Below are 72,089 nucleotides of genomic sequence, written 5' to 3' on the forward strand. Positions count from 1 at the left end.
ACTTCTCTACAGGATGAATCAACCAGTATGTATATAATGTCTTTGTTCCTCTATTTACTTTGTTTCATCAATAGATGTTATTGCCCATATAACAGTCTCTTTAATCCCATGAAGCAATCATAATTGGTTTAAGTGAAACATAAATGTCTTTTAATAGTCACCAATGCATGAAGCCTTTAAAATAGATATCTAGGAGCAAAGTTGAAACTGTTCAGCTATTCAAGTATATAACTATTTGAATCTTTATTGAAGAAAAGATGTATTGGAGCAATTGAGAACATAATAACATCCAAAACAACAAAGTTATGCATTAAATTTTTTTTAATAACAAAGTATTTTTTGCAAAAACAAAACATTTAAAAAACAAATAGAAACAACAAATGTGTCATAAACAAATAGTGATTTTTCTATTGTTTGCATAGTAATGAAACTAACAAATGTGCTATGATGATTATAATTATTCATCATCTTGTTGGAAGATGGTTTTCAATAGTGCAACTGGTTATGACATGAGAAAATACTTCTAACAAACATCCTGATATTTTTCATGCTCAAAAAATTCTAGATGAGAAAAACTTAGATGTAATGAGTATTTGAAACCCACAAGCATTTTTCATTATTTCAAGGCAATAAGAAAATGAATACATTGAATTGAATACAAAAACCATAAAATATTAAGAGATCATTTCCTTAGATTAGCAGCAAAAAAAAGAAAAAAAAAGATCATTCAAGAGATTTTGATATCTTGTACACATACAACTAATATCACATAATATAAATATCAATCTTTAGCTCATGCTACACATGAATGTCTTGCACAAAGTCAAGTTTAGTTGACGTAATGAAACATATAAAAAGACAATAAGATTTCTTACAATAATCAGTTTGTTGATTAACAAAAACAAGAAAACACCTAGTTCTCTAAAGCCAACTCCACTCAAGGTTTCCTACCAAAATTGCATATGGGAAAGATTTAACCTACTCAAATTCAAAACTCAAAATAAACAAAGAGCCTAACATTGGTAATTATAACAACATTCATCCCAATCACTACTTAAGTATTAGATCTAAGAAATCAAAATATAAGAGCCAACACCATACACAAGCATATATATATATATATATATATATATATATATATATATATATATATATATATATATATATATATATATATATATATATATATATATAACTGAAAAAGAAAAACAAATCTAACAATGCCTAAGTGGAGTTGATGCACTAAATACAGATTTTTTGTAGTGTAAATCTCATGACCACATCAAATAAACAACTACATGAAAATTAAGGTAACAAAGTGAGAAACATAGACACATAAAAATGAATTAAACAAACAAAAAAAATGAAATAGGTTATTGGACATGCAAAAATAACTTGAAAACCATGCAATTCTTTTATAAAATAACTTATTTATGCCATGTTTTAAAAAATAACTGATTCATGCCAAAAATTATAAAAAATAACTGATTTAGTTATAAAGATGTGCTTACTGTAATATCTCACAGCCAATAATGTTCAGGACGCTAAAAAATTCATCGATTAAGTGTCATTGCATGACAATGAGCAAGCAATAGCTCCAAAAAATAGTCGCCAAAAAATTTTGTTGGGGGAAAGACAGTTGAGAAATAATGGGTTGGGGATCACAAAAACATTTGTTTATTAAAAAACTAGCCCCAAAATATGCACCTCGCTTTTGAAAAAATGAAGTGTTGCATTTAATGCTTGTATGAAGATTCATAAAAAAATTAAGAAAATTACATTAAAGTCTAGAGATAATTTGCGAATCTCATGTTGAATATGTGAATGTTCGAAAAGTATGCAAATGAGGTTTAAAGATCCGCATATACAAAAGATGTTTGCAAAGCGTCTTGTGAATGTAGCGAGGACGTCCGCAAATGAGTGTTGACATTCCCAGGTATTACATGAGGAGTATTTAGTTTAAGTCACAAGTTTTCTTCACAAAGGTCATCCTATATTTGCGAAATGTCATACTATATTTTTTAAGGTCAAATCAGAGTGTGAACGTCAAGGACATTCGCAACAGGTGACTGCGAACATCGGCATATATTTGTAGATCTCCTTGAGGAGTATTTATTTAAAGGAGGTTTAGACGGTATCGTCGTGAAGGTCATACTATATTAGAGAATGTAGTACTATCTTTGTGAATCTCCAATTGCGATCTGCTTTTTATTGAAAGGTGCAAACTTCCTACAATGTACCTATATATATATATATATATCGTGTGAACGTATGTACTATTTTGCAAAGACAATACAGTCATTTTTTGTATCTTAAAGGCATTATTTTACAATAATACAATTTGAATGACTAATTTTTCACTAGTTTTTTCAAAAAGCCACATTCTTATTGGTTCTGATCGACCCAACCAACACCTTAGATAAAGCCATTCTAAACATTTCTCAATGTTAGGTTTAGCTTTCTATGGTTGGTCGCATACAAACAACAATGAAGACAGTACCTTGGTCCAATTACATCTCCACTATACATACTTTTCGTTTTATATGTTTTTAGTGCAATATTGAAAACTAATAAAAAGACGGCCTCAAATGAGATTTGAACCCGACAGCCTGTGTCACAGGGATACTTCAATTTTGCCCGTGTCCTGCCCCTCTTATATATTATTCCTAATAGATCACCTATGTATGCCTTGTTTGTCCTTAGTGGATAAGTGCCATGACCAGTCAGTACACTGCTTGATGCCTACTTCTCAGGCACGCGTGGGTGAGATGAATGGCCGACGCGACCCCCCAAGTGATCAGATTGCATCATCCTTACGTGTCAAGCAGGATAGCTTACCACCTGTCCCATGCCAATGCATAGATGGGCCCCAAACAAGATGAGTCTCACCTTACTCATACTGTTTTCTGTTTGTCATTTATATGTGGGAAGTAATGATTCCGTGACCCCTAGTGCTCCATGAACATTTGCACGCCCCCCGCCCCTTTACCTGGACCACCCAGCCTATGAAATTGGACACGTTTCATTGTATTGCATTCATGTGGCTTGTTTCAGCCACCAAGCGCATACGGGGTCTCACTGCAACTGCAGTCCCTTTTCAGTATTAAACCTGAAAAGCTAAAAAAGCATCACAAGGTCGGTCTGTCTAAGCCAGACAAAAAAGTCCTGTTCTGTCAAAATAGGATCAGTTGCCGTTTCCAACGTATCTCTCTCTCTCTCTCTCTCTCTCTCTATATATATATATATATATATATATATATATATATATATATATATGAGAACTGAAAATATGAAAACAAATGTGTGAATCACGAATTTTATGATTTTTTTTATTCTTTTCTTTTAAATCTAACGGTACTGATGTGATCTACATGCTTGGTTTTATAAAAACCTGCTCTTGAATCATCCTATTTTGATGCAAGATTTTTTTAAGGCTTTAAAATCAATGGCTTATAATCTTTATAAATGTTCATGCATTCAAAAGTTATAATTTTTCAATGAAAATACAAGATCCAATGATAGATTCTTAGCAAATTCACCATGCCAATGTTGGATTTGCAAAATAAACGTAGAAAATGCTCATATTTTTTAGTTATCATATTTCAGTTCTCATATTCTAGTGATTATATATATAATCACTACAACATGATGACTATATATATATAATCACTAGAATATGAGAACTGAAAATAAAATATGAGAATTAATGTGTAAACCATAATTTTCATGGATTTTTTGTTCTTTTTTCTTGAATCTAACTGTATGGATGTAATCTACATGCTTGGTTTTATACGAACTCGCTATTGAATCATCCGATTTTGATGCATAAACAAATATTTTTAAAGGCTTTAAATTCAATGGCTCATAATCTTCATAAATATTTAAGCATTAAAAATTATATTTTTTCATCAAAAGTACCCGATCCAATGGTTGATTCCTAACAAAATCACCATGCTAACCATTTGCAAAAAAAATGTTAGAAATACCCATATTTCTAGTGCTCATATTTCAATTCTCATATTCTAGTGACTATATATATATATATGCTGTAGCTGCATATTACTTTTTTAGCTTACCAGGCTTTTGAAGGGTTTTTTTGTATTTTTTTAAATCGAACCATACAAATTTGTGATCTACATGCATGATTTTATAGGATTATTCTATTAGGTAGGTTTTTATAAGATTTAAAAATTATTGGTCTACAAATTTTATAAATATTAAATGCAAAAGATTAGGTATCATTTTATAGCAAATCGATCATGTTGAATACAACTACAATGTCAGAAGATTTGTGAAAAAACCTAGAAACTTATTCGATGGTGATAGGCTGCTATTTCTTTTCTCTCTCTCTCTCTCTCTCTCTATATATATATATATATATATATATATTATATATTATATATATATATATATATAGAGAGAGAGTATATGATGGTTTTGTACCGTGATCTTGTAAGGTCATACGTACTCTTGTTTGCATAGATCTAGCCCCGATACAAATGTATTCAACATGATTTATTTACAACTTTAGAAGGTTTTATCCTGTTTAATACACCATAGGATTCTCTTTTTGAGATGGTGAAAATTATGGCTTACAATTCATGAAAATAAAAATGATACAAAACATTATATTTGAGTCAACTTTAACACAGAAAAATAATATATAGAATATGCTAAAAAAGATCCAATGATTGGTTGTTACCTTTGATGCTTAAATATACATAAATCACCACCATAAGTTATGGTGGTACTGTACCACCATAGAAGCACCCATATATATATATATATATATATATTCTACCAAGTTAGGTGGGAATGGTTGGTTTTGATTTCTCATTTTTCATGTTTAGATATGTTTTTAGCTCAACAGTTAATATTACACCAAAACTTCATTAACTAAAAATAAATTTTTTTATTAAATTAATTTGATCCAAAGCATGATTTTTTAGTAAATAAGCAATGATAAACACATACAAGTTTAGATTAAGCAAAAAAAACATTACCATATGTTTTTTTAAAAGGGTTTGAAATGATCTGTGGGCTAAAATGGTCTAGAAGCTATATATATATATTATAATGCTCAACCATTTATGCGTTGTAATAACATGCACAATTTATTTTAGGATAAAATATACCTTTTAAAATGACTTTATTGTTATTTTTCTATTGGGTTTTTTGCCTTTTGTTCAAAATATATTATTTAATATGACTACCTACTGACCAATCTGCCCTTACTTTAAAGCCCCCTTCCCTTTTCCTAACCTCTCTTCCTCCTCGGTCATCTGTTGCCCACCATCACCGGAAACCCACCAAAACGGTGTTGGAATCCAATCCGGTATGGGTATTTATTGGCGTTCCTATTTTTGTGCTCTAAGATGATATTGGATTGAGTATTTTGATTTGGGTTTTCCAATTTTATTTGAAAATTTGGTTGCTTTGTTTGGTTGTTCATTTTTTAGGTCAGTTGTTTACAGTTTTGGGCTTTGTTTATGATCTCGTTTTGTGCTTTAGCACCTATTCAGCCTCTGTTGTGAACAATGTTTTTTATAATGTCTTTCCATCTTCGTTTTCAATATTTTTCAACCAGTTGTATGCTCAGAATGCTTTCTTTCAATTGTGTGGATTGTGATCCTTAGATTGTCTGTTACAATTTTCAGAAAATGTTTCTTTTTGGTATTTTTTAAATCTTCAAATTACTGACAATTTCTTATTTTTTTAATTTTAAATTTGGTTTTTTCCTTTCTTTTTCTTTGCATTCTACCTTCAGGTGTTATCTAACTGTATACTTTTGGGTGATTTTAGGATTAATGAGTAGTCGGTTTGAGGTTGGAATGGGATTATATATTGCTGCGAAAGCGAATGAATATAAAAATCTAAAGCCATGGTGGTGGTTCTTGTGGTTGTGGAGATTAACTGTTTTTTATTTTTTCTGGGTATTGATTTTGGAAGAGAGAGAGAGAGAGCTATGTTGTTACGATACTGATAAAGCTGGTTGTCAACAGGTACTCATCCAGACTTAGATTTAGGCGATTGTCTGGTGGGTTTTGGTGGAGGGAAACTGGGTGAAATTGTTCATTTACATTACCTTTTCATATATATATATATATATGAAGGTCAATTGGGTTAACATCACCTGCACCTTGATTTCTAGCGCCCGCAGAGAGAGAGAGAGGTATTGCGTATATTATTTGGTTCTCAATCACCAAGCTCAAACTCATAGGTGCGTGTTGTGGTGACCAAATCTGATTTCGTGGATGTGTTCAACATGGTCTAAATAGTGGAAATCAACCCTTGGATTGTTTTTTTCTTTCTTAAGTAATTAAAACAAAAAGAAAACATGGGTGAAAATCCAATATATCATATGCCATTGATTTTTCAACTCCCCAAAAATCTCATATACACGTTAGAAAAACATGATCCAAGGGCTGATACCTAGGGGTGGCAAAATCTGACCCGACCTGCCAACCCGCTTCTTAGCCGGGTTAGGGTTTGGCTTAAACGGGTTCGTGTCGTAAACGGGTCGACCCGCCTAACCCGTTTATTAAATGGGTCGTGTTCGTGTTAGGGGTATGCCAACCTGCCAATCCGTTTAATAAACGGGTTAGGTGGGCGGGTCAACCCGTTTACACGAACCCGTCAACCCGCAACCCGTTTATATATATATTAACTTATCTAACCCTAACTTCTAACTTTACACTTTAGTCACCCACCTAACTCCTTCCTACCCAGCCACAGCTGAGAGCCCGAGACCTCTCCTCTCTAGTGGTGGTGTGCGCCTGTGCGGTTATCGTGTCTATATTATCGGGTCAACCCGTTTAATAAACGGATCGCTGTGTCGTGTCGACCCGTTTAGCTGTGTCGTGTCGACCCGTTTATTAAACAGGTTAACCGTGTCGTGTCGGGTTACCCGTTTAATAAACGGGTCATGTTCGTGTTGAGGTATTCTGACCCGCCAACCCACCGACCCGACCCGGTTGCCACCCCTACTGATACCTACTAGGTCAAATTAACATTTAGATCATATTTTAAGAGTCCGGTTTAAAAAGAAAATGGATTGAACCATCCAATTGAGAGTGTTCCCTTGTAGTATTGGATCCACAAAAAAAGGATCAAAACCGTCAGATTTTTATGCAGAAAAAACCAGTCAGGTTAATTTGAACACCCGACCACAACCTGGATCTGACAGGACCTGGCTATATTTTTCAAATCTGACCCTGTCAGATACATACTCGGTAGACCTAACGATGTGGGTAAGATTTTGTTTGGATCTAAGACTGAAACACTATTTTTTTTATAGTCAAGTTGAGGTTAGGCAGACCCCTACATGTTCATTAATTAAACCAATATTTGATTCGATTTACACAAAACTTCACTCTTCTGTAGTCTGGATGATCTTTCCAAGTTTGGGTCATTCTCCCTCTCGCGAACTGTGTTAGGTTTTTAACCCCAGAAAGAGATTTCTAGTAGCTATAACTAATGATAACTTTATCAAAATTATACAAAATATGTAACAACTCTATACCAAACACTTTGTTGGACCTGTACCTTTCAAGGCTCGTGATACTCAGTGTTTGACGTCCATTCTTGTATACCTGATTTGTTGTTCCAAACTTTTTTATATACCTGATTTTGTAGACATTTTTTTTTTCTAATGAGTTCTCAGGCACTTTTTATCTAATATTTTGTTACTGGAATCCATTGAATCTTGTCTTCTTTCCCAAGTTGTCATTTGTTGTCTCTCTGTTGCTCTCATAGCTTGTATGTGTAATTGTACTCTTACATCAATTTGAAGAATCAAATGACTATATGTCTTTCACTGATCAAACCAAAATTCAATTGTTCTTCATTCTCCAACAGTTCATCTTATTCTCTCCTTCAAAACCGAAGGCTTCATACGTACTGCCTTCCACCCATAGGATGTGATATGGCCCTTCCTAAGCACCCACATGGACTCATTTTTAAGATAAACGGCATCTAAGGCGCCTCTGTCTTTCCTCGCTACCTATCAGAGATGGTTTGCCATTGGGTTTTTAGCCTATGTCACAGTGACATGCTCTCTTGGCCGGCTGTTCTTGGTGAAACAAGCTGACACAACCGGACATGGTGACACAAAGACAGACATGTACAGATTTTATTTTAATATTTATATATTAATTCAAAAGATATTTTTTCATATTAAAATAATAAAAAAAGTTTTTATTAATTAAAATTAAAAAAATTCATATCTTTGGCATTTCAAAATCCGAACCTCCATCCCTGCACGGGAATGGATTTTAACCTCCACCCCTGCCTTCATCCCCGTGTCATGTTCTCCATCCCCGGTCCAAATGGGGGTGAGGCGGGCTCCGTTTCCCCTTAGTCTATAGTAATCCCTTAAAGGATTTGGGGACGAGGCGGGGCAAGGTGGGGATTGGGACGGGGACGGGGCGGAAAAAAGCATAAGTCCACCTCCGCCTCCATCCTTGCACGGGGATAGATTTTAACCTTCATCCCTGGTCCAAACGTGGCGAGGCTTGTCTCTCGGTCCACTGCCATCCCTAGGTTTAGCTTCTCAGGAACAAACGTGCATACCTTAGGTTTCAAAATATCAATGCCCTCCGTTTAATTGTAGGAAGCAGATCGTGGGCGTCTGTTTTCATTTTGGATGAATGCCACGTAGCATATAACTGTTCCGTTGATTTTTTAGCTTTTCAAAATACAAGAAGGACGGCCACGATGTTGGCCTGAGCAAAAAAGCTCATGTTCTGCTTCAAGTAAGATAAGACTGGTAAATGAGCTGAACGAACTGAACAGGGGCTGTTATGTTTGGGATCATTAAATAATTGAAATAGCTCAAACTTGGCTGGTGTGAACTCAGCTCGTGTTCGTCACGAGCCTAGCTCAGCTCGGATTTGTGTACTCGTCTCATGAACAGTTCCAACAGCAAAATGAGCCGAGTGTTTGCTCGGCTCGAGCTGGAACTGGAACTGGAACTCACATAGTGTTTTTTGACTGAAAAGGAAGAAATGTAAAATATTAAGTTTTTGTCTGTTTCTATTATGAAACTCATCACATAGCGGGCATAGCCTTCAAAAACATTTTGTCTATTTCTATTATTAAATAAATTATTAAGTTTTATAAATCAAATCAGTTTTTTTTTCAAATATTCATGATGAGATTTCGTCAGTTCCTCATCACAGCGAAAAGAGTAAATGAAGCTGCAAATTTGAGTACAAAATATGATGTAATTTAAGGAAATAATTATAATAAAAAAATTAATTGAGGTTATAACTGTAATTACAAAAAAATATTTTTAATAAATTTTAAGTAACCTGTCTTTCTCCAAGCATTTCAAATAATTTTTAAATATAAAATTAATATATTACATAAATGCTATTATTATTTACTTTTTAAATTAAAAAATACAACAACAACTACAACTACGCCTTCATCCCAAAACAATTGGGGTCGGCGAAGATTTTATTTCAAAAATATTTATATGATTAAAAAATAACGAAGATTTTTATTTCATATTTATGAAATGCATGACATTTTATTATGTTACATTATATATACAAAAATTTATTATATATTTATGGATACGAGCCGAACAGCTCGTAAATGCCTCGTTAGGATGATGAGCCTAAACGAATCAAGTGGAGATGAACATGTGCTACTTGTCTCGGTAAGGTATGCCGAGCCAGCTCGTAATCGGCTCATTAGCTAAATGAGCCGAACACAAACGAGCTTTGGACTGAGACAAACCGAGTCAAACGATGAGAGACTCGGTTCTTTTACCAGACCTACTTTTATGGGTCGGTTCTTTTACCAGCCCTACTTTTACTTTTATGCCCACCCACCTAGCCCAGCGTGCAGACAGTAGTTGGCGTTGAGAATAAAATCCTGAGAAAATGTATATTGTAAATACGTGTCCACACACGTGCAATACATTTTCTTTTCTTAAGAAAATAACATGCGCAATTGCCTGCGAAGCAAGCAGGGCTAGCCGACCCTAACCGACCTCTAAAATAGACAGAAGCTGACGGGCCTAGTCGGACCCGACCTGTCCAAAGGACAGGACAGGACAGGACAGGACAGGCGTCAAAAGCCTGGGCTCATCTTGGTACAGCCATGTGTGGTCCAGTTCGCCCATCTTTTTCAAGAGGAAGAGAAAAAAAATCATAAGCTTGCCAGATGGTTTCATTTGACAGGCTGGCCTTGGCCAAACCCTAGTTAAGATCGGACTGGTCCAGCCCAAACAATATCGGGACATAGGCGGCACGTGGACAACACCTAGGGTATGATAAACGAGCCAAATGAACTGAACCGAGGGTATTCAAATTCAAACTTGCTTTAACTTTTTCATGAGAAGATTAGGTAGGGATGGCAGTGGACCGGGGCGGAGGCAGGGGACAAGGTCTCCATCCCCGTCCCGTCTCAAAATTCTGCCCTCCATTTCCACATGGGTTTTGATTTTAACCTTCATTCCCGTTTTATAACAGGACGAGGCAGGGTGGAAGCCGTTTCTCTCCGATCCACTACCATCCTTAAAGATATTTTAGTTATTTTACTAACCAGGTTCGAGACTAGGGTGGGAAGGCATAAGTCCATCCCCACATGGGTTTTGATTTTAACCTCCATCCGCGCTTCCATTCCGGTTTCATGTCCTTCATCTTCAGTTCAAACGACACGGGGTGGTGCCCCGTTTCCACCCCAATCCATTGCCATCCCTAAGATTAGGTGCAATATGATTGCACAAATATTTGTACATTAAGCACTTGATCACCTTTCATCTCGGGGATTGTGAGGCCCAAGGCAAGATGGAGGGCATTCAAGGGATTAATGAACAAATTTTGTACCATGTGATTCCACCTGATCCATGATCAACTTTTGCTACGAGTTGAACTAGGCTTGAGCTCATCGAACCCCCAAGTTAACTGAATTGAGCTTGTGCTGGCTCCTTGACAAAAAAACAAATACATTTTCTATCGTTAAAAAAATAAACTTAGAGAGTAAGTTCAAATTGGCTTATTTACAAAAACAATATTGTTCCAAAGTTGCAAGCAATTGGGTTTAAACCCTAAACTTATTGCTTGCAGGCTACACTTCAACCATCCACACTTTATGATAAAAAAAAACTATGTAAAAATATATATATTACTAGTTAACATGCCTATATGAGCAGAGTCGAGTCGAATACTTGTCGTTAATTAGTGCTTGGATTGCTGAGCTTATTTTATGAGTCCGAATGAACCCTTTCAAGATGAACATGAGCTAGCAGAGCCAGGAGAAGCTCATGTCATTTCCCAGCCCTAGCCGTGCTGCAGAATGCCACCTCTATTAAGAAAACATTTTGTTAGAGAAGAGCTATATCACAGTGACACAACATTTATAGTGCGTGCCATGAGTGACACGAGTCAGGCAGGTTATGACATGATGACACAACCTTGATACATACAGACGTTATTTTAATATTTTAAGTATTTTTTGTAATATTTTAATAAATAATATATTTTATATATTAAAATATTTTAACTGATTAAAAAATTTAAAAGTCCATATTATCGTGTCTTACTTTTGAAAAAAAAAAATGAACTCACGTGTTGTGTTGTATCCATATTTTTTAGACATAGGAGAGGAGCAAGAAAAATAATAGAACCCCCAAGATCCCAAAAAGAGAAATTCAAAGAGGAACTAAATAAGAATTTAACTTAGGCATAGCGACCGACTCATCAGACTGATAAATGAGCTGAACAAAGCAAACAAAGGGTGTTTAAGCTCGGCTCAATTTTGTGGTGAGCCAAGCTGAGCTCAAGATCATGGCGAAACTCATACTGGCTCACTTACAAAATAAATAGTGTTTTAAAGTTGTAAGCAATGAGATTTGGACACCAAATTGTTGCTTCCAAGCCAAATACTTAAACCATCTATACTCTACAATGTAAAGTATATGTAAAAGATACTTTTTTTAATTTTCATGTAAAATGTACTTATTATTAGTAAAAGAGCTTATAAGATCCAAGCTAAACCGAACACCCATTATTTTTTATTAACCATATTTTAGAGATGGGTACAAGTATGAGATACGGATACATGTAGGTTTGCAAGGCCCTCAAAAGTTTCAGGTATGTTTTTATTGAAACATGTATCTAAAAATTTTGGTGCTAGTTTTTTAATAGACATTGATACAAGGTTTTGGTAGGCAATTTCCTTGATGATGATGGAATGTGTTTCGATTTTTGGGAAACTAAATCTCGTCATTTATGTTATAAAATAATGACATAAAAGAAATGCTAAGAAAAGCAAAAACATAAAAATCAAAATATCACATAATTTCATCATGTATGTAAAAGCAAAATGTTTTAAGACAATAACTAAACAAAGAAATAAAAATAAAACAATCTCGAGCTAATATGGTGAATGACGTAAAGGCTGCTTCTTGCAAGAATTTGTGAAAAGTACACGCAGCTATGAGCATGATATATTGTGTCTTCCCAAATCTCAATCATGAAATTGATATAAAAAGTATACAAATCAGGTTTAGCTAGATTGAAGAAAAAGAAATAACCTCCCATGACAGCCTCAATAGAAGTGAGAGAAGTCTGCTGATAGTTTCTGGAAGCTAGAACTAGATATATAAGAATGGTGTGGGAGGGGATGTGGAGGTCTTATTATCTCATGTTTTACCTTATAGGGTTTTTAGGGTTTCTTTATTTTTTGTTATATATATATATATTGTAGAGAAGAGGAAAAAGAGTTGGATGAATGAATTATTGATGATTTCAGTTATTTTCTTTCAATTTCTTGTTAATTTCCTTACTTTTTCTAATTCCTTAGTTTCATAGATATGCTTGACTGCCGATTCTCCAGGAGAAATCCTTCTGCATCAAAATCAAAGACATTTTTACCACACAAAATGTCATAAAAACTTGTCGTCAGCTATTCACAACAGCTCAGCCTTACTGGCTAGGGGGACCATGATTTGTTACTTGACTTGGGATGACCGCAATTTGAAATCCATGGGAGAATCACTTACGATAAGGCTATGTCACAAAGATATGTTGACAGGACACCTGATGCGAGTTTGATTCGCAAGTTCGGATCTTTTTCGAGAAATAGGACGCAAGGACATGGAATTTTAAATCAATAAAAAAATATTTTTTATATTTTAATTATTAAAATACATTTTTTTACTGAAGTAATATTCCAAAGTATTAAAATTTTATTAAAAATTGATGAGTCCTTCCGCCCACATTCGACTCCCACTGAGTGTCGGGGTGCCTTTCACTGCTTGGGCTTTATTAAACAATATTATTAAAAATATTAAAATACTATTTGTACGTGTCTGCATGTTGACTCGTGTCACTAGGGACAAAATGGCATGTCCCTATAACATGGCAACAAGGTTAAAACTGGGTGTACTTCTCTGCCGGTGATGGGGGTTTTCCCTTGGCTTAAAAATAATAACAGTAATTGCCTTGAGCTGTATGAGTCAACCTTTATTTCTTAATGAAGCATTACATATTTCAACAGAACGGTAAACCAATACATTTTAGACATGCTCATATATGACGAGATAAAAATGTAGAGTATGTGTGTGTGGATATTTTAGGTGAGAATTCTGATCAATAAGAATACTTGTAGGACCAACGTTTCACTTGTTAATTTGGTTGAGACAGACAGGTTTAGGGTTTTTTCAACAGTATTTTGGAGATACCAATCATAAAGGTGATAATTGTGTCACAGTACCTAACAATTCTTTTGACCTGCTTCTTTTTTCTTTTTTGGATGAGAAGTTGTGATCCGGATTTCTAAGAACCCTCACTACAATTTCTTCTTACAACAGATTTTTCTCTTAGCCAAACATATATACCCACAATGTTTAATCTTCGGCACTTAGGACCACATTGTTTATCATACAAGACCTCTTATTCCAATAAGATCTGCTACTTAACATGCTTATCCCTTGGCACTTTCAGTTCATGATCTTTTTCATACCCTGCAAACACTTTTTTTTTAGAGAATGGAAAATATTATTAACATAGTAAAATAGGGATACAAATCAAATCAGATGGGAGGGGTTGTCATGAGATATCACGTTCCCTTAGCAAAGGGAATCTCAATGTGCATGAGGTAGAGTACATAGAAGAAATCCACCAAAGCAAAGCCATACCAAGATGTGGGTGCATCATGCCCTAGCACATATCGTGACCCTCTTGTTCCCTAACCAGTGAATGCTTGAGCCTGGCCATTGGAGAAAAACCTGTTCTCTTAACTCCTGCCGCAAATGGTAGAGAATATCTTCCAAATCACTAGCCTTGCCCTTGAAGATATGATCATGGTTCCTTTCAAGTCAAATAAGTCTCCAAGCTATCAAGATCTAAACACGCCACAAAAATTTCCACTGGCAACCCTTTGAGTTTAAGTGTGGCACAATCAACACCTTCCTTGGGAAGGAGATGTTGTCTCAATCCATGAATAAGTCATTCTACTACACGGTGTAGTAAGGTACAAGTGAAAATACAATTTCAAAAGAGGTGAGAGGTAGATTCTTCATCACAAAGATAAAGCCAGCAATGGCTAGCAAGATGAAAACCCAGACATTTGAACCTAGATTCGGTGTTGGTCACATCATGTAAAATCAGTCAGCCCATAAGAGAACCGTGAAGCAGAAGAACCCCCACCCACAATGCTTTCTTTGGAAGCCAAAAGGGAGAGGATGAACCAAAAAAATGATACATGGAAGAAGCCTTAAACTCTCTATCATTAGTGAATGACCAAGAAATGTAATCCTCCCTTTGTGAGATAGAACAATTTTGAAGCAAGCCCATGAGTGCTGCCCACTCACGAAATACCAAATCTGTAGGCTCCCTTCTTAATAAAACATCTAATGCCTACACCTCACTTTGACTAAAAATCACACACCTTACACTACTTAGCTCTAGTTGCCCCGTGTAAAATTGGGAAAGTATCTCTAAGCTTCAAGTGTTTTTACAAAAAACGTCATGCAAACATAATGTTTTCGACCTGTTTTTTCACCTTGACTTGGGTAACAGAGTTAAAGTGGTTCAAAACCGAGACCCATCCCTTCCAAATACGGAAACCCTTCTTTCACTTATTGCTTTTGGTACAACTCAGTGACCATCCCACCAAGCCATATTTAAAAAAAAAAAAAAAAACTATGTAAGTATTCCCTCCCTCTTATAAATCCTTCATAACCATTTAGTTAAGAGTGCAAAGTTGAATCTCCCCAAATAATGTATTCCTAAATCCCTAACTTGAAGTGGTTGGGCGATAAAAGACCAATTGATGAGCACCTTAGATTTCTTATTCAACGACCCATGCCAAATAAAATTTTGAAACAATGCGTTGAGTCACTTTTAGATTTTTTTAGGGAGCTTGAAATTTTGTAGGAAATAAAACACCATGCAAGAGATGTTGCAGCGGACAAGGTTTATTCTACCCGCTTTAGAGAGCAACCGAGAGACACAAGATTGAAGTTTTTTGCAAATGTTGTCATCAACCACACTTCAATGCGACTTCCTAGTAACTCCCAAGTGTACAGGCAGCCCAAGATATTTTATTAGTAAGGACCCCGCCTCACAATTGAAAATTGCTGAAGCCAACCGTTGTGAGTTCCCTGTGGGATCATTTAACATCATTACTTACTCTTTTCTTCATTCATATATAAGCTAGATATTTCAGAAAAGCATTTAATCACCATCCAAAGAGCCCCAATGCATCCTCTTGTCAAACATTGAGAATGACTTCAACGTAGATGGGTAGCAAATTACACGACTTGGACTCATTGGATCGATCTGTTTGGATTCCTTAATTGTTATTTAGATTTTTTTTATTTGAACACTTAGTATTAATTTGTTAAGATTTTGAGCACAAATTCGATTCATATTTTGCAATTAGGGTTTTTTTTTTTATTTTTTCTGAAGTACTTTGAAGAGGTTGGATGATTATTGGTTAGATAATTATATTTTATTTTATTTTGTTTTTAGTTTTAGTAAATGTTTGTTTAATCCCAAATTAGAGTATGGTATATTGTAGAATATCATAACATGAATCTATGTGATCCCCCTTAACTCTTGCATTAGGCATCAACTCTGTGGCCCAATGTTGCACCTGAACAAGACATGTTGATGTCAAGGATTGAATGCACGTATGAAACAAACTTGGCGAAGCAGGTTATATGTCCCCCTCCGAAACACGCAGGTGTGTGTTCTCGAATCTAAATGAGTGCCACGTATGTAAGAACGTAGGGCTCATTTTATCGTGTGTGTCAGCATCACTTAGCATCAGAGTCTGGTGCGTTTGTAAAGACGTAAGTACCATTTGTTGCCATTAGCGCTATAAAGTGATGTTTCGAGTAAAGGACAAATTAAAATGTCCTTCCTCTAAAAAGGGTAAAAATCATCATCAATTTTGCCCTAAGGAGTAAACTCAACTGCTTTAACAGGAGCTCCTCACAATATGTCACCCTAAATGTTTTGGATCACTCTTTGGCGATGTATCATCTGTTGTAACATGAGCTTCGATTGACGATGCACCCTTTGTCGTCATTTGCTGTCGTCAGAGCACCCTTTGTTGTCATCTGTTGTCGTTGAAGCACCCTTTGTCATCATTTAATGTCACCAGAGCACCCTTTGTTGTCATCGTCTATTATCGTCGGAGCACTCTTTGTCGTCGTCTGTTCGTGAGAAATAGTTGAATTATCAGAAAAATCAATATTGTGTCTATTATTCATCATGATACGAGGGTGCAAACGTCGAACTGAGTAGACAAAGAATAACGATTTACAGCAAAGATAATGATGACAACGTCAAACTGAGTAGACTAACAATTTATAATAGAAATCAAATAAGAGAGTAACAATTTACAGTAGAAATCAAATCAGAGAGTAGTGATTTACAGTAAAAATCAAATAAGAGAGTAGTGATTTAAAGTAGAAATCAAATCAGATAGTAGCGATTTATAATACAAATCAGATAAGAGAGTAGCGATTTATAGTAGAAATCAAATAAGAGACTAATGATTTACAATAGAAATCAAATCAGAGAGTAGCAATTTACAGTAAAAATCAGATCAAAGAGTAGCAATTCATAGTAGAAATCAAATCAGAGAGTAGCGATTTACAGTAGAAATCAGATAAAAGAGTAGCGATTTACAATAGAAATCAAATAAGATAGTAACGATTTATAGTAGAAATCAAATAACAAAGTAGCGATTTACAGTAGAAATTAAATCAGAGAGCAACGATTTACAATAAAAATCAGATAAAAGAGTAGCAATTTACAGTAGAAATTAGATCAGAGAGTAGCGATTTACAGTAGAAATCAGATAAAATAGTAGCGATTTACAATAAAAATCATATCAAAGTGTAGTAATTTACAATAGAAATCAAATCAGAGAATAGCGATTTACAATACAAATCAGATTTTCACTGTAAATCGCTATTCTCTGATTTGATTTCTACTGTAAATCACTACTCTCTGATTTGATTTCTACTGTAAATCGCTACTCTCTGATTTGATTTCTAATGTAAATCATTTTTTTCAACAGAGAGAATAAAAAAAACCACGGCCGCTCAGAGAGAAATCTTATTGTTCTTTTCAACAATTACAAGAGATAAAAAAAAAGAAAGAATTTATACAAGGCAAGGGAGACAACCCTAAACCTAAACAAGTTGGGTTTGATCCATAAGAAACTGAGTCTCAAACATGAGCCCCCAAAAAAATCTTCTAGGGGGCGCTGCCCCCCATGACTCCACGCCAGAAGGTGAGTGCCAGGAGGAGCCCCTGGACCCGCACCGAGGGGAGCCCCCTTCCTGCAAGGGCAAAAACTTTGAATCAGGCTCCACAACTCATCAGGTAGGAACGAGAAGACGGCCATGTGTTGTAACACAAGCTAAAAACAAAGGCGAAACGTGCAAATCTATTTACAGGGAGCGAGAGGACATTTTCATCCAATGCATATCTATCTTATCGGAAGACATTTCTGTCAAAAGCATATCTACCTTTTTTATATGTTATTTTATTATAAAGTTATCGTGAGCAACATTGGCATATGAATTATCGTGGGTCCCAAGATATTCCTTCGTACACACCGAAACACACAAATTTGTGTTTCGGGGAGAATACACACCACCCTCTCTGAAACTGGTGATGGCAACGGGTGGTGGCGGTCCCTGCAATCACGCTCGGGGGCTTAGTCAAGGATTGAATGCACGTATGAAACGAAACTGGTGATGGCACCTGGTGGTGGCTGTCCCTGCAATCGCCTGCGGGGGCTTAGCAAATGGCCTATGCTTAAAAACTCTTAGGGTAACCACACAACTTGCTTAGTCATGTGCCTTTCACATGAACTTCACATGACCCTCTCTCTCTCTCTCTCTCTCTCTCTCTGCTCAAAAAAAAATCTTTCGTCTCTCTCTCTCTCTCTACTTGGAGACAACGATACAAACACAGGCTAGCTTTTTTGATGTTGTCTTGCCTATGTGCTCGTGTGATAGATGTCTTGCATTAATAGAGTCGTCGTTGTTACGATCAATGCGCAGTATGGAAAGGAACCTGTTTGCACATGAGAAATCCAAGGGGTTTGGCGTAGTGGGACGGGGCCCAGGCCGTTTGACAGGCAGCCTAGGTTCAAATCCCATGGGCGTCACCCCTGCGTAAGCCGAAGCTTGGTAGTCTCCTGAGGTCGAGGGGTAAGCCCTCAGAGTTTTATGAGCCAGAGCGGCTAGGTCTCTGCTCCTGAGGCGGTTTTTCTGAGTTAAAAAAAGATTTTGGTCCCCAGCATGCAATGTTATATCCATCAATGTCATTCACAATTTATAAGATTTAATACACATGCATGTACGATTCATAGAGTAATGACATGGTTTTTGTGGTCCGGTACTTTAGGCATCTTCGGAGATGCCCCTAGCTAAGAATTTTAACTAAATTAAGATGTTTAGGGTGATTGTCAAGACGTTGAGATGAAGGTGCCGGATCAAACCCCGCTGAAACACCGTAGCTTTCCAAATGTGGGCCATGTAAGACAGGGTGGTAGATGGCACCACCCGTGGTTTGCTTATATGGGGCAGGTCCATTGTTCGGATTTTCGTCATAAAAAAAAATTTACTGTGATTATGAATGTTTGCTATATATTTGTATTAATTGTACACGTTGGTTAAAGTTGCATGAATCTTACTATTGTATAATTTTTTTCGTTTCATTTTTTAGAATTATCTACAATTTCTGTTTCATCAGTATAGGAGGACAAGGAAATTGAGGTGATTTGGCTTGCTTTGTTTAATTAAGCAAATGCAAAATGCATGTCTTTGTTGACTATATTAGTTTCCACGTGTAGTGAGCAATTAGTTTAATTACTTCTACTTTTATCCCATGTCAGAACTAGTTTCTTTTTTCAAAAAAACTCAGAAAATCATCCTGAATCGGATCGAATCAATTGAATTCTTTTTGTAAAAATTTCAAAAAAACAAAAAATTTGAGGAAATTTTATCTAAGGAAAATCCCAAAAATGAAGTAAATGGTGACTTATGGTTTACGTACATTCAATCAAATTCTAAAATCGCATTCAATGCTTAAACAATATATTAACAAATATCATAATTATCACAAAAATAAAAACAAAAACAAAAACAATTCAAACTGATTATCAAATTGAATTGGGGTGGCTTCCGGCCATAGGTTCGAATCGGCCGAATCTGATAACGCTGGTTTGTCCTCAATATTAGTTAGGTAGAAGTTGGAAGACACCATCGTCTGACTACTTTACAAAGTACTCAAGCCTCACAAAACACAGAAAATCTTCATGCAGTTAATTAGCGGTTTTCTATGTTTTGTGTTTTACACCTAAAATCCCTGTCTTAAGATTTTTTGTATTTTTCGCTGTTGCTGTAGCTAGGGATGGCAGTAGACCGGGGCGGGGGACAAGGTCTCCACCCCCTCCCTGTTTCAAAATCCAAACCTCTATCCCCGCCTTTATCCCCGCACGGGGATGGATTTTAACCTCCACCCCCGCCTCCATCCCCGTTTCATGTCCTCCATCCCCGGTCCAAACGGGGGCGAGGCGGGCGGGGCCCCATTTCTCCTTGGTCTATAGACATTCCTTAAAAGATTGGGGACGGGGCAAGGCAGGGATTGAGAAGGGGATGGGACGGGACGGGGCAAGGCAGGGGAAAGCATAAGTCCATCCCCGTCTCTATCCCCGCACGGAGATAGATTTTAACCTACATCCCCGCCTCCATCCCTGTTTCATGCCCTTCATCCCCGATCTAAACGGGACGAGGTGGGGCGGGGGCCTGTTGTCTCCCAGTCCACTGCCATCCCTAGCTGTAGCTATTTTCTGTGGTTGTGTTTGCATACATTAGTAATTTTTTGTGTTTTATGTGACGTCGAGAGCTGATTTAATTGACATTAGCAATGTCACAAAGAGTTGACGACCACAAACCCCGCCCCCTCTGTGAGTCCTGCTTGTACAGAGTTATAGAGGGGCGGGGTTTGTGGTTGTGAAGGCTGGGTGACATTTTATCAAATCCTCTCTCAAAGTAGGGTTGAGGGGGAGTTATTAATTAAGGACATTTGAAAGAATATCGGTTGTCCTGCCGACAATCAAGCATGACTTGTTGATTAAATTAATGACCTTCTCAAAACAAAATGTGAATATATATATATATATATATATATATATATATATATATATATATATATATATATATATATATATATATATATATATATATATATTCCGAATATCTGTTTCTTCTTCACCCAACCACTGCATTGCCATTCACCCTATACAGAATAAACGTCGATTTCTTGGGTTGGGCCTGAGGAAGATTTTGCAAGACAAGAAGGAACTTAAATAGAGCACCCCACGGCTGACCCAATATTATTCCACCTTACATTAGAAAACCAGCCTTCCCCATATCCCTTTCAACCCATCCGGACCATACAACCCTGTAGGCTTCTTCTTGTTGACTAACTTTATAAGTGGGTGAAATATTGGTCCATGAAAGGACCCACTTGGCAAATGCTGGAGTAGATTAGGTCGGCTAAACGCCCAGCAAACGTGCTGAGACCACCTTGGTCGGTCCAAGCCAAGAGTCTTATGTGTTGACCTTAGGGATATTGCTCTCAAATATCCACCTCTCTTGTCCCCTTTGTCCCCCCCACCTCCTTCTCTAAATTGTCCTCCTCACCACCCCCTTCTTTCTTAATCATCTTCTTCTTCGTGTGTTCTTCCTATCATCTTCTTCTACTTGTGTTCTTCTCTTTCTGGAAAATGGAGCTCGAACTTGGCCTTGGTCTTCCTAATCATATCAACTTTGGTATTGCTTATCTTGTTGCTTTTTTATTATTTATTATCCAAAGAAACGGCACCCAGCACCAAGAACTGGTCATGCTGGCTCAGCCTGCCATGTTTACAGTCGTCGTGCTGGTGGCGTAAAACTTTGAAACTAGGACCTCTGCTTTCGAGGCCTATGTTGTGTGTCAGCTTGTGAGGAAAGATTCTAGTTCTTGGTTTTTATGTTTTGTTTTTATTATTTTAGGTGCTAGGAAGCCGACTGATTCTGATCGTAGTAAGGAGAACCTGCTTGATCTTAATTGTACCATCGAATTCGAGAATTTAAGCAATAGTTTTTCCGGCAAAAGAAACTCCCATGAAGTGTTTGATGCAGGGATGAATTCAGAAGCTAAGACATTACCTCTCATGTGTGATGATAGTTCCACCAAGAGTTCCTTAAGGTCAGAGCCAAACTTTGCAAGAAAAAAAATCTTTAGTTTTATCATTTTAAGACATCTAAATTGGGTGAATTTCTGAATTGCTCACAAGGGCTCCACTCATCTAGTAGGGGAGACTTGTGAATGTCACCAAGTTAATGGGATGTCACAAGTTCTAAACCCACGGGTGGCTTTCCTTGCTGCAAGGTCAAAGATGGGTGCACTTCCCTCGGTGGTGATGGAGGGGTGTTCCCTTGTACTATAAGAAAAATTATATATGGGAATTCACAAATCAAGAACTTTCAGGTTTAATTTACCTTACAAAATCTTCAATTCAATCATCTACATCGAAATGAATGGGAGTATGAAGAAAACCGTTAATTGTGGAGTTTTGTTTGCTACAGAAGCCAGATTGTGGGATGGCCTCCCGTCAGATCATGCATGAATCCTTCACCACCGAACTGTAACTGTGATCAATCACTGAGACAGGAGACGCTTCTGTATGTAAAGGTTAACATGGAAGGCGTGGCCATTGGTAGGAAGGTGGACCTGAACATGCACGAGGGCTACCAGACACTTATCAACACCTTGGCAAACATGTTCGAAAAAGGTGCCCGCTATTCGTGTGTAGGATTTTCTATGTTTTGTGTGGCCTGACTACTTTACAAAATATTGGGCCTGATCATTAGATCTGCTCCGGGGTGTCTGTGTAATTGATGGAAAAACTCACATCATGCTTGTCAGAAGCTTGACCAACATCCTTTCAAATGTTTGCAGACCAGAAAAGCATAAGGCAGTTAAAGGATGGTGCCAGTGGAAGGTATGGTTACGCTCTCACCTACGAAGACAAAGAGGGAAACTGGATGCTTGTGGGGGACGTTCCATGGCAGTAAGTAAACAAAAATTGTTGCAAAACTTTGGCGTTCACATGCTCAACCACACAGACACACACAATGGAATGTTGCAAAAGAAAAAAAAAATGAAGTTCTAAATCGTGGTTTTGATGAGTCGTTTAGTTTATGAGCAGCTATACTTGGGTCCGATTGCTACGGTCATCGTGCCAGCAGCTTAAAACTTCCATTATTGGTTTGTTAACATTAATGATTTGTTTGCAGTGCTTTTGTACGCTCGGCAAAACGTTTGAAGATACAAAGGATCAGCTTCTAATAGAAGTGTACTGATCGAATACATGAGAACTTGCATCAGCTGTTTGGCGGTGAACTGGTGATGGATCCAGACAATAAACTTATTAGAGTATGTATGCGAAGTGCATCGGTACTGCATGACTCTATGGGTATTGTACCTGTAAGCCCTGCGGATAAATTATGGTGATTGGCTCTTCATTTTAGACATATTATGCCACACCAAGTAACATATGTATGAGAGTAAATGACAACCAAGCATTCTAATCTTTTTTTTTTCTTAGAAATGAAAAGGGTATTAATTTGTCTATAGGAGAAACCTCTCTTTTTAATTGATCTTTATTTATTATTGAAGTGAATAAAAGATTCCATTATATATAGATATATATAGAGAGAGATGAGTAGCTCCTAAACATTTTATGTCTTAAACCATCTTAAATACTTCCACAAAACATAGTTGTGTGTGTTTTACTTAATCCTAACCTGTGGATGTGTTCATCATTACTTAATGAAATATGCTAAATGAAACGTGCTAATTGAGTTTTTTTAGGTTTTTTCATTTTATTTTTAAATTCTGTCCGTACAGGTGATATACGTATTTGATTTTATAGGGATCAACTCTTGAAATGTTCGATTCTGACACATGGGTGGGTTTTTAATTATAACGTTCAAAAAATCAACGGTCTAAAATCTTTGTAAATTTTAGAGACTCCAAATATCATTTTTTTTTTCATCAAAAATACATTATCTAGGTGTGGATTCCTGGTAAATCAATCATGTCCAACACATTTATAGGGTCAAATGCGAAAAAACACCCAAGGAACAGAAAACCCCATTTAGCACATTTTATTTAGCACGAACCTCTCTCTCTCTCTCTCTCTCTCTCTCTCTCTATATATATATATATATATATATATATATATATATATATATATATATATATATATATATATACACACACACGTCAGACACACATTAGATTATTCCTAAAGTCTGGTTGGGATCTTGCAATGCAAGTCATTTTGACTCGATCTAACTTATTCATGCATTTTCAAGTATATTGGAATGTGTGGATGTGTCACAACATCGTCCAAATCTTGTTTTTCATCAAACAATTTGGATGTGAAACGCCTTTCGTTGATAATCAAGTTTTGGTACAATCTGGATTGTTCATTAATTATCTTTCTTTAAAACATATTCCAGTATTTAAGTTTATTGGTTCAAAATGAAGCATGATAAATCCATCCCTGGAGTTATTACTAAAATTAAAATGCTTTAAAGTCCCTATCCCCAGCCAGCACACACACACACACACAAGAGCATCATGCCGCTGCCAGCATGGGTGTTCCGGTATGACGTCCATCAAAGCCAAGCACTGTTGCGCAACACTAGGCCAGGGATCTCTCTGCAACACAAATTCCTATGTACTCGCACGTTCTGACCATACTTGCTGGACCCTCAAAAAAATTCCCTCTAGCTGCCTCGAGGTTAGAAATTAAAAGCTTCACGAAGTCTACCATCACTCAACTGATCCTGCCAAAACAAGGTGGATCCACCATCTCTCTCGACCACTCGAACGACTTGATAAAAATCGTCGATCACATACATAGATCCACCCCCTTCCAAACACTCAATCTCCTCTTCCATCTACTATTTACCAACCAGTTCCAAAGCCAACCATCCGACAAATATTTTTCAGAGAATACACATAACCACTTTGCAAGAAGAGCCTCGTTGAAATGATTTAGATTACTGATCCCTAACCCCACTGGTCAAGTGGGTAAGCTACGAGGGATCATCCAACCGATGACTGTTCTTGCCATCTGCATGCCTTACGCGACCAAATAAAACGTTAGAGAATGACCACCAAACATTTTTTCACCTTTTTCGACAACCTAAAAAAATTTGTAAAAAAATGAAGCACCGCAGGCCATAATAAAGACTTAAACCATCCAATGAATTTTGATTTTTATGAACCAGGAAGCAGTGATACAACAGATCCATTTACAACTCCTTTGGAAATATAACTGAAATGGTAACTCTATTAAATGCAAAGATAAACGAACCATCAGGAGATTGTATGAAAGTTGGTTTGACTGCCATCATTTTGATTCTTGGTTGGAAGGTTCCAAATTCTTTCACCTTTGGGTTAAGTGAATATAATAGATAGGCTAATAATTATATGGATAGATTCTAGAAACTCAATGTACCTGTGATTTATTGTGACATGCTTAAAATTGGGTCTTTTCAGAACTATAAAAAAAAAATTATGATGTATGTTTGGAAACTATATATATATATATCATACGTCGAGTGCTGCATTGGTAGATGACATTATGGAGCTTATTTTTCAAACACATCACCTTGTTAGTATCCTTCTCCAGCAGCATAGGGCCACGCCCAAACTTAAGGGACACATTGTTTCCCTGTTCTCATCAAAATGGTCAAAAAATACTGCTGCCACACTATGACTTCTTCCCTCTTTCCAGCCTTACTTTTCATTTGCCTTCTCCCTTTTGACATCAAGGAACTTTTTTTGGATTATCCAAGAAAAAAACCCTCCATCAAGGACCGCACATTAGCTGGCTTCCGGTTGGTAAAGCCCTTGAGGCCCCCCCTGCCCACCAGGGAGTACACCCAGCTTTGACCTTGCAGCAAGGGATGTTTAACCCTCAGACAAACACCACTTCAATAGACTCAATAATGCACCTAATTAAAATGAACACTTGTGTCAAAATCAATCCAACCTAGCCACTCTTTTGCTAATTGTTTTTGTTTTGCATCCCCCAATTGCTAGGCATGGACCACCACACCCAGAACTCCTATGGATGGCCAGTCTGTTTCTAATTAAACTTGCCCTTGTGCACTGCACGGTCCCCTCTTTCATATTCTGGATCCTACCAATCCACTGCTAGTGATGTGCTTAGTTAATGTCATATGCATCATCCTGACTAAGAAACCTCTCACCTTTCATGGTCATCTCATTATCTTTTTATGTGCACTACCAATTGTTCAAGTGGCTTTGAACTGATGATCTCAGCACACATCAACCCTATCCTTCCCATGCATTAGCCTCTTATTTGCTTGCATCTTAATTATATGCCTAGCTTTTCAGATGCAATGCCTCTAAGAAAATTGTTGACAAGTTTGGGGCCCACATGACTGGACCTAACTTATTAGGGATACCCAATATATATAGGGTTGATCCCAATGTTGCCAGTATCGGTCTCGGCCCTGTATCGTTTGGCCAACAATTCAAGTGAATTGGCCGATACCGATACTCAAGTGAATCATTCTGAATCGGACAAAAATTAATTAAAAAATATCATGTATAAATCAGAACATGACATGTGTTAAAGCCATTAAAATAACTTTAAGTATTTTTTTTTATATTTATTAAAAAATAGCCTATTCAATTCAGGGGTGAAGTGTATCAATTTTCTGCCGATATTTGATCTTTGAAATGGGAGTTCTAATGGCCAACTTTTGTACCATATTGGCTTTAGTTATTTTGACCATGCTTTTAGAAAAATTTGCTTTTTGAAAGAAAAAAATTGGAATCAGATTTGAACCCTGTGAATCCAAACATGCTAGAATTAGGGATTTAAATGGTTCGGATTCGGATCTGATGTGGCCAATACCATATTTGACCAATCAGATGTAGGCTAAATGGATTCAAATTCAGATTCAGATTCTGATGGTAAAAAGCTCATACCAGATCCGTTTTTTTTACATGTAAACAGATTCAAATATCCATCAAATTTGGATATTTTATCTGATTAGTTTGCAAAAACTCAAAACCATATTTACATCTGGCTATAATTGGATATGGTTTTGGCTTACTAAATTTGACTAAAGGAATCGATTGCAGTCTGATATCAGATAAAATCTGATTCATTAACATCCCTTGCTAGAATGGTTAAAATCTGAAGAATGCAAATTATAAACTGATTAAAGACCACATTTTATTAGGGAAAAACATTGGCTACACATGTAGCCTCTTTGAAGCTCATAGAAGCACACACACACACACACACACACACACACTGATCTGGCATACAAGTTAAAAAAAAAAAAACATGATCCAAAAGCCGGTTTCTACTCAACCAAACATGCATGCAAGTAACATCTGTAGGGTCAGATCTGCAAATAAAAATTTTGAAAAAATAATTTTTCGATATAGCTAATATTTTCCCATTTATCAACGTCCTTCCTTGCAAGTAAGATATTCAAAAAGGAAATCTTAAGGGCGTGTTTGACTACAGCGGAATGGGGCTCCACACAGCAATGGTCGCAGAGCCACTTTCCATGGAAACAAAGTCCCCCTCCCCCAAGGGGAACACTTTCGCTAAAAGGGGGTGATCCCATTGATTTTGGGGCTCTCTTTCCACGAGGAAAGAGAGCCCACTGTTTGTGTTGCCACAGCGGGGCCCCGTGGAAACGCTTCATGCTTTGTGCGCTTCAGCAGAAACCCCACAGTTTTCGTATCACACAAACGCCTTCTAAGTCTTGACCAAAGGAAATGTGTTGTGGCCGCGTCATTTGCACCCTCGCAGGCGATTATTATTTACATGACATTACTAATTTTACTTTGTATTTTTTTATATATATTTCCTCTCTTGTCATTCCCGCACACGGATACAAAGAAAAATACTGCAAAATACCCCCAAAGAAAACTAGCATAGGTCACTTCATTGGGTTGAGACAGTTCCATTTGAGAGAGAATCAGGTCAAGGGTACCCCTGCTAAATTAAACATGGTTGAAAAAACATTGTTTTGAACACAAGCATAAATATATTTATGAATCCTTTTATATAGACAAGCCCGTCTAGCTCAGTTGGTAGAGCGCAAGGCTCTTAACCTTGTGGTCGTGGGTTCGAACCCCACGGTGGGCGGATTTTTTATTACTTGTAAATATTTTGTTTTTCATAACACGAGCAAAAGTAAATCACTTTAAAAAAGCGGTCAATGACTCTAGCATCTTTGCTGGAATAGCTCAGTTGGTTAGAGCGTGTGGCTGTTAACCACAAGGTCGGAGGTTCAAGCCCTCCTTCTAGCGTTATATGATTATTTTTTGTCCGAGTCCCAAAAAAATTCCTTCAAAATATTTTTGTGATTTTTGTAGCTTGTTAAAAAACGGAGGTTCAAGCCCCTCCACCTAGCGTTATAATAGATTTTTGTCCTAGTCCTATAAAAAAATTTTTCCTTCCTGTGACATTTTAATGATTTTTATAGCTTTTATTTTTAATTCTTTTGTATTTTTTATATGTATTAAAAAATAGCCTATTCAATTCAGGGGTGAAGCGTATCAATTTTATGTCGATACTGTAAGTATTCGTATCTGCCAATTCGGTAGGGGTATACGTATCTGCCAATACAGGCCGACAAGCCACATTGGTTGAACTAGAAAACCGATAAGTTCATCTTTTTCTTTTCATTTTCCTTTCCTCTGCATGTTTGAATCTTCCCCATTGGCTTTTTGACTTGGTTTTCATAAAAGAAAAAGCTGCTGGACCAGAATGTGCTTGCTTGTATAAGTCTATTTTAAGAATGTGCTTGATTGTATATTTAAGAATCCGGAAAGTGATGAAAATATATATGATAAAATAAGTCTATTTTACAATATAAGGAAGTGGGATTAAGGAGGATGATAATTATGGTTAGCGTCAATAGCAGTTCAATTGCATGATTGCATAGTAAATTGGCTTCTGATATTTGACCTTTGAAATTGGAGTTCTAATGGCCAACTTTTGTACCACATTAGCTTTAGCTATTTAGAAAAAAATCCGCTTTTTGAAAGAAAAAAATCGGAATTAGATTTGAACCCTGTGAGTCCAAACATGCTACGATTAGAGATTTAAATGCTTCAGATTCGGATCAGATGTGGCCAATACCATATTTGACCAATCAGATGTTGGCTAAATGGATTTAAATTCAGATTCATATTGGGATGATAAAAAACTTATACCAGATCCACTTTTTCACATGTAAACAGATTCAAATATCCATCAAATTTGGATATTTATCGGATTCATTTGCAAAAGCTCAAGACAGTATCCGCATCTGGCTCCGAACCCCCCTCTCTTTGAAGCTCACCCCCCACCCCCAACCCAAGATATGGCATACTAGCTAGTTTAAAAAAAAAAAAACATGATCCAAAAGCTGGTTTCTACTCACCCAAACATGCATGCAAATAACATCTGTAGGGTCAGATCCGCAAATAAAAAATTTGAAAAAATAATTTTTCAATATAGCTAATATTTTCCCCTTTATTAGGGTCCAATCATTTTATCCTTTTAACATGGGTCAATATATGTTCAGATCAATGCTCAGCCTAGACTAGACCAGTCCGGTCCTAAGTAAGGCTGGGATATGAGCTCATGGCTCAGCTCAGTTTGTTACAAACTCGTTTGTGCTTAGTTTGATGAGCCGAGCCAAGAGCAGCTCGTTTACCTTTAAAAGTTAAGCATGGACATATAATGTCCATGGCTTAGCTTGTGTAAGCTTGTACAAATAAAGAAAGTATAACGTGTGTCACAAAAAGCAATATTGTATAGCTGCTTAGAAAAGATGACTCTCAAAAGGGAGTTTCACTGGATGTTTGATACAGGGGGGACCATTGTATCACTCCAAGTGTGGGCCCCACATCCCACAATCAAACGCATAGGGGTGGGTGTTCCCACAAAAGCAGGACGCACGTCGCACTTTCCTTCTTTGAGTGTCCAGGATGCACTCATCGCGGACAAGTGTGTCTGCAACTGTCCCTCTTTTGCCTGCATAATAGCTTTCCTTCCTACCAATGAGAAGGAAACTGCTGCTTTAACTCTAGAGGAGACACTTTTATGTTTTCCTTCAACTGCACAACCTTTCTTTAAAGAATAGGCTGGTAGCCCACAAGGGCTCTGATTATCTGGTAGGAGCGACTTGTGAACGTCACCAAGTTGACAGGACGTCACAAGTTTGAAACTCATGGTAGGCATCTCTTACCGCAAGGTCGAAGCTGGGTAGGGAAGACATAAAGGGTTTTACGAACTGAAGGCCAGCCAATGTACGGTTAGTGATGGGTTTTTTTTTGTCCTAGACTATCCAAAAAAAACTGGTACCACTATATGGTGTACAACATAACAAGTGATGATGAAGGGCCCAAGAAAGGAGGCCATATAAGTGGCAATAGCAAGATCTATTGCAAAACATATTTTGTTGCATCTCATGTGATCTGGAGTCACATGTGATTTCAGATCACCCCTTCCACTTTGCTATTTGGAATCACATGAGATTTGCTCCAAATGTGATTTCAAATCACAATTGGTTTCTCATTTTCATTTTCTGATGTTTGGTTAGTTGTGAAATTGAGATTCATTCTCTCGTTTGCAAGAAATTCTAAATCTCATGAGAGGTTACCAAACATGTGGAATCAAAATGGCATAGGGGCATGCAATTTGATTCTTGTGATTTCTTACTTGATTGGGATCCAATTTTCCATCGACTTTGGAAAGTAAAACTTATTTTGAGAACAACTAACATGATGCTTGAGAATATGTTCACTTTCATACGAAAGTGAGGAGGTCTGTTTTGTAATGTAGGTATTTGAATGTGTCAATCAATTTCAAATAACTGATAGGCTATGTTTGGGAGCCTCTCGGAGGAGGAGTTGGGATGTAACTGGAGACAATTATATGGTGTGACACTAAATATGTGTAATTGGCTGACGTTTGAGAAAAGGAGTTGGAGGGAGGCAAGATTTTTGACACTAAATCAGCCGATTTCAAAACCTCCAAAATACCCATTTAAACTCCTCTTAAAAAGAGGAGGTATTTGCTATTCCTTGAATCACAAGGATTCCAGTGAGTTCCTAAATTTTTTATGGTTCAAAATTTTTACCTCATTTACCTTAGTAAATCCTATATTTTTATGTTATATATATATATATATATATATATATATATATATATATATATATATATATATATATATATATATATAGGCTCTAGCCTGGCCCAAATACTATGCTACGGGTTTCCAAACATGGTGAAGAATCAATAGTATTTAAAAGCTTGAATCCTTGAAGGAAAAGAAAGAACAATATTGCTTTTATGGTTATCGAGGGGCATTTACTATAATGTTATAGGGCATCAACCACGTGCCCGTAAGAAACCCAAAACTAAACTTGAAGAATATATAACAAATTTGTAACGGTACAATCAAAGTGTAATTCTTATATAAAAAAAAATGGTTCAGAAAATTCACATCAAAATATGCACATAACATTCAACCACATTTATCATCATTCATTTCATGTAATGGAATAAGTTGTATCCATAAGACACAAACTTACATTCATTTTCATTTATGGCATTAAATATTACATCCATTCATATCCATGACAGGGGTTTGCATAAATGGTTAAGAATTCACAATTCATAGTATGCTTTAATGTAAAATAAAATATAACAGACTATGAAAATATAAACTTTCACTTTCTTTATCCTCAAAAAGCGCATACTCATGACTATGATATGCATTGTCAAAATTATTAATTTTTATGTCCCACACCTTTGTTATCTTGCTAAAATACAAATTATTTTAAAAAATATTTCACCTGCTTTGTTATGACAATGAGACTAGTCAGATTAACTTTGAGCATGAAAAAGATTAAACAAGTGGTTTGGGCTCTTTCTAATGGGAAATCTTTGGGTCTAGATGGATTTTTCATCAAATTTTTTGACACAATTGGGAGTGTGTCAAGAGGCACTTATTGCTTTTGATGGAAGAATTCCACTCTAATGTGAAAGTGCCAGGTATCTTGGGTTGATCGACGCTTATTCCCATGCCCAAAGATCCACAAGCCGAGGAGATATGATAGATTTAGGCCTATCTCTTTGGTGGGTACAAATTTTAAGATCATTACAAAGATTTTGGCATCAAGATTGAAGCGTTTTATTGGCCCAATTATTTTACCTTCACATAGTACCTTCATTTCAGGGAGGAGGATGCACAAAGCTTGCATTTTGGCTCATGAATCAATTCATTCAATCAAGAACTCAGGTAAACAATCATTTATTTTAAAGATTGACTTCATAAAAGCATTTGATTCTTTAGACTGAAATTTTCTTATAAGCTGCTTGAAAAATATGAACTTTGGTGAGAAATGAATTGCTTGAATTGAAGGCTTGCTTCATGCAACTTCGATTGTGATGTTCAGCAATGGAAAAAACGGGGAGCCTTTTAAGCCAAAGAGGGGGCTACATCAAGGTGACCCGCTATCTCCTTTGCTTTTTATTCTAGCCTTGGAGGCCTTATCTGTTATGATCTCTTCGGCTGAGGAAGCCGATAAATTTAATGGTTGTCAAGTTTCTGATAGTGTCAACATTACACATTTGATATTTGACCTTCTGGTGTTTGGGGAGGCGACAGAGCGCAATATGTGGTAGTTGTGGACCATTCTAAAATGCTTTGATGGACTATGCTCATGTCTGAGTTCACTTCAGTTTCCTTGACACAACATGTTGATGAGATTGAATGGATGTTGTCCAATGATGCAAATTTTTTTTTTTTTGCAACCTTATTTTATAGAGCATTGTCATTGTTTCCTTGCGACTTACAGTGTACAGTTGCGCTTAGAGTCTGTTTTGCTTTTGTTGAGTCTGATGTAAGCTGCCCGGTTCAGGTGAATCAATACCCCGAAGGGGCAGCCCGTATACTTGAACTGTAATAGCCTGCGGGCAAAATTGTGAATGAAGTAAATGTGTTGAGCTTTCTTTTGTTCACCCTCGTTGTGATTGCTTCTTGTGATTGCAATTTCTCTCCCTCTATTCTCTCTTGCTCTCTTGCACTCTGATTACAAACTTCCGCGATCGGCAAGCGAGCTGACAAGTAGGCTTGCGACGGTAAGGAAGGACCGTCGCGCCGCACTGGCCCATTGAAGGAAATAGGCCCGTGACAAGTGGTACCAGAGCCCGTTCTTGTGCTGGGGAAGGGACTCTGAAGTCGGTGTCGACAGACACGCCGACAGGCTGCGATTTGTGAGCAAGACATCGTGGCGCCTTATCAACACTTGCGCAACACCAAAGGCAAGGCAGTTGCTGAAGCTGAGGAGATGGGTTCACCTCGGGGCCAAGAAGAGTTGGTTGTAACTGTTAACAAGCTGGTGGAAGATGTGACTTCGCATGATGAAAAGATTTCACGCGCATGTGAATCATTCAATGGATTGAATGATGTGGTGGTGAGCATGCAAAAGCAGGTGAACTTACTAATGGGGCAGGTCACTTCATTGACGACTACAGTGACCGATCTTGAGTTGAGGAACCGTACGTTGCATCGGACGGTGACCCTAAATGGCGGAAATGGTGAGAGACCATCAAGGATTGATGTACCTAGACCCGCAAAATTCAATGGTTCTCGTGACAGCAAGGCCATTGAGAACTTCTTGTTCCAAGTAGAAGACTACTTGGATATCCAGAGTGTGACCCTCGAAGATATGAGGATCAAGGCTGCAGCGGCCTTACTTGATGGTGATGCTATTGCTTGGTGGAGGCGAAAGCGCAATGACATGGAGAGGGGTCAATGTGTGATAGACACCTTTGATGACTTCAAAGTAGAGTTGCGCAACTACTTCATGCCAAGAAATGCGCAGAGACAGGCTTACCGGATGGTTCGTGAGCTCAAACATACTAGTTCGTTGCAAGACTATGTCAGAACGTTCCAGAAGCTTATGTTGGAGATACCTAACATGCCAGAAGACGACATGCTCAACTGGTTCATTGAGGGACTTCAACCATGGGCACAGTCTAAAGTGGAAAGGAGCAACCCCTGTATTTTGAAAGATGCATATGTGGCGGATGAGCGCTTAGTTGACACTCAGCGCAAGCATTTCACCCCATCAACCAAAGTTGGGAAGAAGCCTGACCATGGAGGCAAGAAGGATTAGTAGCGCAACGATAAAGGTGATGCGTCGACACGCCATCAATCCGAAAAGAAACAGAACTACACAAAGCATAACAACAGCAACAAGGGTGCGGTTGTGACATGTTGGTTCTGTGGTGATAGACATATCTCCCGGCAATACCCAAAGCGCCTTGTAAAGAACGACGGACAAGCCAATGCTGCACAGGAAGAATACAGCGATACTGAATGCAGTGACACTGAGACCATACAACCGAGGATGTGCGTCATGCGATCGATCAATGCGGCCAGAAGTTGTGCAGCTAAAAACATGCAGGTCAGTAAGGAACTTATGTATGCTGAAGTTATTATGAATGAAAAGTCTACTTCAGCAATGATAGACTTCGGGGCCACACACAACTTTGTCACGCGGGAAGAGGCAGAGCGGTTGGGCTTGAAGCATGGGCCAAAGCAGAGGACCATTAAAACCGTAAACTCTGAGGCCAAGCCCATCCTTGGTGAAGCAAGGGATGTGGCTATTCAAGTGGGAAGTTGGGTCGGTAAAGCCAACTTCTCTGTGGTGCCCCTAGACGATTTCAAAATGATTTTGGGTATGAAGTTTCTGCGAAGCCAGAATGTTATGATGTTGCCAAAATTCAACACGCTGACGATCATGGAGTCAGACCTGTCCCACACAGTGTAGTGCCTTACGCAGAAAGGCAAGTCTTCGGTGTTGTCGGCAATGCAACTAAAGAAGGGTGTCAAGCATGGGGAGCAAACATTCTTAGTGGCAATGCGCGCAGAAGAAGGGAAGGTGGAAGCAGCAGTGCCACCAACCCTAGCCCCACTATTGGAGGAGTTTCGGGGGGTGATGCCCCCGGAATTGCCAAAGCGCCTTCCGCCAGGACGCGAGGTCGACCACAAGATTGAGTTGACCCCGGGAGCGAAGCCTTCTGCAATAGTTCCATACCGTATGGGGTCAGCTGAGTTGAAGGAACTGCGCAGGCAGTTAGACGAGATGTTGGACGCAGACATTGTTCGTCCATCAAAAGCCCCATTTGGTGCCTCAGTCCTTTTCCAGATGAAACATGATGGCTCTAAAAGGTTATGTGTGGATTATCGTGCCTTGAATAAGATCACGGTGAAGAACAAGTACCCATTGTCATTGATAGCGGACTTGTTCGATCAGCTAGGCAGTGCATGTATCTTTTCCAAGCTAGATCTGCGATCGGGTTACTGGCAAGTGAGGATTGCCAAAAGTGATGAGCCGAAAACAACTTGTGTCACCCGCTATGGTGCTTACGAATTTCTAGTAATGTCATTCGGGTTGACAAATGCTCCAGCCACGTTCACGACTTTAATGAACCAGATCTTCTACCCTTACTTAGACAAGTTTGTGGTAGTCTACCTAGATGATATCGTGATCTACAGCAACAACATGGAGGAACATGCCGAGCACTTGCGAACAGTGTTTCAGGTGCTGAAGGAGAATGACCTCTTTGTCAAATGAGAGAAGTGTCTCTTCGGGCAGGAGGAGATCAGCTTCCTTGGCCACGTTGTGGGGGCGTGGTGTGCTGCGTATGGATGGGCAGAAGATAAGGGCCATCCAGGAATGGGTTCCGCCAAGCAAAGTGCCAGAATTGCGGTCATTCCTCGGTTTGGCAAACTATAATTGGTGTTTCATCGAAGGTTATTCCCTCATTGTTGCGCCCCACACAGATTTGTTAAAGAAGAATCGGGTATGGCTCTGGACAAGAGCGTGCCAAGATGCCTTCGATGGCTTGAAGAAAACCTTAGTGAGGGAGCCAATGTTGCGACTGCCTGATCATTTGAGACCCTTTGAAGTCCACACTGATGCCTCAGACTTTTCCATTAGCGGAGTTATTATGCAAGATGGTCATCCGATCGCATATGAGAGTCACAAGCTGAAGGATGCAGAGAGGCGTTACACAGTGCACGAACGTGAGATGACCACCATTGTGTATTGCCTCAGGACCTGGCGGCACTACCTTTTGGGTGCTGAGTTCGTCGTCAAGATGAACAATGTGGCCACGAGCTATTTTCAGACGCAAAAGAAGTTAATGCCCAAGCAAGGTCGATGGCAGATGTTTTTGGCTGAGTTCGACTTTGCCTTAGAGTACAAGGTTGGAAAGACCAATGTTGTGGCGGATGCCCTGAGCCGTAAGGCTGAATTGGTTGCTGCGCACGCAGAGCCTTCTGAAGTTCATTTGGAGGGTGCATTGCTGAGCCGCATCCGCGAGGGTACGCAGCAGGATCCGACCGCACAACACCTTGTTTCTCTGGCGCAGGCAGGGAAGACTCGGCGATTTTGGCTACAGGATGGCCTTCTCGTAACAAAAGGGGGACGCATCTTCATACCACGGTGGAGAAGCCTTCGCCGAGAGCTACTCAAGGAGTTCCATGATACACTATGGGCCGACCATCCTGGTAAGGAGCGGACCTTAGCACTCCTTGAGCGCGGCTACTATTGGCCGCAGATGAAAGACGACGTTGAGGGGTATGTGCGGACATGCCTCATCTGCCAGCAAGATAAGGGGACAAACCAGAAGGTTGTTGGTCTCCTTGAGCCTCTACCAATTTCAGAACGTCCTTGGGATAGCATCTCCATGGACTTTATTGTTAGTCTGCCAAAGGTAGAGGGCCTCAGTTCTATTTTGGTTGTGGTGGATCGTTTCTCAAAGTATGCCACCTTCATCCCAGCTTCCAAGAAGGGCCCTGCAGAGAAGACTGCAGAGTTGTTCGTAAAGCATGTGGTGAAGCACTGGGGCATACCAAAGAGCATTGTGAGTGATCGCGATGCTCGCTTCACGGGCAAGTTCTGGCGTGAAGTATTTCGGCTACTTGGCTCTGAGTTGCTGTTTTCAACTAGCTTCCATCCGCAAACAGATGGGCATACAGAGTGTATCAACGAGATACTGGAACAGTACCTGAGGCATTTTGTTAGTGCCAACCAGAAAAATTGGGTGAAGCTCCTTGATGTGGCACAATTTTGTTATAATCTGCAGAAGAGCGAGTCTTCAGGCCACAGTCCGTTCGAGATAGCCACGGGGCAGCAGCCACTCACTCCGCACACTCTTTCCACACAAGAAAAGGGAAGGTCATCATTCGCCTATCAGTTTGTTCGCGACTGGCACAAGCAAAATGAGTTGGCAAAGGCATTCTTACACAAAGCGGCAAAGAGAATGAAGAAGTGGGCGGACAAGCACCGTCAGCCCGCAGGGTTCCAAGTTGGGGACCAAGTGTTGGTGAAGTTATATCCTGGTCGCACAGACATCTTCCGCGGGCGGCACCGCAGACTACTCAGAAAGTATGAGGGACCCTTCACCATCACGAAGAAGGTGGGCAAGCTGGCATACAAACTGGAGTTGCCCCCAGACCTCAAGGTGCACCCGGTGTTCCACGTGTGCAACCTCAAGCAGTTCCATCCAGATGATGGAGACCCGGAACGCAGTGTGCCACAACGCGCTCCCATCATGCAGAGGGCCCCGGCAGCACAACGTGCCGAGAAGCACCTCAGTCAGATCCTTCGTCACAAGGTCAACTACTTGGGACAAGCGAAGAAATACTTGGTGCAGTGGGAGGAAACAGCGGAACCAACGTGGGAGTCTGCATTTCGAATGAACAGCCGCTACCCGGCTGAAGTCAGGGCTTACCACAAAACAGATGGCGCCGAGGACGGCGCATGATTTGAAGGGGGGAGCATGTTCTCTTGTGACTTACAGTGTACAGTTGTGCTTAGAGTCTGTTTTGCTTTTGTTGAGTCTGATGTAAGCTGCCCGGTTCAGGTGAATCAATACCCCGAAGGGGCAGCCCGTATACTTGAACTGTAATAGCCTGCGGGCAAAATTGTGAATGAAGTAAATGCGTTGAGCTTTCTTTTGTTCACCCTCGTTGTGATTGCTTCTTGTGATTGCAATTTCTCTCCCTCTATTCTCTCTTGCACTCTGATTACAAGCTTCTGCGACAGGCAAGCGAGCTGACAAGTAGGCTTGCGGCGGTAAGGAAGGATCGTCGCGCCGCACTGGCCCATTGAAGGAAATAGGCTCGTGACAATCATGCCCTTCTGTTTCTTGGCTGCCAAAAAGGTCATTATGGGGGTGGGTTGCCTTTACCGGGTTAATTGGTGGTTGGTTAATTTTACAGGGCAAAATTAATTCAAAAATCTAAAGAGGCTGGGTTTCAACTTGGAGAAACAGGTGTTCCCTAACGAGGAATCTACCCCACTTGTTCTAGGAATGTGAATTCCCAGGCTTGGGGTGATACATGTTTGGCCTGGGAAAATTCAATTTTTTTAAGAAGATTTTGATTGCGAGCCACCTTGATTCAAAAAAAAATGGAAATTTTTGTGGAGGGTTTGGATGTTGACAGCGTGAAAATTTATTTGGCTTGAACGAAATCATCTTATATTCAGGAGGTCATCTAGCAACCCTGACTGTATGCTTGCACAACTGAAATGGGAGCTTTCAAGCAGGGCACACAGGAAATGGCCGAATCAACCCATTCACTGGATTGGTTCTAACAATTTACCTTCATAGACCAACAATCCTATTGTGTTTCATTTGTGTGGTTATTTGAGTGTGCGTGGGTGGATATGTGTGTGGGGTTTAATGTGGCTCTTCGTTTGTGTGTGTTAATGTGTGTGTGGATGTGATTAATTGTGTGGGTGAGTGTGGGAATGCGTAACAGGGAAATTCGCATTGGAAAGTATGTACGTGGTTATGATTATTCAGGCTACCATGCATGATCTGCGACTAGAATCTGGTGGCATCTTCTAAGCTGACATGCTTTGCTCTGATGTGGTTGTCACCAAGATGATGGTGGACACATGCCCACCACTTTGACCTCATCAAGCTGCAATTTCAGGCTCACATATATTTCCACGAACTGAATCCTCTTCACAACATCGAATGTTGGGTTGTCAGATTGCTGTTACAAGGTTGTTGAGATATCATGTTGTGGGAATTTGCAAGATCGTTTTTCGTGCCCACTTCAGGCTGCAGTTTTTGGTGTCAATATGGCCTAGTTTGGATGTGCAATGGGTTGGGGAATGCTGCATTGGCAATGCTGGATCTTTACCACAAAATGTCAATTGATTTCGTGCCTGAATGGGGTTGTTCGCATGACGGTTGGGTAGCAGAATTGAAGCTTCAATTCCTCTGCAGCAGAGGGTTATGGTGTCTGCAACTTTGTTTTATTTTATGCAACCGCTTCTCTGTTTTTTTGTATTTTGCACCTGCGGTTCTGGGGTTTTTTCTACACCAGCTCTTCACTGTACTGTTATCTGCTGGTTGTTTCTATATTTCGATACTCTGTTTGTGTAGCAGCAAGTGATACCTCATCACTTGTTGCTGATCTGATCCGTAACTATCATTCCATTAATGAAAAAAAAAAGCCTGAATCCTTGAAAGAGTTGTTTACGCTTTCAAACAAAAAAGGGAGTCCGCAACTCTTCCCAACTCCATTTCCCTTGAATTTCAGTGGTTCTACTTCCCCCACTCCTTGCAACTCCCTCCAACACGGTTCCCAAACAGAGCCTTAAGGGTTTAATAAAAATGGAGGGAGAAGGTGAGGGTTCAGAGTTCTCTCATGGCAGGCACCCTGACACTGGGGATCCTTCTCGAAGTCAGGGGATGTGCATGGCCCTGGCACGTCGGAGGTCGTGGGAGAGAAGAACGATCCAGTTTGACCTATAGGAGAACCTGTCCATTCGATGATAGTTGATAACCGCAGAGTTATCTATATTCCTCTCCAGAGGCATGATGTTATGAAGAAGCCTTTTGAGTGGACGTTGATAGCAGGGTTCACCGGAGAAGATAAAAAGAAGCGTATAGAGTTTAGGTTCATTTTTGAGAACCTGGGAAGGATGTGGTCTAACATGAAAGGTATCCAATTCTCTCCGGTGAACCATGGGTTGTTTATGATCAAGGTAAAGAATGAAGCTGATATGAACCTGATTCTACCAAAGGGAGCATGGAAGCTTGCGGGGAGATCCTTAACCGCTAATAAGTGGGAGCTCGGGATTGAGTGGAAATTGGAAGCCACGTCTACAGTGCCACAATGGATTCGTCTTCCAGACCTATCGATAGAGTTGTGGAATGAAGAGTTCTTCTAGGGTGTTGTAGAACACCTAGGGGTAAGCTGCTAGAAGTTGATGAGCCTATGCTAGAATATGCATAGAGGTTCATGTGGATTTCTCACCACAACAGGAGGTGAAGTTCTTATAGGTAATGGACAAACTTATTCATGAGATAGAGTATGAATCGAGAGACACCTTTTGTTCTTTATGTGGCTCAACCTATCATAGGTTGTGTGAAGAAATCGATAGGGCTTCAGAAAAAGTCCAATAACAAAGATGTGTTAAGAAACGCTCAAGCAAGAAAACGAAGAAACAAGAACAATCAAATCACAAAGAAGAGGGACACACTGATTTACATGAAAAAACCTTTCCTCAAACTAGAGAGAGTATAAAACCACAGCCGCCCAGAGAGAAATCTTATTGCTCTTTTACGACTGTTACAAGAGAGAAAGAAAAGAAAATATTTATACAAGGCAAGGGCGACAACCCTAAACCTAAACAAATCGGGTCTGATCCATAAGAAATTGGGTCTCAAACATAAGCCCAAAAAAAAAATCTTCTGGGGGGCAGTACCCCCCCCCGGGACCTACACCGGGGGGAGCCCTCGGACCCCCCTTCCTGCAAGGGTAAAAACTCTGAATCAGATTCCACAACTCATCAAGATGAGTGTTGGTAGTCTGTAAAATCCAAGAAGGTTTGGAAGAAAAAAGTCCCCTAATGTCGAAACTTGAAACAGATTTGAAAGGATGGTATTAGAGGACATGGAGGTTGAAGTTCAGCCCCAATCCAATGTTACTCGGTCATTTGAGGACGGTGATCCCTGAAAAGGCAGGAGCACACCGTCCTCCCGACGACTGCGCATCTCCTCTCCTCCTTTCCATTGCGTTCAAAACCCTAACAGGTTATATCGGGCCTTCGTATGCCCCTACACTTAAAGACTCCTTTTTTTCACGGGGCATGGCCCGGGTCTGAGACCCAGGATCCAACCGTGTGTTGGATCCGTGTCTCCCTCGCGATGTGGATCCGAGTTAGATCCAATTGTGGGTCCCTGCATTTAAATTATTATTTATTTACTTATTTATATATATATATGATATTCTATTTATGGATCCTGGATCTGAAACGCAAATCTCAACTCTAAACTCAGAGAATTATGTATTATTTTAAATAGTTTTCAAAAAATTAACAACAAAAATTAAGGATATTACAATTTGTACATAAAAATCTAATAGCTTTATGATCTACATCTTCTCTTTCTATCGTTTTAATTGTATCGTTAATATCAACAGTATTTCCATTAGATGCAAAAGATGGAGTCATAGGTTTTTGTTTATCTATTCTTGATCTTTTCAATTGAATAGAACCTGATGAAGCTTTCACTCACTGAATTTGCCTCTTAGTTTTTCTTATCAACTCTTTATTTTTTAAAACAACGAAACAAAGGGCAATCCCAACACTCTTTCCCTTGGGAGCTCCTATGAAATGTGCAAAAACACAAGTATATGACCCGTAATATGTAAATTTACAGTGCTCGCACATAAACACATGAGTTTCACCTTGCTTGTATTGCCCACTCTTCTTCTTTTTATATACATGGCGCCATAGTATTGTTGTTCTATGCATGCTAGGTTCTAGGTCATTTTCGCATTACTCCTCTATGTATATATTCTTCTTCATCTTCCTCATTGAAACAATCTTCATCCCCTTCCTCAAACTTATATATACAAACAAGCTCATTATCATTTCTTTTATTCCCAACCCCATTAATAGAATCATGCTCCAAATTTTGAAGAGAATTGTCCTCGTCACCATGATTGTTGGGCTCATCGTTTGTGAAAGCCATTAGGGAAGCAAAGAACAAGCAAATTAAATATACCTGCCAAAAAAGTAAGTATAAATGCATCAGTGAGTGGAAAAGCTACTAGCAGTTTTTTATTTATCATCCAACATTTACAAAAAATAATAACACAAATATAATTATGAAACAAAAAGAAACATATAAATAAGAAAAGAAATTCCACTTCTTCTTTGGTTGGAAGAGAAAGCTACTTTAAATTGAAGATGTTCCAAAGCACTCATTTTAAAAAGCAAATTCTAAAGTGTTTCCATATTAGTAAACTAGGTCAATTCATGATGCTTTCACGTTGAATCCAATTTGGACTATCAAGCACGATTCAGGAACAAACAGAAATTAGGGCTTGTGGTTCTCATTCTCCATGTCAACGGCCAAATCATAGCACTAGAGAGAGAGCAGGGGACGCAGATGTCATGGAGTACAAAGAGAGAGAGAGAGACCTTGCAATGGAAGCCATGGCATTGCCGGAGATCATCTCAGGCAGTCGAAGTTAGCCTTAAGTCACCGGATTTAGGGAAGTAGCAATGTAGCACTGTAGCAGCCAAGGAACAAACCCTAACCCCAAATGTCGAAAAAGCCTCTCTTTTCTTCTTTTGTGTTTATATTTTCACCAAATGATGTTTTTACCATGGTTGCCGGTTGAGGAAGCGATACGGGAAGCAAAAGCGAGAAGCGATACGGGAAGCAAAAGCATGAAGCAAGGCACTTTCAAAATTTTAGGAAGCGGAAAGCATGGGATGACTTAGGAGCGAATCAGGAATCGTCTCGAAAGTGACCTAGGAACCGAGAGGGAATCACCTTTTCGCCAAAAGGGAGTTGCAGAGGAAACACTGTTCCCATTGTCGGGGGGCCTTGCTTCCATTTTGAAAGAGGCGCTTCCCCACATGCTTTCGGGGAAGCACACTTCTGCAAGTACAGTGCGCTTCCAGTAACCTTAATCTAAACATGATATTTTCTTATTTATTTTTTGTTATTTTTTATATATTTTCTATTTTTTAAGCCCCAAGAATTATCACCAGACCTATAACATCGTGAGAAATAGCCGATACCGATATTCGTGACTATGGTGTGCATAACTGCATATATGTTAGCAGCTAGTGAGAAATATATCTAGTAGGCACATTGTTATGCATAATACATGACATGGTATGTGTTGGATGGTCGCATGAAATAAACGTGGAGTTAGTGTGGAACATAGGCTAGAAATTGGAGTATATGCAATCTACTGTATCATACTTAGAAAAATGTTCAGCCAAAGAAATCTTGCTGGTTCTTTTGCTAGAGGGTCTACACCAGCTAGTGTATAAGTATAAACTATTTTTGCTTCAATATTGACTGTGAAACTGATAAACGTGGGTCAAATAAGGACCAAACATGATGAAGAGCATCATAGTTGAATGTGAAATAATATCTTAAAGGAAAATTGTTTCAATAACCTTGATTATTAGCGAATCCTACATCGATGTTTCCACAAATGGGTTAGCTCAGCAGTATCTGCAGGTCATAAAGAGAGGTTCAGGATTAATACTTAATGTATTGAAAAAAGTCAAGGTTGAGGGGGAAATATTAAGCACCACTTGCACATGTTGACTAACCTTGTATGAGCTAATATTTTGTGAAGACATTAATTTGCAGCGTTATCACTTTTTAGCAGAACGTCTCTTGTCTGTTTTTTTTGTTGCCCATTGATTGCTTGCTGGTTGCAAAAAAAATATCTTTGTTTGTTTTTTGTTTCTTTTAGGATAGTTTGGCATATATGTGATTGGTTTTGAAGAATCCTTCCATGTGTGGGACACCATGTTTGGAGGGTGTTCTGGGATAGCTTGTTTTGAATTCAAGGGGAATTGTTGGAATTTTTAGGTATCCTTGATGACCTTTTTTTTTGCTCTTTTTATTGAGGGGAATGGAGGGCAGTCGTACTGCCTCCTAGCATGGTGATAATTGCATCTTCCTTGTTGACCTTGATATTACACTCTTTGTTCCTTCAATTCGATTCCATTCTGACATCTCCGCATCCTTATTCACTTGAAGAATACAGTTGGAGAAAAACTGCATATACTATAGATAGTTGAGCACTAGGTACTTCAAGTTCTGAATAAACTGATAAGAGATATCTGGTTGGGAACTACCAATCAGTTAATTAATTTGCTTCTGTTTGGAGTTCTATCTTTTTTTTCTTTGCTTGACAACTTTTGTTTCCTCCAAATAACCCTACCCACGTAGTCCTTGGTTGTTTCAAGTATGAGTTGCTGTCGGATTGTGTTCCTGAAATTTTACTTCTAGTTTCCTTCTTACAGTGTGCTTTTCATGATGTCAAGTCTTTCAGCATATTTCCATGTCCCAGCATTTAGTATTCTATTACCATGTTTGCAGGCATGCATGTGCGCATGCATTCGCACGTGCATGTGTGTGTGTGTGAAATGGTGTAAAAGATTTATGCAGGCCTGCTTGCCTGCTTTGGTCTTGCATGTATGAATGCATGTGTACTAGGGATTTTCGAATTAACACGCAAGGGCTGTCTAGTGCATGTTTGCTGCAGCTAGTATTTGAATGAAGCAACTCAAGTTTGTATTCCTGAACTAGCACGAAAGCTTGGATTATCATAAATTTTATATTGGACTAACGACTTGCATTCTGTTGCTTGTTGCAGACTGATCTGGCGAACCTCCAGAAGAAAAAAGAAGAAAAGGTGAATGCTGGTTGACTTTCAAGTAATTTGCTAATTTCTTTAACATTTTCGTGAAGTTAGTTTCTGAAGCTCAGTTTGGTGGCAGGCTCTTAAAGAGCTGAAGGCCAAGGCGCAAAAGGCTGCATTTAGTGGTGCGAGGATTAAGAAAAGTGACAAAAAGTGAGATCTTTCATCTAAGCATCCATGTTTTCGACAAACTCGTGCTTGAGCCAAATGGAAAATGACGTCATCTTTGAACCTCGAAAATTCTTGGGTTGTTAGTATATTCTGAAATGAAACCTCTGTCATGATGGCCAAACTTGCCATCAATGTAGAACAATAGAACTTGTAACAAGTGTCAAAAGTATTTGCATGATTATGATTCATAAACCATGTCATCAGTTGCTTTTACAGACTCTGAACGGTGATCTCTGTTTCTCCTAAAGAAAAAACTTTTGCATCTTGTTGCGCTCTGAAGAGTTAAGCTTGTTTCGCATGCATGCCAAAATGCACCATGTCTTTCGCAGGACAATAACGTAGCTTTGGATCTCAAGTGGGTCAGATTGTTTTCAACCTAGAAAAGTAACCGTGTCTGACATAATCTTGCTAGCATTTTCTGATGCAGGTGGACTTGGAATTCATCAATCTAAACGAATCCAAATTCTGTTAGCTTCATATGCTCAACCGATTTCCAATCCTGCATGTCGTGTTTTATTGGATTTAGATGCAACTCATGAGATACAATTATGCATTGGATTCAGACGCAACTCCTCATGAGATACAAGCATGCATCTATCTACGTATGTAATCGGTTTGGATTTGGTTTTAATGCTTCATTTTGAATCCAATCTAATCGGGTATTGTCTGCTCAGACTTTGCAGACTTGGGTTCTAAAAATGGTAGATTCCATTCTAGATTTTTGTATATGTTTGAATTTGGATATCGATCAAAAGCAGATAGAGAATCCCAAATCGAATCTGAATCTGATAATTTATTGAAATGGACTTGCATTACTGAGTCCAACTAATGGGAGTCAGATTCGGTTGGTATTATATGCAAATCCGATTTGTTGACATCCTTACATCTATCTGCATCTAGTTTAGATTTTCTTAAAATCTTCACTTCATTCTGATTTGAAAGCACCAAAAATGAGTACCGCAGAGCTAGTTGCATCTGGTATGATCGTCTTCTGTATGTCAAATTTACGCGTCCTGTATTTAACCACGAATTTAAGGCTGTATCACTTTGAGCCCCCGTTTTCTTGAAAACTTGAAACCCTGAGAAACTTTGGAGCTTAAGGAAACCACACATCTCAACATTAAAAGATGGTGAAAGTAGAGAAGAAACTGTTTGCATAAAGCGCATTTAATATCAATACATGCTCTACGCGGATCACTAATATTTAACATCGTTAATGTTATGTTTCTGATGAATTTCTTGAGCATTCTACAGCCCAACAAAAATGCATGCTGCTACAAGCAATATAATGAAAAAGGAAATAATGTGTATGCTATCTTTGCCTCTAACAAGCACAAGTGATTATGCAAGTTGTAGCTTCCGACCAAGACAAGGCAAGATTCCCCGCAGTAAGAACGCCATGTTTATGGACGGTGGATTATGGCCAACTTACCCCTATCGATGATGTTTTCTGACAATGCTGGAACCATGTTTTGGCCATGAACCTTCTAACATGTAGCGCATAGTAGACTCCTTTTCTGGTTTTTCAGGTTCTTCCTTGTCAGGATCTTCCTCTTCCTCCTCTTTCTTTTCTTCCTCTTCCTCATCTTCTTCGGGAGGATCAGCTGGCAAGGGTGTGGGTAATGGTGTTTTCATAGGGCTGAACTGCGGGAAGATATCTGGCCTTCTACCAGGTTTTGGTCTCTCCCACTCCTGCAACACAGACATCAGTCGTGATCACACAAGGAAATACCTTACTGTGAAGCAAGGAAGATTTGTGCAAGGGGTCATGCTTGTGCCTGAAAGAAAAGGAAAAATAAGGAATAAAGGAAAGCAAGCAATCAACCAGAAAAGGAAGAAATCCATAATGATAACAGGATAATGCATTCATGCTCCTCAGATTATGTTTTTTTCTTTTCTCCAAGAAATGATAAGATCACAAGAAAGGCTTGTAATGGCATAAAATGCAACAGAAATCCATTTTTCATACAACGCATTATTATTGGGAGATATTGCACTATAGACTGGTATAGGTTTTATTTTCCACTAATGTTTTTTATCTTTCTCTTGGCAGAAATTTAAATGAACCAGCTTCGGTGCAATGTCTCGTTCATGTCAGAGGTTACACATGAAATCTAGTTGATAAATGCATCTTTTTGAGTGGACTGGTACAGTTACTGGGAAGTGTTTGTGAGAAGCAAGACAGAAGCGTCTATTGCTTTGTCAGTGGATTTGTTGCTGGAGACTAACTAGAGTCAACATTGCATCTATACAAAGCAAGCTTGAAACAAACCATAGTCTGGAATCGAATGACAAATATACCTGAAGAACTTGCAAATTAGTATGAGGGAAAAGGACAAACAGATCACATGTGGAACACTGGTTAAAAGGAAAGAACATGAATAATAAAGTTACTGCATAGAAGAATCGTTAGTGTAGTCTCAAATCTCAAAAGGATAAGAGTGTGCTGAATGACTGCCAAATTGTCTCCCCAAACTGATTTTGTTTGGAAATAAGTACTTCTTGTCCTAGTAACCATAACTAATGATTCAATATGAAACTTCTAAAAATAAATAAACAAATAAACAGAACTTCCCAATAAAGAGGTATTCCGGTGGACCTGCTTATCCAAAAATAAGGGAGATATGTGCTCTGGTCCACAATGCAATATCCCATCTTATCCCATTTATCTAAATAAGTTGACACACCCAAACACACCATAGCCATGAGAAATGAACCAAGAACAAATAAACAAAAACTCTCATGCAGGAGCATTCCAAAATGACACAAAAATGTAACAAGAGAAGTCAGAGAAGAAAAATAAGCAAAAACTTGACAACATTCGCTACCCAAATGATGGACAGATGGAGTGACCTGCCAATACAAATCAAACCCTCACTGAAAGTATAATGGTGCTGAAATTACTCTGTTTTTCCTAACACATGCTTGAGAACGTTCACTGGGGAGTGGAAGACCTCGCGCTAATGATAAGAGAACCTTTTGGTTCCTAGAAATTTGATTTGTGAATTTAATTGGTCTCTCATGGCATGATAGCTAATGCCTACCTTGATATCCAGGACCTATAACTGCAGGATGCACTAATCGAATAATTTAGGATCAATACATTACCTGTTTACATGATACTATGTATTAATATTTCAATTGTGCCATGAATAGAGAAGGCTTGGCATGCCTGATGGTATCCTTACCATGAAAAGGATTGCCAATTTCAAATATTGTGTTTGCCAAACGTGTTTGCTTGCTTCTCTAGAGCCAGATGAAATATCACATGATCGGATAGAAGTTCACCATTGATAAGGGTATCTTTTAACTGCAAGGAAGAAGGAAGGTGTAGTGTCTTACATGAATAGCAATGACTGTAAACAATAATCTAATAATTAGCTTATGTGAATGACATAGTGCACTTGTGACTAACTAGATGGGCCATTCTGATAAAAAACGCTCAAGAGTGGTCAAATTGGTTAAATTTTTCACAAATATGACAATGACAGGTTGTTTGTTTGGAATAGATCAACCATGTCCGTAATTGTCACCCTTATAACATTCTTATCAGAAAAAATGTGCACCAAGGTTCGTAACTTTGTGCTTATTCTCGTGGTTCTTTCTGTATAGGTAGCTCGTCAACACAAATACTTTACTGCTACACATATATATTTCACACGCTAACCATAACAACCCTTGTATGCAAAAGCTTAAATATACCTCATAAATTTTCAGGTTTTTATCCTTTCCATTTTGTCTTTTGTAGAGACATTATATATATTTTCCTTCTCCTGATTGTATCTAACTCAACACTTAACGTTCCTACAACCCACACCACCATCTTCGTCCGAAGAACAAGCTCTTTCGACACAGACGCACGTAAGAACCCTTACTATGCCCAACAACCAGACTTTACTGTTGTGTTATGCTTACAAGAAAATTCCCTTCACCCCTCCCTACTTCTCGCCATAACTAGGTTTCACCATTGCCTACTTCAGACCTACCCTTTGTTGGAATTTTGGGACCGTGGTGTGCGCAGTGCGAGGGAGGAGAGAAAAACTAGAGTGAAGAGGGAAGGAGTTTGGATTGGTCTTCAGAGGGGGATGAAACTCAGATTTTTCTGTGTTCTCTCTACCTGCTAAACATAAGGGCTGGGTATAATTAGCCTCCCCTAGGTAGCCGTTTCTCAACAATAACTATCTTCTTGGATCACCAATCATTTTGGGAATTCAGTGACTTGTGGGCCTACTACTATTTAGTGGCTCACATTTCAAGGGCCCACTATGTAAGTGGGTCATAGGATTCCTGGACCACTACTCTGGGCCATTGAATTCTCTTATTAGATCCATGATAAACTTTGGATCCATGCTTTGAATCCAATATCTGGATCCAGAATTCATATATGATATAGGTTCCATATGTGAGATCCTATGGTCACACTGGATCCAATACCAGGATCCAACATCTCCCACTTGGTCATATGAGACGAACACACACATGGTATCATAAATGGTGCATCATGTATTGCATATAACACTTCATGACAAAACATGCACCAAATAAACCTCCACAATTCCTTGGGTCATATCAATATTTAAATATGATATTTTCCTCACATGTTATAGGTTATTTTCCACATAATCATGTGAACTTTTTCATCATTCAATCTTCAAGTATGAGGTTTTCATTGTTATAGGTTATTTTTCGCATAGTCATGTGTATTTCCTTCATTTTCAAATATGATATTTTTCACACATGCTATGGGTTATTTTTCACATAATCATGTGGTATTTTCATCATCAAATTCAGGTACGAGGCTTTCACACATGCTATGGAACATAATCATGTGGTATTTTCATCATCAAATTCAAGTACGCTTTCACACATGCTATGGAATATTTTCCACAACTACGTGTACTTTCCTCCATTTTTAAGTACAATATTTTTCACACATACTATGAGTTATTTCTCACATAGTCATATCGTATTTTCATCACCATATGAGTCATGATTTTTTTCATATATGGTATAGGTTTAGCCATGATATTATCCTTGCATGCACTAATTTCACATAACCATATGAGTTTCTCATCATATCATAATTTAAATTATAACCATTAATGTTCAAATAAATACTTCATATTGTGGGTCTCACTCTCTTAGTTAGTCATAGGATTCTTATGACTCTTCGATAGCCATATCATCAGATATCCAAGCACACTAGTGGAGTACTATAGATTTACATTAACTCATAGATCCATAACAAAATATGATTTGTCAAAACATAACAAATACTCTCACTTTTCAAAACTTTCACCATAATTAATACTCTCACTATCCATGTACATCATCATCACATGCAACATGCTTAAATTCTCATCAGGTTAAACCACCACCTGATCATTTTGGATCGATATATTCATATCCACATAATCATAAGTATTACTAAAAACATGAATAACGCCATATTAAAAACCATGCATAAGCTTCTAAAGCATGAAAAATACTCCTTCATACATTCATACAACAAATCATAAGGAGCATGACTTATGATGACTATTTATCATCGTATGCAAATAAAATATATCCACATGCATGTGTAATATTATAATTCAGCTCTCACTTTTTCAATACATTGCATTTAAGCATTATGTGCATTATTAACACATCACAAACTAGAAATAATATGCATTAGATGTAAAACATAAGTGCTCATATCCATATCCAATTTGGATATGCACCAGATTCATATCCAGTAAGAGTTATCTCATTACATAAGTCAATTACAAGACTTTAATCTTATGATAATAAGCAACTTAAACAATAAATATGTTAACATGCAAGTTTAGATTCATTACCGGATCCACACAAAAAATTTATATCCAAATCCATTGGATTTATATGAGTCCATATCCAAAACTGACTTAAGATGTTATCATCAAGTCCAACATAATTCATAGTAAAAATATATCTTCATGCAAGCTTAAATAACTCATACAAAATAATGCATCACAATAGATTTGACCATAATCCAAATTGATCTTCATATGTTCCAAATTCAAATGAATCCACACCGCACATCCAACATTATACTTATCTAGATTTATCCGGGTTAAACCAGAACTCATACAAAATATATTATTAGGTCAAAATATTTGGATTGATACTATCCAAATCCATCATAAAACTTTGATCAAATCTCGATCCATACAACATAAATGCCAATATATTTTTCAGATCCATCTCAAAATCAAACTTAGATCCATACCAAGGTTTTAAAACCCGTGACTCGGGACTCGACTCGTTCTTTATTGACTCGTGACTCAACGGGTCAACTCGGTGACTCGGACCGGGTTTTGTTAACTTTTGATTTTAAAAGAAAAACAATATATAAATTGTCATTTAAACATATAAAGGTTTGCATAATGACTTAATATGGCATGCAGAAAGGAGATATGGACAAATATGTGCCCTGTTATAATGATATTCATTTTATAACCTCTACATAAGGCACATCATGGAATATCAATGGAGTGGATAATCATTAAGTCCATTTCTTAGCCACATTATGAAAATATACTTTGAATAGCAAATGAATAGGCAAGGAGGCAATTCTAGTTTTCTATTTCTTTGCCATAACTGTAATCAACACGGCACTACACTTTTCTCACTTGCTAACGTTCCAAGAGACAGTATCACAAATGTCCAAATGTCTGTAAGAATATAAAAACAACTGTAAAGAGCTATAGAGGTTTGCTTGAATTTGTTATTTATACATGCACTTTGACTAATTCATGACTTGAATTAGAAGATGTGGTCACCATGAGTTCAGTCTGCTACTACCTAGGGTTCCTAAAATGGTCAATCATATATGCTAGCTTGTTTTAAAAGTTTCAATTCCCTCTCTAACAAATCCATAAATGTAAAATAGGGATATATGTGCATATTGAAAGTTTACAGAATGCCCAATATCAACATAAATAAGCAATTTTCTCATGTATGAAAACTATGCAGGAAATATATTAATGGCACAACTATAAAAAAACTACTAATATTTGAATTTGTACAATGCTTGTTCACATAACAAATGGATGATGAAACCTAAATGTGACTTCCTATAGGCACATTTGACCCTCCATATATAGTGAGAATCATTTCTTTAAAATATTTTGCTAGAATAAGTTGATAGCACCGGGCGAACAGTAGTTCCAACAGCATGGCGATTTTATTCTATGGATTTAAATGATTTTTTATCTTTAAATGATTTTTATTTCCTTTTTTATACAAAATCTGGGGGTAACCCTTGTTAAAATATATGTACTTATATATTTCAAAACTGTAATTTGAAACTCAAAAATCAAATTTCAAACATCCCCGAACTCGCCAGAGTTAGGCCGAGTCAAGCTCGAGTCTTGGCAAACCGAGTTTGCCTTGCCGGGTTGACTCGCTGGAGGGCCGAGCCGAGTCAACGAGTTGACTCGGCGAGTTTTAAAACCTTGATCCATACAACATATATGACATTACACTTTTCTGGATTCATCACTAGATCCGTCCAATAAGAAGACCCAATAAAGAACTATCCAAATTATTCATACATCAAACAATACATAATTCCACATAATCAAGTTAAATAAACTTGAAATACCAATTTGTAACCACAATAGATCCATCAAACCAAACAAGCATATCCATAGGCATATGCAATGCAATCATATAAAATGTCTCAGATCTCATACGGATCCAACTCACTTGTATCATGTATAGATTCCATTCGAATCATAACTAGGTACATGTCACACCACAAGTTTTATGTCAAAACCAGTTTCAAAATTAGATCTCAATCCCTTGATCCATGTTGAGTTATTTTACTCAACACCCAAATAACCACAAAAACTCATAATATGACCCATACAAGTATGATAATAGTGCAAGCATTTTTAATGGTGTTTCATGGATCAAAAAATATTCAACTGGATCTATATAGATCCATAATCAAAACTGGATCAAGACTAAGCCATACTGGATCCATATATAATAGGATTCGAACATGAACAAAATATATAGCATATCAAAAAACAATATGCAATCACATAAAGCATTTCAAGATCCAATAAATACATGCTAAAAAATTCAAACTCTCTCATATCAGGGTAAAGATCCAATGTGGATCATAACTAGATCCAAAAAGTTTACCAAATCCAACCAGGTCTATAAGAAACTACTTGTACCAACTTGATCCGATCCAGATCTAAACCTGTCTATATAAAGCCCTGAGAGGTATTCAGCAAACCAGAAACACTATTATGCATAATAAAAAAAAGTCAGAGGATCGTTCTAGGCAAAAACAACAAACCAAAACCCTGATACAGAATATTCAAAACAAATTGAGTTAAACAGAAAAGTCCAGGTGGTTTTCTGAAAATTTTAGAAAGTTCGAGAGAAAGATCTGGGAAAAACCAGAGACTGCAACATTGTCTTTGATATTTTCCACAAAACAGACACTTTTATGGTATTTCCCATAAACAGAGGCCTTTGTTTTATAAAACAGAAGGCACTGAACGAAAAATAGAATAAAAAAAGCAGCATATATGTAATTAAACTTAACAAAGAGACACATCTTAAATTAACTTAAAAGGTCGGGGGAAGAATGGTAAATACCAAGGTTATAAGCATCGTATCGTTACCCATATCGATTGGGCCCAAAGAAACACTACATCATATCGTAAATGTATCGTAAATTTTTAATAAAAAATTTTAAAAATTCAAAAAATCAAGAAAAATAAAAAAGTTTAGCAAAACCCCTAAAATAATCATATCACATGAAATAATGATGAATTGCACAAAATAGGACCATAAAATCACATATGAAGCATTTATGTCTCTGAGAGTTGAATAAGACATCATCAAACATCAATTATCTCACAACAATGCAAAATATTAAATATCTTGCAATTAAGAACATGTCACAAGACTCATACTTTCATATTACATAAACAAAAATATTATGACAATAGTTGCACTCGATTTTCAATCAGTGTCCACTCATTACTTAAGTGCCCCATTGTTATGACGGGTCATCTGATGTCATCTTTGTTGGAGTGTGGAGCTTGATTTATACCTTGATATAAATCTTTAAATTTCGCGGATTGGAGAGTAACTTTGTAATTTTACTCATAATAAAGATTTTTTACCTTAACCCATTTTCTTGAGTGGAAAAATTGTGGAAATGCATTTTTTTTACCTTAACCCACTTCTTTGGGTGAAAAATGGTGGAAATGCACTTCTAATGGCCTCTAGACAAATGGAGAAATTGGCCCTCAAAAGGTATTTAAAACTCAAAATGGAAAAAGTAATTTTCGGCCTTTTAAAGTGCATCGAAGGTGTATCGTACGATATAGCACAATACAGGGGTATATTATATGATACACCTGATACAGGTACGATACACACTTCTATTGTGATACGAGTGTGTATCATATCGCAAAACCCAAAAGTAACAATATGTATTGCAATATATCGTACAATACTTACAACACTGGTAAATACACTTTAAAAAGTGTATAAACCAGAAAAATTGAGGGTTCTTGATTTTTCCCCAAAACCCTAACCTCCCTTTCTTCTTCCCCATTTTCCTCCGCGGTCATTGTCGCGAGTTCTGGCAACCGTTCGGCAGAAGCATGGCGTGCCCATCCGGTGGAGGGGTCTCCACCACCTCCTTTGTCCTCTACAACACCGCTGCCTCTCATGGCAACGCCAGCAAAATCCACGTTGTCGCCCCTGACGCCACTGAGATTTGCGCCTTCCTTCTCGCATAGTCTTTCTTCCTCTTCATTTGTAGAGCAAAAATCATCCATCGTAGCTGCTTACTCCTCCCGTGTGCACTGGCTGAACCCCTCCACCTCGATGTCGCCGAAAGCACGCACTAACCCTTCGCCCGGTCAAAGAGCATCCCTGATAGTTGAGGCGGGGGCTCCTGTAGGTCCTTTGAGCCCCATCCACAGGTTGTGGTTGCCTTGCCCTACTGGGGTTCTTGGAGGCCGAACTTCTAGTAGATGATGAAGATGGATCTGGCGGTGATGACAGAGAAGAAGATCCATGCCATCCACATCATGTCAGCTAGCAAGAACGCCCACAACCTTATGGGGATAGCTGATGGATGCTTGACAACGACCCCTCGTCGTCCATCATCCTCTTCCCCATCTCCTCTGAATCGAACGCAAAGAGAGAGAGAGAGAGAGCTACCACTCCCTTTGTTACATTTTTTTTCTGTTGTCGAGCTTCGACGGCTCCGCCAATCTCAGTCAACTCTGACTTCAGCAACGACGCCGCTGCAGGGGTCCCCTCCGTCCCTGACATCGATAGTGATGTTGTTGCAGGGGTTCTCTTCTGCCCATGATGTCAACAGCAACCACGAGAGAGAGGGGGTTTTGCTCTGCCCCTTTTTCTTTTGATTTCTTTTTCTTTTTCTTTTTTTAATCTTCTACGCAACCTTTGCCTCTCCAATGGCTCTGCCAGACCCAATCGATCAACGAAGCTCGGTCGTCTGACAGAGTATGCACCTCTTTTTTTTCAAGGGTCGCACGATCGTCCAACGTACAAGTTTTTCCAATGTTGGGCTCCCCTCTGTGGAAGCATCTCTCTGGTTGTCGCGTCTCTCTCTTCTACTGTCTATTCCCGCAGGCAGCACCGAGCCCGACGGTTCTTGGGTTTTCCAATAAGGATTGTATTTGTATCGATCGATGATAAGTCTCTACGCACACCAAAACCTAGCTCTGATACTTGGTATTCTGGGACCGTGGTGTGGGCAGTGTGAGGGAGGAGAGAAAAACTAAAGTAAAGAGGGAAGTTGTTTGGATTGGTAAACGATCTTCTTCAGGGGGGAATGAAACTCAAATTTTTTTGTGTTCTCTCTGCATGCTAAACGCAGGGGGCTGGGTATAATTAGCCTCCCCAAGGTAGCTGTTTTCTGGTCATAATTGTCTCCTTAGATTCCCAAACATGTTGAGAATCCAATGAGTTGTGGACCCACCACTATTACCGTGGCTCACATTTCAAGGGCCCTCTAAGTAAGTAGGTTATAGGATCCATGATAAACTCTGGTTCCAGAATAAGTATCTGATATAGGTTCCATATGTGAGACCCTATGGCCACACTGGATCCAATGCCAGTATCCAACACCCTGCCCATTAGCGTTCAACTTCTATAGACTTCATTTTGCTTCCTTATAACTCCAACCCATTAAATTTCAGATTTATAGAAATGTATCAAATGAAAGATAAAATGCCACACTAAACCCCGGAAAAACAGTGATACATCGCCAGATGTAGCAAATGGTGATAATGTTCCTGCTCTGGAACACCTCAGACAATATAAAAGAAACAATTTTTGAACCTTGTACAATTTCCTCCATTGCAGGAAATAAACTAACAAATCTATACGCAGATGAAAGCCTCTCCTTTCTTCCAACCAAATGAGTTGCAACATAAAAATCGATAGTATTGAAAATGGAATATGGCTTTTACTCCAGCCAACGTAAATTTATTCTAAACGAACCGCGCGAAATTGATCCAAGGAGGTCGGTCAATTTTCGGCATGGAAAACGAACAAAAGATTCTATCATTTCAGCTGTCATTGCACTTCCCAACATTATTGCAAGGATATGACTGCACTACATCATCCACACATAAACGTAAACCCTACTTTCTAAACCAAGTACTAAAACCATAAAAAATAATGCATCAATTTATGCTCCCATTTAGCTAGCATTCACAAGTAACCCAATTTGCAATTGGATTAACTTCAAAACGCAACCTCACAAAAACCCCGCTTCGTTCCGACGCAATTGGATGGGGAAATTCGAGGCGAGGAAGATACTCACGATGGCCTCGAATTCGCTGTTGGATTAACTTAAAAAAGCAACCCAATTTATTGATCTTCATTTTCTTCAAAGCTCAACAAAAACAATAAGTTAGAGGCGGAGGGAAGATACTCACTATGGGGAAATCGAGCGGAGACCGACGCGTCATCTTCTCCTCTTCGGGAGCCATACAGATGGCCGGGGCGGCTCTGCGGCGGGCTGCTGGAAGGGCGACTCGACGGCGAGCGCAGAGGGAGAAAGGAGGGAGGAAGATCGACGCAGGAGGGGAGATTCCCCGAAGAGGGCCGGCAGAGAAGAAGCAAAGGGTAGAGGCCGACGTAGAAGGAGCGGAGGAGATGACCGCCATACCTCTCTCTCTCTCTCTATCTTCCTCTTCCTTTCTTACTAAGGGAGGGATTTGGCGAGCACTTCCCTGCTTTATATACAACCTCACCTTGCACGACCGCTATCCACAGAAGATGCCTGTAAAACGGTTCGATTCTTACATGACCCGAACGGAAAACAACACGACATTTTATGGTCTGGAATCTGGACTCTGGACCAATGTTTACAAATCTCGTTCTCTTGGCCCCGGAGCTCTTTACACCTGGTTAGGTGGGTTGGCTTGGGGCTGTCAATGGGTTGGGTTTGTATTGGGTATTTGGCCTGACTTGAGCTCGAATTTTCGAGTATGGATATATAAAGTATTGAACCTAACAATATTCAGGTTGACTTGAACCCAACCCAAGCAATATGCGGACCGGGTTTGAGTTATGATTTGTACCGGTGCCTGACCCAATCAGTTTTTTGGCCGGGTAACCCGAGTGTTTTATATGCATTTTAGTAGAAGTTCTGAAATTATACGGATCCAAGTTTGGGATTTTATTTTCCTAACCCGGCAAAATCTGAACGCAATTTGTTTTTTGGAGTTTCCTAACCCGGCAACCTGTTGACAGCCTTGGCTCAAAATCATTCAAGTTGAAAGACATTGCAAGCTCGATACACGGAGTGTGCATCATTTGCGTCAAAGCGAAAGATGAGACATAGGGCTGGTAAACGAGCCAAACGAAACGATCTGGGACTGTTTGGGCTCGATCGGCTCGATAAGGGTATACCCCTGCTTAGACTCAGCTCATGAGCTTGTCAAGAGCCAAGCTGAGCCCGAGCTTTTTACAAACCAAGTTTTACGAGCTGATCACAAACTGGCTCGTTTTTCTAAAAAATATTTGTAAGTGTTTTTAAAGCTTGATAACGTATAAACTATATATATATATATATATATATATATATATTGCATGTAGTATATGTATAATACATATATAATATACATATTATATAATATATAATTTATAAACATGCAAAATGAGCTTATACGAGCCAAACCAACTTGCTACATTCCTGCTCGGTTCATTTTACCAAAACGAGCTGGCTCGTAGATTGGCTCGTCCAGCAAAATTTACGAGCCAAGCCTAGCAAAACGGAACAGCGAGCTGCTCATCTCGTTTACCATCCCTAGATGTGAGTACAGCTGGGTTCACACTCGTACCAGTTGCGGTTGATGAGAACTAGGATTTAGCTTGGCTTAGCCAAGAAAACAGAAATCTTGGTTCTTCGAAAACTCTTGGCGAAAAAATATCATAAATGAAAGCTTTTGTTTTTTCATGAAAATATTTGCATACACAAAAAATCAAAAATATAATATTGTCAAAGTAACGATAAAATGCAATAAATTTTATAAAGTATTATATTGCGTTCAAGATAAAAACACAAATTTTTTTTCAATATAAGCCATCTTTGAAAGACTAGTCCTTTTGTTAAGAAATGTATAAACTTTCGATTGCAATATTTTTCAAAATGTTGCTGATATTTGTGACATAGTTCTGGATTAATGTCACAAATCCTTGAAAAAATTAACAACGCTGGTTTTAGGCATCTGGATCCTGACCCAGACCTTGGCCTACCTAATACAGTCATGTTGGGCCTACTAAACCCAACCACAAAGTGGAGTTCAGTTATGTTTGGAAATGGAAAGAGTATAAGACATATCTTAAGCTTTTCATAGGAATGAAAATTCAAGTTAAGAACCTGTTTGTTTCGCTCCCGTAGAGGGAAGGCTCTTTCATGACAGTGCATGTTAAAAAAACCTGACATTTTGAAAATATCAGAGTTCATTGGATTCTAAAAGTATTGTAATAAAATTTCAAGAATATCCATTGATGCTTGATGAATCCCTTGCCCTAAGTCTTTTCATCAAGAAGGTCCGCCTAGGGATCTAATTGGGTGAGTGTATCCAATAAGAATCAATGTTAAAGAACCGATTAGACTCGACTTGACAGGATTTTGATAGATCCATGGGTTTGATTTGGATTGAGTGTAAAAACTCGATCTGTTTTAGAAACAGGAGGTTGGTTCTTGGTTTGTGCGTGAACATAATGACTCAACTGCTGGTAAAAATCGACGGAAAGATAACTTGCATGAAAGCTGAGTTTAAATGGTCAAATCGCTGGGCATATAATGGACCTTGCTCATGAACATAGTGACAAAAGTTAAAAACGGTAAAATATTGGCAGTCAAAAACTCGCAAGAATTTGATTTTTTTTTTTAAATCTTTCATTTTTTGGCAAAATCTTGGCAATAAAAGATAAATTAAAATATAAAAAAATTATATACATTTAAATACAAACCACATATTTTCTTATGATAAATAGTTGTTAAAAACATAAACATTGTGTTTAAATCATGATATTTGTGTTTTGACAAAAAAATCATGATATTTTAAAAATATAGCAAGAAATTGTTGTTTTTAATTCAGTTAATTTATTGTGGTATTATAGCGAGTTTTTTAAAAAAACTTGCGATATTTGTCACTATGCTCATCATGAGGCAAGGAAGAAACAAAGAGAGTCAAATTCCTCATTTACACCCAATTTCTCATATACTTAAGGGGTTGTTTCATACCCTTTTTTATGAAACAAAGCATCTTTCATAGGAAAGAGGATGTCTTTCCTAAGAAGAGTAAAACAAACATCTTGAGAAAGATGCGGGACCCACATGAGAATGGGAATTTTGTTGCCACTTTTTTTGTTGGGCCACCGTTATGACCTTGAAACATCATAGCTTTAGGTGTTTTACGCTAGATCTGAACCATTAAATGTGTTTATCATTGTTTTTTATTAAGAAACAAACATTGTTTTGAATTGATTTGATGTGAAAATGTGTATTTTATCATAAAATTTTAGTACAATATCAACCATTGATTTTTTTACCTCTTTAGAGTATATATTTGAGCATAAAGATGCTTAATAAAATTTTATTTTTTATTAGATAAACAATGATAAACACATCTAATAATTCAGATCTAGCATCAAACATCTAAAACTATGATTTTTGGATGATCCTGATGGTGACCTAATGAAAAAGATGGTAGCATAATAGCTATTGACATGTAATAAAAATGATGTGAAGTAGGAAAAGAGAAAACACTATAACAAAGAGAAGACGATAGTGCTGCAGAAACCACAATCTGGTTTCTTTCTTTCTTTCTTGATTTCAATTGTTAAATGGTACAGGGTATATATAGCAAAGGAATACACAGTAATAAATTACAGAGTCCTGCATCTGATAAATAGTTAGGTGGTACAGACTGCCAGAAAAACATGGTAACTCAATTATCCGATAACGATGGGTTATCCGATATCATCAGTAACCGCTTAACCACCAAATCAATATGCTAATACGCCCCCTCAAGTTGGAGCATGTGGATCGAGCATGCCCAACTTGGATTTCAAAAGAGATAAGTGTGCACTACCCAAAGCTTTGGTGAAAATATTGGCGCACTGAGAGTGTGTCGGAACGAACTGAGTGGTCATGAGCCCAAGTTGGATCTTCTCCCGAATAAGATGGCAGTCGATTTTAATGTGTTTGGTGCGTTCATGGTAGACGAGGTTGGCCGCAATATGAAGGGCAGCTTGATTATCACAAAAAAAGGGTCATGGGTTGTGGATGAGATATGCCAAAGTCAATGAGAAGGGATTTGATCCAAATAAGCTCACAAGTAACGAGCGACATTGCATGATATTCAGCCCCTATGGAGGAGCGAGAGGCAGTGGATTGTTTCTTAGATTTCTAGAAAATTGGGCTCAAGCCGAGCAAAATAATGGTAAGGTAGATTACCCAGAAGTGGACCAACAAGTAATGGGGCAAGACGCCCAATCAGAATCGGAATAGCTGACAATGGATAGAGGACCAAAGGGATTCATTAAGATGTCGTGACCCAGTATGCCCTTGATATAATGCAGGATACAGAGGGTGGTGTCCATGTGAGGAGTGCATGGTTGGCTGGAAAATTGACTTAAGAGATGCACAGCGTAGGTGATGTCAGGGCGAGTAATGGTAAGGTAGATTAATCTACCAATCAGTCGGCGAAACATGCTCGGATCGTCCAAGGCCAAACCATCAGTGTCGTTGAACTTTGAATGTTGCTCCATGGGAAAAGAGCAAGGTTTAGATCCAAGATTGCCCATGTCATCAAGGTTGTCGAGTTCATACTTGCATTGAGAGAGAAAAATGTCAGACTTGGAACGAGTCACTTCAATGCCCAAAAAATATTTGAGAGGACCGAGGTCTTTAAGACAAAAGCGTTGATGGATGCTCGCCATAAGGGCATGGATGCGAGAGAGGGTGTCACCAGCAATAATAATGTCATCTATATAGATCAAGAGGAAAAGGTGAGAATTGTCCCTGATTTGAGAGAATAAGGAGTAATCAGCCTTGGACTGGATGAAACCAATGTCTTGTAAATAAGAGGAGAGCTTGGCAAACCAGTTCTGTGACGATTGTTTGAGACCGTAAAGAGACTTGTGAAAATGGCAAACCGAAGATGCCCCCGACGAGAAAAACTGGGAGGAAGCCGCATGTAAACATCCTCATGTAGGTCGCCATGAAGAAAAGCATTGTTGACATCTACTTGAAAGAGGTGTCAACGACAAATAGAGGCAATGGAAAGAAGACAGCGAACGGTGACCATCTTGGCAATGGGAGCATAAGTCTCATGATAATCAAGGCCTTCGATTTGGGTATACCCTTTTGCAACCAGTCGGTCTTTATAGTGTTCAATAGAGCCATCAGATCAAAATTTGATTTTGTAGACCCATTTGCAATCAACAGGATGTTTATCTGCAGGTAAGGTGGTCACCGGCCAAGTATGGTTCTCCTCAAGTACACAAATCTCAGCGGCCGTTGCGTCGCGCCAATGTTGAAGTTTGACGACTTGAGAGAAGGTTTTGGGTTTCGAAGATTGGGTGATGGTGGCTAAGAAGTGATGGTGAGAAGGAGAAAATTGGTGGTAGCTAAGATGATGGTGTAGTGGATGAGTGATGTGGGAAGCCGCATCACAAGAAGTGTTCGACGAGAGCACGGGAGCGGTAGAGTAGCACGTATAATCCTTGAGGTAGGGCGGCGAATGGCAAGGGCGATCAGAGCGGCGAGAAAGGTGGTGAGGGGAAGTAGTGGGGGTGTGTATAGGAGGAGGGTTAGACGACGGTAGAGGAGGACGAGAGGGGGGGAGGGTGGTAGGAGACTCAACGAGAGGTGGTTGTGGAACAAATTCGGGAGGGTCAAAGATGGGTAAGGGTAGGACATTGGTGGCATCATCAAGCGAAGGAGCTAGATGGTCATGAAAAGGGAAAACAGTTTCATAAAATTTGACGTCTTGGCTAACAAAGATCTTTTGAGATTCAATGTCATAGACTTTATAACTAACTTGACCATAGGGATAGCCAACGAATATGCATTTGTGGGCCCGTGTGTTGAACTTATGGTTGTGATGGATATTGAAAACGTAACAAAGACAACCAAATGTACGAAGATGGGCAAAGTTGGATGGTTTGTTGTATAAGACCTCATAAGGGATTTTGCCCATCAAGGGTTTGGAAGGGAGACGATTAATGAGATACATGGCAGTTAGGACACATTCCCCCCAAAACTGAAGAGGTAAGTTGGATTGGAAACGGAGAGCTCGAGCGATATTCAACAAGTCATGATGCTTGTGTTCGACAACCCCATTTTGTTGCGGGGTGGCGACACAGCTGCGTTGATGTTGGATGCCATTATCGTTAAGAAAAGCTTGCAGGTCAGTGGAGAAGAACTTGATGTCATTGTCGGATCGAATACTTAGGAGGTTGGTTTGGAATTGATTGCAGATTAGCACATGAAAACTTTTGATAATATTGAATGTTTCAGACTTATACCTCATGAGATACACCCACGTGCATCCGTTGAAGTCATCGACAATGGTCAAGAAAAAATGAGCCCTGGACAGGGAGGGGGTTTGATAAGGACCCTATATGTCACAATGAATTAACTCAAAAGGCTTGAAAGAAGATATGGTCCCATGGGGAAAAGGTAAGCGGGTTTGTTTAGCTTTATGGCAAACAGAACAAGGATCATGAGTAACTTTATTAGAATTAATAAGAACTTGAAGACATGAATTAGATAAATGTCCAAGACGAAGATGCCAGAGAGAAGGAGACGTAGTACTTAAAACATGATTATAACCGCCCTCAAGGATATAAAGGTTTCCTTGCAGCCTACCCACTCCAATCATCTGCTTCGAGTGCGGGTTCTGAAAAACACAACGATCAACGTCAAACATGACAACATATTGCAAATCATGAATTAATTTGCTAATGAAAATATGATTAAATTTGAAGTTCGGGACATAAAGGACATTGTGTAAGGTGATAGTGGGGGTTGATAGAATGCTTCCTATGTGAGTGGCATGGGTGGATGTTCCATCAGGGAGGCCTATGGGTGGAAAAAAGGTAGGTTCAGAGGAGGAAAGGGTCGACATGGAGTTGGTGATATAATCTGAGGCCCCGGAGTCTATGATCCAATTTTAAGATGCAAGCAAACACATAGACGATGAAGGGACATTACCTGCAAGATTGGCCATGGATAAATTGGGTTTGTTACCTAGGTTGATGATGGCCATGATTTTATCATATTGTTCTTGAGAAAGATTAAGGGGGGTTGAATTCCAAATTGGTTTGTCGGGTTCTGTAGTTGAAACACAGGTGTTGGCCTGGTCGTTGGATCCAGCATTAGGAGGACCCCTTGATCGGTTAGGAAAACCATGAAGGTAGAAGCACTTTGATTTGATGTGTCCAAGGTGACCACAATGATCATATTTTGGCCTTGGGTGTGGTTGTCCTGTTCTTAGTGTATCGGCTTTGACAAAAGTGTTATTTCGATCGACTGTTGCAGTGGTTGGTTCATGTGATGGTGTAAGGCGGATATCACGTTGCCGCTTCTCTTGAATGATCAAAGAGTATGCTTTGGATATACTCGGTAGAGGTGCCATAAGGAGTCATTGACTCTAAATGGCACTGAAACTATCATTGAGGCCCATCAAAAACTGGATGGGCCTTTTTCATTGCTGAAAATCTTGAATGACTCGCATGGCGCCATAGGAGCAAAGAGGGATATCAATATAAGTGGACATCTCATCCCATAAACCCTTTAACTTAGTGAAGTAAAGGAGTTGATTTTGCTTGAGACTAATTATCTCATGTTGGATTGGGAAAATCTTTCACGAAGCTCTGCCTTGGCAACAATTTGAGCATAGATAACATTGGCTGCAAGATCCATATGGATGGAGTTAAGCAACCAAGAGAGAACTATATTGTTGCATCACTCCCACATGACGACATTTGGTGAGGAAGAATCGGGTTTCATGATGGATCCATCGACGAAACCAAATTTGTTTTTGGCGCTTAATGCCATAACCATGGCCCTACTCCACATCGAGTATTTGTCTCCAACAAGTTGTTGCGAAACCAGGGATATTCCTGGATTATCAGAGTGGTGAAGAAAGAAAGGATTGAGCATCGATTCTTGAGTGCCTTCAGAGGTGATAGTCTCGTTGTTTGATGCCATTGGGGTGATGCTCAAAAGAGAAAGAGGTGAGAGGATTTGACTAAATGCAACATGAGCTCAACGTCTGTCAAATGTGATGTAGCAGAGAAGACAAGATGTTGGTCGAATTCAGCAGGCCAGCGGTAGATCGAATACCTTCAGGACGACTTCGTGCTTTCAAAGGTAGAGGTGCTGCTGCAGCACCTACAATGGCAGAATCGAAGAAGGAAGAGCATGGTATCGACCTTGATGTTGGATAATCTCGCTAGCAGATCGGCTGGATAGACGACTCCAGACCTCGCCGACGCAGGGATATAGTTTGCGAAATTGGTGGTGTGGGTGTTGCAGTGGCTCCAATCGAAGCAGCACAACGTCCCAACGGGAAACGGCCAAGAAGAAAAGGAGCTAAACTTGTAGAAATCCTGAACGCTCTGATACCATAATAAAACTGACGTGAAGTAGGAAAAGAGAAAACACTATAACAAGGCGAAGACTAAAGTGTTGCAGAAACCACAATCTCATTTTTTTCTTTCTTTCTTGATTTCAATTGTTAAACGGTACAAGGTGTATATAGCAAAGGAATACACAATAATAATAAATTACAATCTTGCATCTGATAAATAGTTAGGTGGTATGGACTGCCAAAAAAACATGGTAACTCAGATAGAGTAATTATCCGATAACGATGGGTTATCTGATACTATCGGTAACCGCCTAACCACCAAATCAATCTGCTAATAACATGCTCCCATAGGAAAGCACTTCCTTATCAAAATGGAATCACATCTCCTGCCATAGGAAAGTACTTTCCCTTATGAGTCCATGTTTGAAGGTGAAGTAGCATGCCTTGAGGGGGGTTGTAACAAACTCCCCCTTTGAGCCACTTTGGAAGTGGAAAAATATTTGATATAAAAATTGAATATTTAGAGGCATATGCTTGAAAAAAGTCGTTGCAATTTAGTGGCAAACAATGACCACCATAGAAGAAAAGATAAAGATCCATATTGGTCCACGTCACATTATAAGCATGTATTTCAAAGTATTCATTCTTCATGTTTAATGCTAATTAAAAAAATACATTACACCCTAAAAGCATAATCCAAAATTTATGTTATTTAAACAAATACAAAATTGAAACCCTATTCTTACATTATCAACTATGCATTTATGCTAATCAAATATTTAGAATCATGCTTAATATTGATTAAAAATATAAAAATACTTAAATTAAATATTCAACTTATTTAAAAACAAAATAAAATTTTAAATGCTATTCAAAAATTATAAAAACTCTAAAACCTAATTAAATATTCATGCTATTTTAAAAAATAAAACATAGTTTTCATACATACAAAAATTCAACCCTCAAATTTTTAGCTAAAATTAAGCATGTAGATCATGCCTAATGTTGATTAAAAAAAATTTACAGAAATAACTAATTAATATCCATCTCATTAAAAAATTAAATATTAATTGAGAAAAAAGCACAAAAAACCCTAAACCCTAATTATTGAAATGAATCTATTTAAAAAAAGTAACTTAAAAACGTAAGTCCTAGTCCTAACAAACAATGTTTTTAATTTCATATGCTAATTGAAAAAATTATAATAAAAACTAATTACATACTAATTAAAAATCACAAAAAACACTAATCCTAAAAAAGGGCTTGTGAAAAAGAAGAAATCAATCAGTCAATGACTCAATGGGCGGACGCAGGGCACCAACGAGAGAGAGAGAGAGAGAGAGAGAGAGAGAGAGAACTGCTCTTGTGCATGTTCCGACAACAGTGTGTGGTGTGCCAGAGGTTGCCTTCGAACCTAGCTAGGGCGATCGTTGAAACCCTTTGAAACTTTGAGTGAGGTGGGCCTTGGCTGATGAGCCTATCACCTATGCACTGTGGTTGTGGCCTGTGGGGTCCGGGGTAGCCGAAGAGGGGCACATAGAAAGTCGAGAGAGAGAGAGAGGGTGCTCGCTGGCTCGGGGTCACCTTCATTGGGTTGGGCACGAGTGGTGCCCACCCTGAACTGAGGCATTACCCACCTGCAATCCATGTCAGGGTGGATACTGCACACCTGCGTTCTGGGTCCCATTACTCCCTTGGAAAGGGAGGTCTGGGTCAAGGTGGACACGTACTCACCTAAACCACAACGTGGCTTTTTCCCTGAGAGCATGGTTCTTGACCAAGGGTTTGTGTTTAGAACTTAGAATTTTAGTTTTTTTTTTTTCAATTAGAATGTATTTGTTTTTCAAATATCACAATTAACATGATTTCCTCATTGATTTCTGTTATGGTTTGATGGTTTTTTGTGTTTTTTTTAATTTGTTTTAGTATTTGATTCATGTATATTGTTATTGAAATTATTTTTACTTTTTACTATGCATTTATGTTCATCCTAATTTAAATTCTTGGCTCTGCCCCTGCTTGCTCTTGTATATGTTCATTATTCTTTCTTAACAAGCATAGGCTTGGTCGTGTGGACTTATTGGTGCATGACTGCTTGCCTCACCGTAGTCATAGCTACCAAGAAGTTTAGTTGTATCACAAGATAGGGCACCATTTTCCCACCAACTCAAACTACCATGTTTTGGTAAGAAACGAGCTTTTGTTCTTGTGATGCGATCCGTTTTAAAGGGAGCTTTCAATGTTCACATACTGTGAGGTGGAAATGAACGTTGGATTTTAAGCAGCATGTCTGATGGATCTCTTATATTTGTTAGAAAAACTTGCATTTAAGAGCCAACATTTTTGCCCATAATTTTAAAAATCGGGCTTCACTTTTCTGAAATTTTAAATATGGCATGTTTTTACTAAAAACAGTCAAATGGGGACCTCAGATCAACATCCGTCATCTTAATATCAATTTTTTTTGGTTTTGAGTATCGTACTTTGAAAAATGAAAATTAATCATTCATTCTCATAGAAAGAAAAAAGGTAAATCGTTTGATCTATTAATGATGAAGGTTATTATTGTAACTTGTCTTACAATTTAACCTTTGTTAAAAGACAACACTAAATGTAGGCCTTTGTTTGGCAGTTTTCAAGAAAACAGTAACTACATTTGAAAATGGATCAGATTATGTAGGTATTCAGTAATACTACATCCAATCTAAATCCAACCAGTCTACACTCCTAGAGTACACGTTCTAATCAGATCAGGAACCGGATTTCAAATTATTTCATTCAGATGGACCTGGCCCTTCATCTTTTTGAAATTCTGAATCCAAGGAAAGCTAGAGTTACTATATAGTATATATGGATGTCACTGGGTCAGGTTATAAATGAACAGACACAATACTGACCATTAGGTTATGGGAGTCCTAAAGTAAATCCTATGTGCTAATCAGCTGAGTCCCACAAGATCCAGGCAACCGATGGAGTCCAAGTCTGATCCAAAATCCGATTGTGAACCAGAAATTTTACATGTAAAAATATTTTAAAAAATAGAGATTTTACTTAGGTCTGGGTCTTACTTCCAAATCCAGAACCAGATTTGTTCCTGCCTAAGCCAGGATTGATGACATCCAGATCCAGAACTACCATATCAAGTTGGATCCGATCATTGACAGCTTGAAGTAGGGATCTATACTGGTCAGATTCAGCGCAAATGTATGTATCACCGATACTCATGTAGTCGGATTTAAAAATCAATGAATTGTTTGGGTTCAGATTCGGATTTGGATTTGGATGTAAAACATTGATTGGGAAGAATGCTTTCCATCCTGCATGGGCTCCATGTTCTGCGTCAAATGTAGGACAATTTATTGTAGACAAACTCGTTCAGAACGAGACAAGTTGTCTTGGACGAATAGTCCATGGCATCAAACGCCTCTGAAACCAAATCCATGTAACTAGGTTGGGTTTGGGTTGGGTCTTATGAGATCCAACTCTGAGTTGGGTCTAAAAATTTGACTCAAACCTGACCCAATCTAATTCAGGTCCAAGTCCAGGCACGACTAGAAATTGTGGAACCACATTCAAGCACGTATTGGGTCAGATATAATTGGGTCGAGTCTTTAATGGAACTTTTTAATCGGATCTAAGACTTAGACCCATAGCCAACCCATTTTTATTCTGGTTCAGTTCGGATCCGGGTACCATTGAAAAATATAGAACTATATGAATTAAGGGGTTCGGGTTTCATCACAGGTCTCGATATGGGGAAACAAATTGGACGGCAAGCTTGGGGAGAATCTCAGTCAACAAAGGTTTCCTTCTCCAATATAATTTCTAAAATCCAAAAGATCGTCTTCAGGTTCTAATAGTGGGTTGGTTTTCAACAGGTTTGGTTCGGGTTGGTTCATGTATAAAACAAGTTTGGGTACATAATCCGTTTGGATCGGTTCAGTTTTACATCATGTGTAACCATTTGAGTCCGGTATAAAATGCGGTTTGGGTCCATAACAAGTTCGAATCTTCATTTATAATATCCAAGACTCAACCCATTTTCTTTACGAGTTTATATTTGAGACTCGACCAAAACCTATGGATCTACTAAAACCATGTATAATCGGTTCGAGACGTTGGGTCAGGTTGGGTATACCCAACCCAGTTACACCCGTACCCGTGTATCTAATCGAATGCATAGATCATGGATGTGCTAATAAATTTGAGAAAAAAAAAATCAAATTGTTAGATATCGGAACCAAACCCGGACCGTTGACATCCTACGTCTCGGTTGATGGCGCCATTTCCTAGGAAACCTGAGACCAAGTAAAATATTTATAGAGAGGGCACATGCCAAGCAGAGGCCGCTCACCTAAATAACTCCAAGACCGACTGATCTGAACAGCCGTTGAAGGATTGATGATTGGTTTCGAACCTGCGAACGGCCACTTAACATTCCTCTCTCTCTCTCTCTCATCCGCACCATCCCTCCCTATCTGCAAAACAAGCTAATTACCACCATGTTTCTTTTTCCTTTCTTCTCTCTCTTCCTTCGCTCTGCTACTCATGGTAATCTCACTTCCTGGAGCAAATTGAAGATGGCATCTTATGGTGTTGTTAGAGCAATAGTATGTGGGGTTTAATGTTGCAGACAAATGCTCTCCTTGATGGTTCGCACTATATGCAGGCTCATGGTCTCACTCATAGGCAGGCCAGCGGCTTCCTTCACCACAATTTTGTATTACAGCGATCTGCTGCCGAGGAACGTGAACTTGGAGCGTCTGGTTGAGAATGATCTTCTGGAGAGAGAGAACTATCTTTTCCATTGTATTATTAACATGCTGAGGTGTTTCTGGTGACAACCCATCTGCAAATTTGCCTCCCAATTGATGGTTTTCCATCTTCTTTTGCTTATCCGGATTTTTTTCACTCTTTGAGGGGTCTTTCCTTTTTTTAATTTTGGTTTACCTTACTATAATATTGTAATAGTTAATAACTTTCAGAGAGCAATGCAAGTACTGGTCCTCATGTTCTTACGCAAATTCTTATTTTTGATGAGAAAATGGTGGTGAGCCGCTTCTTTTCTTGTTTATTCTGGCATACTTTTTCTTTTCATGAGAAATAAAAGAAAAAGATCTTCAGTTCTTTTTTTTTTTTCGCTGGGTTAGGCGAAGGGAAACTCTCCACCACGGATCACACATTGGCAGGCCTTTGATTGATAAAACCCTTGAGGTCCTCCTTGCCCATGGGAGGTACACAAGTGACACCCCCTATGGATTTCGAACTCATGACATCCTGTCAATTTGGAGAAGTTCACAAGTCGCACCTACCAGATGAGCAGACATTGTAGGCAAAAGATCTTCAGGTCTAGGAGTAAAATTCGCACTTTGTAGATAGGGCTGTGAATTTGCTTTCAGTGATAGTTTTCAAGTATTCACAAGAAGGGCACTTTCAATATGCTATCCAGCATAAGAAGATTACCCAACTGTTTGTATGGTTGCTTTTTTAATTGTTTATGCAACACCAATGGTGACCACCAACCATTCACAACAAGCCTTTGTTGAGCACCGTCAATCTATTAAGATGAACCATAGACAAAGTTGTTAATTTGCCAAATATAGAGAAAGACAACTATCAAGTTTGAGGTGTATTTATGCAATAGAATTGAGTGTAAAGCTAATATGAACTTAAGAATTCAAAATCGATGATTGGGCATCCACTGTTATGCCCAATCATATATATAGTTTGAACAAGCTCTATAGGAAGCGAATGTGCGCCAGCTCACCTTGTTTCCCAGCACTAGCTAGTAGAGGATTCATGAAACGAAAAATCTATGTGGTTATAAAAAAGAAAAAAGCTGTTAAATGTATGCCTTGCGTATGACATCTTTAATTCTGCAGTATATATGTATTTCAATTTACTACGCATGCCCCAAAATAGTGGCAAGCCAGAAAAAAGCTGTTTTATGCTGTTGTGTCTTGCACTTCTCAAAACAAGCTGCAGCCTTAAGTGTCCTTCAGTTTTAAGGTACATTCAAGAGAGTAGCATGGTAAGTATTACAGAAAGTGACAGTATTTATTTGTACCTATTGCCATTTAGGGTTTCTCTTTGTATTTGCACTCAAAACTGGGTTTGGTAAATTCCACCTGTAACTGGCCATTCTAAAAAATGATAGCTTCCACTTTTTCAAAATGCATAAAACTTCTTTGTTTCCCAGCTCATGGATCGAGCCCTAGGAAATTATTGAGTCATTTATTTAACTTAATATAAATTTTAATTTCGCTAGGCCAAGCGAAACCTTCTCATCACCAGCCGTTCATTGGCAAGCCTTTGGTTGTTAAATTCTTTGATGTCCCCCTTGATAGGTCTAGCGTCCTTTTTTTAGGACACAATAGCCTCGACGATCTGGATCGGTGCACTCAGATGGTAGATCATCTTTCGAAAATAACCTCTAGGAACAACTATTGTAGAACTTTTCTTTTCCAAGAAACGCCCCCAAAAAACAAGATAAAGCAGAGAGAGAAAAAAATATTGTAGGATAATTCTCAAGAGTCGCTCATAACCGCAACCCTCTAACCACGTTTTATAATCTCTGAACGGATACTAAAAACGTAAAAGAGATCTGTTACCTGTTACGAAGTGATGATGTGACTAAGAAAGGATCCATTATCCATTTTTCTCTTTTTCCCTTTATTTAGTCCAAATAAAACAATTAATATGGGACAACCCTCTAACCACTTTCGGGTATATTGAGGATTAGGGTTTTGAAAGCTTAATTTGCCTCTAATGTATTTTCTCACATTTTGCTAGTGAATTTTTGCTCTTCCTTAGCCCGTGGATTCTAGCCACTTAAATCTCATGTGTTGAGTGGGTAAGGGACCCTCAAGAGTTGTACCAATTGGAGGCCTGACTTTTTTTTTGAGAGAAAGATAAACAATTAAACTTCATAAAGAAATGACACGAAACAGTAAGTTATGTCATCGAGAGTTCGGCCTGAAGAGAGTTTTTGAACAGAGGTTTGAGGCAATCACAGTTTTTGAAGCGGCATTTCTTCCCTACCATTAGGAAAACGTCTGATAATATACGACGAAAAATGCTAGCAGGGGAGGAAAAGGTGCGCGTATTTTGTATCTTTCACACTGCCCACCACGCAGAGCAAATCCAACAATGCCAGATGAATCTCCAGCGACGTCCATCTAACCGGTCTCGCGGATTTAACAGTAGATCCTCGAGCCATGATTCTTTCCTAACGAGTTGAGGAAGGGACCACGTTGTTGAGAAGATGAAATGGAAAAAATCACACTCCAAAAGAAGTAAAAGCTATTCTCTTTAGCAGATAGACAAAGGGCGCATTGTGAAGCCAATTGGAAGCCCATTCTCATCAAGTTTGATTG

The 72,089-nt window shown here is 38.6% G+C and overlaps 2 protein-coding genes and 2 non-coding genes across 4 annotated transcripts; 3 read left to right on the forward strand and 1 right to left on the reverse strand.

The window, feature by feature from the left end:
• The first annotated feature begins 21,170 nt into the window (after window positions 1-21,170).
• On the forward strand, window positions 21,171-23,240 carry LOC149848009 (auxin-responsive protein IAA31-like). Its single transcript, XM_090010131.1, has 5 exons — window positions 21,171-21,322; window positions 21,545-21,740; window positions 22,121-22,326; window positions 22,494-22,605; window positions 22,832-23,240. The coding sequence occupies exons 1-5, from the start codon at window positions 21,277-21,279 to the stop codon at window positions 22,881-22,883; spliced, it is 612 nt and encodes a 203-aa protein (XP_089866257.1). The 5' UTR covers window positions 21,171-21,276; the 3' UTR covers window positions 22,884-23,240.
• Window positions 23,241-27,680: 4,440 nt separating this feature from the next.
• TRNAK-CUU (transfer RNA lysine (anticodon CUU)) lies at window positions 27,681-27,753 on the forward strand. Its single transcript has one exon. It is a non-coding gene; the product is annotated as a tRNA-Lys (tRNA).
• Window positions 27,754-27,843: 90 nt separating this feature from the next.
• On the forward strand, window positions 27,844-27,917 carry TRNAN-GUU (transfer RNA asparagine (anticodon GUU)). The gene has a single exon. It is a non-coding gene; the product is annotated as a tRNA-Asn (tRNA).
• A 17,768-nt stretch (window positions 27,918-45,685) lies between these two features.
• Window positions 45,686-56,821, reverse strand: LOC149848012 (uncharacterized). The gene is made up of 2 exons (XM_090013854.1): window positions 56,533-56,821; window positions 45,686-46,249 (listed from the first exon to the last, which is right to left on the reverse strand). The coding sequence occupies exons 1-2, from the start codon at window positions 56,761-56,763 to the stop codon at window positions 45,992-45,994; spliced, it is 489 nt and encodes a 162-aa protein (XP_089869980.1). The 5' UTR covers window positions 56,764-56,821; the 3' UTR covers window positions 45,686-45,991.
• Window positions 56,822-72,089: the final 15,268 nt, after the last annotated feature.

Source organism: Nuphar pumila, chromosome 1 (genome assembly GCF_984573655.1).
Source record: "Nuphar pumila chromosome 1, dmNupPumi1.hap1.1, whole genome shotgun sequence".
Lineage (NCBI taxonomy): Eukaryota > Viridiplantae > Streptophyta > Magnoliopsida > Nymphaeales > Nymphaeaceae > Nuphar > Nuphar pumila.

Excerpts from the sequence above, each read along its gene's own strand:
- LOC149848009 (XM_090010131.1), top strand. The coding sequence starts at position 21,277 with ATGGAGCTCGAACTTGGCCTTGGTCTTCCTAATCATATCAACTTTG. Across the intron at positions 21,741-22,120 it reads TCCACCAAGAGTTCCTTAAG|AAGCCAGATTGTGGGATGGC; the intron begins GTCAGAGCCAAA and ends TGTTTGCTACAG. Across the intron at positions 22,327-22,493 it reads GGCAAACATGTTCGAAAAAG|ACCAGAAAAGCATAAGGCAG; the intron begins GTGCCCGCTATT and ends AAATGTTTGCAG.
- LOC149848012 (XM_090013854.1), bottom strand. The coding sequence starts at position 56,763 with ATGGCGGTCATCTCCTCCGCTCCTTCTACGTCGGCCTCTACCCTTTGC. Across the intron at positions 46,250-56,532 it reads CTCCGCTCGATTTCCCCATA|GAGTGGGAGAGACCAAAACC; the intron begins GTGAGTATCTTC and ends TCTGTGTTGCAG.